Below are 72089 nucleotides of genomic sequence, written 5' to 3' on the forward strand. Positions count from 1 at the left end.
TCCAACCTTTACTCACTTTTCATGTACCCCACAACCAGCATCAAGTACAGAAGATGCTAAATGAAGACACAATTGAATGAGACACATTCTAAAAAGTGACAAAATTACATTATCATCATTTTTTCTTTGTAACAGTATTATCTCCTTATACATGATTAGAAACTAACTGATTTTTGAAGCGTAGAGATTACTGAATTGAGATTCTTTTTTCTCTTTATACATGCATATTTAATTTGTAATTTATATATTTATGTTAATTTGTTATTGTAATTGAATGCAATTCTGTTATGATAGAATTTGTTTGTTGCCTAGTCGAAATAACAAGTTTGTGGAATTGGTTGTAATTGTGTGTTGCTAATGCCTCGCGGCTGCTGATACATTATCCCAGACTTGGCATTTAAGATATCCTCTCAAAGGTAATTGGGCTTCCTTGTATTTCTTCTTGGCCTGCTATAGTTATTGTTACCTTCTTTTATAGGGCCTGTGGTGTTGTCCTGCTTCTCTGATTTGTTGTTGCTATCAATGTAACCTAAATAATAATTTGCTGACTGAGTATGTTGGTAGCTACAATATTCTCCATTACATGACTTAAAGACTTATGTTGGAATCAGGTTCGTCAATTTCCTTGGCTTTTGGTTGGTGTTGTTTTTGTTTTTATTGTTAAAAATAAAACTATTCATGAAACTACTTTTCATTCTTCAGTTTTTATACCTTAGTTCTTATACACACACTACATTTGATTTCAATTTCTTTTTTAAAAAAAGTACAACCAACGCCACTAATTTTGAGAAAACATTTATAATTTTGTTGACAAGCCTAGTTAAACAAGTGATCAATAATTCCGAGTTTTAAAATTATTTTCATAAACTTGAGTTGACGACTAATTCAAATGCTAACATATGTTAGGGTGATGTCAATTGTTGAAATGTGAGCACCCTTTTTAATTTTGTTGGTTCCCATTTTATCTTGGTTTTGAAAACAACTACAATCCAACTTCAATTACTGACAATGACTTTGAATATGTTACAAATTTCCTTTGTTGTAGGCCAAGTTCGCGCAAAAAGTTATGAATTTAATTATTGTTTCACAAGCATTGGAGTTTTGGAGTTGTGTTTTGGTTTGCCACTGCCGTGATCTCACCTGTACTTGTTATTGTTGACCGTACTTGTGTGGTATGTATTCGTTTGACTCGGCAATGATAATTTCATGGTTATTTATATATAAATTTTGTGTTACATAACCAATTATGTGCATTTTGAGTGAACCTAGTTTCCCGTTTGAGATTTTATACAACGATTAATACGGATAGTTTGGATTAATCGTTGTATAAAATCTTGAATTGTCCGTTTGGACAGTTTGAGAGGACAATCTTTTATAGTAGATTAATACTTATATGTTTGTTTTTCTTTTCTTAAATTTGTTGAAATTTTGGTATGCTACATTTCACTTTGTTCTCCGAGTGCATACTTGAATGCGTTGCATGAATACATGCACCCACTTTCATCTCGTGTACTTGGAGACATAGGTGAAATGCTGCCGAAATTTCAACAAATTTAGAAAAGACAAATAACATATACATATTAATCTACTAATAAAAGACATCTTCTTGAATGGGATAGGGCCATACCTCTAATGAAAAAAGTGAGGTTTACATGCATGTTACATAACATGATAATGTATGACAGCAAAGGGAAATCATGGATCGAAGTTGGATGCAAGCATCACGCATCAGTGATGAGTATGAGAATGGAGTTGAATAATTCCTCCAATTTACTGAATTGAATGCACCATCTTTGCGGGGTAAATATTTTTGTCCATGTGTGAAATGTGCGAATGGGAGACACCACGTAATAGCTGAGATAAGAACACATCTTATATGTCATGGGATCACTCCAACTTACACAAGATAGATATGGCATGGGGAATTGCTAGAGAACCCATCAATCTCTCATACTAACCCAGTTGACGTGGACATGGGAAACCGTATAGAAGACATGATTTACGATCTAGGACAAGACGGATTTCAACAAGCACATGCTCCTTTGTATGACAAAATAGAAAATGATTCGAAGATGCCTTTGTATCCAGGGTGCACAGCTTTCACAAGGTCGTCAGCGGTATTAGCTATGGTCAACTTGAAGGCACGATTCGGCTGGAGTGATAAAAGCTTCACGGAATTGCTGGTCCTGCTCAAAAAATTGCTTCCTGAACAAAACACGTTGCCAAAGAGTCAATATGAGGCAAAGAAGATCTTATGTCCAGTGGGAATGTTGTACCAGAAAATCCATGCATGTCCAAATGATTGCATTTTGTACATAAATGAGTTTGCAGAGATGCACAATTGCCCTACATGTGGTGTATCAAGCTACAAGCCCAACACTGACGACTTGACTGATGATATTTCCCCTAATAACACTCGTCCAACAAAGGTTTGTTGGTATCTTCCAATAATACCAAGGTTTAAGCGGTTGTTTGCTAATGGAGATGATGCTAAAAACTTGACGTGGCATGCAGGCGGGAGGAAAAGTGATGGATTGCTCCGACATCCGGCTGATAGTCCGCAATGGAAATAGTTTGATTCCTTGTATCCTGATTTTGGGAATGAGCCTAGAAATCTAAGGGTTGCTCTTGCTTCGGATGGAATGAATCCACTTGGTAACTTAAGTACCAATCACAGTTTATGGCCTGTTTTGCTCATGATTTACAACCTCCCTCCATGGTTGTGCATGAAGCGAAAATACATAATGCTCAGCATGATGATAGCGGGTCCAAGACAGTCAGGGAATGATATTGACATGTATCTTGCTCCATTGATCGAAGACCTGAGGAAATTATGGGAAGACGGGGTTGATGTCTGGGATGGTTATTTGCAGGAGACTTTTGCGTTGTGTGCAATGTTTTTTTGCACCATAAATGACTATCCAGCATATGGCAACTTAAGTGGATACAGTGTGAAAGGCCATTATGCATGTCCTGTATGTGAGAAAAGACTGCCTTTGTCCAACTAAAACATGGAAAGAAGACTGTATACACAAGGCATCAAAGATTTCTAAAATAGTATTATCTGTATCGGCGTCTGAAAAAAGCTTTTAATGGATCTCAGGAACACGAAACTACGCCGAAACCAGTACAGGGCAAAGAAGTTTATGATTGCGTGAAGGACATCATAAATATCTTTGGCAAGACACAAAAAAACCTCCAACTGACACAAACATATAGAAGAAAAGATCTATTTTCTTTGATCTTCCATATTGGTCTTATCTTCATGTTAGACACTGTATAGACGTGATGCACATGGAGAAAAATGTTTGTGATAGTTTAATTGGCACCCTTCTTAACATTAAAGGCAAAACAAAGGATGGATTGAAGTGTCGTCAGGACTTGGTTGAAATGGGTATAAGAGAGCAGTTGCACCAAATATCACAAGGTTCACGAACATATCTACCCCCAGCATGTCACACGATGTCAACAAACGAGAAGAGGAGTTTTTGTAATTGTTTGCGTATGCTTAAAGTTCCACAATGATACTCTTCAAATATAAAGAGCCTTGTGTCGGTCAATGATTTGAAATTGGTTGGGTTGAAATCTCATGATTGTCATGTACTAATGCAACATCTATTACCTGTAGCGATTCAGGGAATCTTGCCTGTCAAAGTTCAGGTTGCCATAACACGGCTGTGCTTTGTTTTTAATGCTATTTGTAGAAAAGTCATTGACCCAACAAGATTGGATGAGTTGGAGGAGGAGGCTGCCATTGTCCTTTGTCAATTGGAGATGTATTTTCCTCCATCATTTTTTGACATAATGGTGCATTTAATTGTTCATGTAGTGGGGGAGATCAGAATGTGTGGGCCTGTTTTCCTACGGTGGATGTATCCAATTGAACGTTACATGAAAGTGTTAAAGGGGTATACGAAGAATCTACACCGATCCGAAGCTTTGATTGTCGAAAGGTATGTTGTTGAAGAGTGTATTGAGTTTTGCTCCTAGTACATTGAATGTGCTCAACCCGTCGGCCTTCCCGAAAGTCATCATGGTCGGGCACCGGGGGGTAAGGGTACACGAGGATTCAATGTTATCACAATGACTCGACACGAAGTCTCACAAGCGCATCTGTATGTATTAAACAATACAGCAGAGGTCATTCCATACATTGATGCTCACAAAAAAAACTCACTGAAATGAACCCAAAAATGAACATGAGGAGGATTTTGCAAGAGCATAATAAAGCTTTCATTAACTGGTTCAGGGAAACTATATTTGCTGACGACGGCGCCTCCATGACTTTAAGATTGTTAGCTGTTGGGCCAAATCTAAATGTACCTACTTGGAAAGGGTATGATATCAACAATCCAATTCGAGCATCGATGCCTTACTTTGGAGTTATTTATGAAATCTGGGAGCTTGACTATACTAAATTTAGAGCTGTTGTGTTTAAGTATAAGTGGGTCATTGGCAATACTGGTGTCCGTCAAGACGAATTTGGATTTACCTTAGTAGACCTAAATAAGGTGGGTTATATGGACGAACCTTTCATTATGGCACAACAAGCAAGACAGATGTTTTACGTCCAAGATCCTTGCGATTCAAGATATTCAATGGTTCTTCAAGGTAGACCAAGTGGTTTAAATGACACACATGATGGTTCCACACTTGACATTTGTGAAACTACACCTTTTTCCACAAAAAATCCTTCTACCAATGACTCATTACACGTTGATGAGGTGCAAGCAAATCGTAATGATCATGATGAAGGACTATGGGAAAACAATGTCAATTAACTGTACCCTAGGATACTATTGTAAAAACCTATTTCCCTTCAACTTGTGTAATTTATATATGTTCATATTTCCATTTATATTACAATATGCTATTTGTTTGTCAGTGTTAACTATTAGTTGTTTTATTTGGACAGAATCATGGCAACACCACCAACATTCCCTCCGCAGTCTAATCAGCAGTCAGAGGCGATGTCTAGGAATACTAGACGATCCACACAGCTCAGGATGTTGACTAGAAGAACCTTGGATCAGCCGCGACCTATTGTCACCGTTGATGCTGCAACTGGGCGAGGATCGGCCCCCATAAAGAGAAATTCCACAGCTATTTAGGTGTTGCCGCTAGAGAAAAATTTCCAATTGTACATAACAGTTGGAAGGATGTACCGGACACACTAAAGGAGCTAGTATGGAATGAGATTTTGGTAAGTGCGGTGTTGGTGACATATAAAGTTTAAAAAATTTTAAATGTTTACTTTGATGCATATAGTAGTAAACAATTTATCCTGCAGGCCAAGTTTGATATCCCAAAAGCCCTACATGCAAAGAAAAAGGTGATGTCAACTGTGGCCACTAGATGGAGGCAGTTTAAATCATCCCTCACAAGTAAATTTGTGTTTAGTAATTCCGAGGACCAACATGAAGAAGATCCTTCCGTCAAATATGGCTTTGATGCATAGATATGGGAGGAATTTGCGGCAACCCGCAAAACCCCTAATTGGCAGGTTAGATGTTATGTCTAAAAAAAATTTTGAGTTATATCATTGTACAGACAAATTAATTTGAAGTCCTTCCAACACTATATGTTAAACCACAGGGAATTAGGAAAAAGATGCAGGAAATCCAAAAGAATAATGACTGTCTCCATTTGCTTTCCCGTGGGGGATATGATTTGCTAGAAAAGAAGCCGTTAGATGAGAAAATCAAGAAAAGGCAACATGACGCATTGATGATTGAAAATCCAGCACTCATTGAGGACCCCCCATCTCCCATTAAAAGACATGTCAAGTGGAAGATGGCACGCACGAACCGATATGGGAAGATGACATCTGAGGCCGCAAGACAAATTGCTGATAAAATTGCCAGTTCCAACTTCAATTTGGATTACAACAATTTTAATTTTGGATTAAAATGTCACATGGTGTTTTACATATAATTACTACTTGTTATGTTGTTTACAATGACAGGGAAGTCTAACGATGTCAAATTTGTTCTTCATGTAGGACTCGTTGGAAGAACAAATGATACAGGGTGACTTTGTCCCCTAGGGTCGTCAAAATATACTTAACACGGCCATAGGGAGACCAGATCATGGAGGTCGTGTTCGTGCAGTTGGGTTTGGGATCACAATTAGTCAATACTATGGGAGGACATCACGTGCCTCAACTACCTTATCCATATCATTCACCAAAGAACAGTTGGCTGAAATAATAGTAACCATTAGGGAACAAGCTAGGAATGAGATTGAAAAAAAAAGTGAAGTCTACAGGCTTGGAAAAACAAGCTGAAGGATTCCATCATTACTGACATATTTAATGGAGATAAGGTCTCAGCACGGGCTAATTTTGACTTAAATGTGTTAGGTGCACGCGTGAGCACTAAGGAGAGCAATGCTGAAATTGCTGTGAACCCGTCTGAGGAAGAACATGTTGGTCGTGTAACACCGCCTATGGGGTTGTACGTCCAAAGTCAAGATTGTACAAAGCTGGTGGCATTGGGAAAAATTCATGATGGACCATCTACCATACATTGCGTAGCATATGCAGATGATGTCGTAAGGGTTAGCATCGAAAAAGTAATTGATGGTGAAGCTGAAGTTCCATTAGCGACATCAAAAATTAAGTATGTGAGAGAGGTCGTTAACACATTCATTGCATGGCCATTGCCTTTGGTAAAACTGGTATCAAATGAGGTAGTATACTTTATGTTCTACAAATTATTATATTTTTAACTATATATTCCAAACTTTTGAACATTCCTATAATGAATACTTTTGTTGCATGATATAGCATTCAGGCATCACTCCGAACAAAGTTACGAATGCTGCCGAATTAAACAATGATGTTCCTAAACAAGACCCCTTGTGATGAGAATCATGAAACTGGCCAAATACAGGCTAAAGGCCCAAGTGGAGAAGGACAAAGGCCTAAGTGGAGAAGGACAAAGCCCCCGAGTGGAGAAGGATGAAGGCCCAAGTGGAGAAGGATGAAGGCCCAGAGGCAGAGACACTATCAAGACTATTAATTGTTGCTGAAGGCCCAAGTTAAATATATTTTTTAGTTATAATTTTTATTTATTGTAATTTTGGCCCAAACTATTTAGAAGGCCCATGTCTATTTTTATCTTTTAGTTCAGATACACTATAAGTATTGGTTTTTGTTTTGAATAAAAAAAACTTTTGGCATTTTCATAAAATTGGGTGAGAGTTTCTCTCTGGGTTCCTTGTTGAACCAATTATCAGACTTATCAAGGTAATCCTTGTGGCGTCTACCCTGACTTATCTTCCTTCACTGGAAGTGACGTCTACCCAGACTTATCTTCCTTCACCGGAAGTGGCGTCATCCAAACCTCCGTAGCCTGTATCAAACGATCCGCTCCTACTCAGGTTCACATCATCTGGTATCAGAGCTTCGGCTCTTGATACAGGTTCTATCCTATCCTATCCTATCCTATTTTTTTTCTTCGTAATTTGTCTAGGTTTGTGTTTTTGTCCTTGTTCTGTTATTTGCGTTCTTGTTCTTGTTCTTGTTCTTGTCACGTTCTTGTTCTTGTTTCTTGTGTCTTTCAAACTTTGTGTCAAAAAAAAAAAAATTGTTTGAGTTCTTGTTTCTTGTTCTTGTGCCTATCATATTGTATTCTGTCTTTTGTTCATAACTTTTGTTTCAGCCTATTCGAATTCTGTTTGGGGTAAAAATTGCCTAATTGCTGAATTGCTAAATTGTCAAATTTGCCTAATGATGATTGCCTATTGAACGAATTCTAATAGCTGGACGTCTAAAAAAAAACAAAAAAAATAGAGAGAAAAAAAAAAGAAACGAAAATAAAAAGAAAGAAAGAAAGAGAAAGAAAGAAAGAAAAAAAAAAGGAAACAGTTGCAAAAAAAAAAAAAGTTGCAAAAATTTTGAAAAAAAAAAAGTGGGTGTTTGATCTTTGAAAACGAAATTGAGGCATTTAGAGGTGTTTTTTTTGAAAGAAAATCGTGGAACAAATCCCCTTATCTAGATTCTCCTCTGAATTCTGAGCGTTTTGATATATAGTGGGCCTCAAACGGATAACCGTAGCAAAAGTTATGAGCATTTGAAGTTTAATTGTCATATCTGTTATCTTATCTGTTATCCTATCTGTTATCTTATTTGTTATCATATCTGTTATCCAAATTAAATCTAATTTGTTATCCAAATCTGATCTATTATCCAAATCAAATCAAATCAAATTTTTTATCCAAATCAGATTTGTTATCCAAATCTAATCTGTTATCCAAATCAAATCCAATCTGCTATCCAAATCAAGTCCAAGTTGTTATCCCAAATCAAATCTGTTACTCTGATAATTATATTGTCTTTCCTTTTATTTTATATTACCTTGTGTGTCTAATTCGATCCATCCAGGAACTTAAGAGGGAGTGAGTGGTAAAAGGCAAGAGTGAAAACATCACACAAAAGCCTATATTGAGAGCATCAAACACGAGTGAACTACCATTAAAGAGAGAAACACGTGAGTAGAGTGTGGTGAGGTCCTGAATTTTTTTTAATTTACTGCAAAATTCTTTGTTCCTTAATCATGGCAAGAGCTGGTGACAATGGTGGTGTATATCATCAACTGGATGAATCTCAACGCTTATTTCTGGACGCGTGGACTACACAAATGCAACGTTTGTTGAACCGTAACAAAGAAAAGCCCTACAGACGAATAGCCAAATCTTCCTCATTTACTCTTAAACCTCTATCCCCTAGAGAAGTGTGTGATGACCAAATCAGAATGGGAGAAAAGAGAGAACAAGAGAAAGAAAATAGTGAGGCACCACAAAGGAATATGAAAAAGAAGAGTGATACACCCGAGGAAAAGAGTGATACACATGAGAGAAAATTTAATTATTTTGTAGAGGCGAGTGAAGTGAGAAAAGTGTTACTTGCTCATGAACCACTCAATCTACAGTATTGCAAAGACAGTAAAATTTCTACTGATAATTCTAATGAGTTTACTATTTCTATTTCTCCTAGTGTTCAACCATTATTGCAGGAATTTAAAAATGTCTTTCCTAAGGAGATTCCTCATGGACTACCACCTTCAAGAGGCATAGAACATCAAGTTGATCTCCTCCCCGGAGCTTCATTGCCTAACAGACCAACTTACAAAAGCAATCCCCAAGAGACTCAACGTAAGGATGCACATGCCAAAGTTGAGTATGTGAAAAGATTGTATGACCAAGTGAAGGTGCAAATTGCAAAAAAGAATGAAAACTATGCCAAGCAAGCCAACAAGAAAAGGAAGGAAGTGGTACTTGAACCCGGTGATGATCCTGGACATTTGAGGACAAATGTTTTCCAAGAAGGAGGGAATGATGAGAATCATGAAACTGGCCAAATACAGGCTAAAGGCCCAAGTGGAGAAGGACAAAGCCCCCGAGTGGAGAAGGATGAAGGCCCAAGTGGAGAAGGATGAAGGCCCAGAGGCAGAGACACTATCAAGACTATTAATTGTTGCTGAAGGCCCAAGTTAAATATATTTTTTAGTTATAATTTTTATTTATTGTAATTTTGGCCCAAACTATTTAGAAGGCCCATGTCTATTTTTATCTTTTAGTTCAGATACACTATAAGTATTGGTTTTTGTTTTGAATAAAAAAAACTTTTGGCATTTTCATAAAATTGGGTGAGAGTTTCTCTCTGGGTTCCTTGTTGAACCAATTATCAGACTTATCAAGGTAATCCTTGTGGCGTCTACCCTGACTTATCTTCCTTCACTGGAAGTGACGTCTACCCAGACTTATCTTCCTTCACCGGAAGTGGCGTCTACCCAGACTTATCTTCCTTCACCGGAAGTGGCGTCTACCCTGACTTATCTTCCTTCACTGGAAGTGGCGTCTACCATGACTTATCTTCCTTCACTGGAAGTGGCGTCATCCAAACCTTCGTAGCCTGTATCAAACGATCCGCCCCGTAAGATTCACATCACCTTGCGTGAGTTGATTAAGACCCTTGTTGAGATTTACGACAAGTCTGTTGAGTTTGTGTGGGATCTTACTGAATTTGGGATTCCAAATGTAAATTCATCGTTGTTCTTAACATATATTGATGTCAGCGAAATAACATCAAGCGACAAATGCTTGAACATAGCCATACTTCAATTGTGGGCCATGTAAGCAAAATCCATTTGTTACTATGAAATCCATATTGTTATGACATTTACGCGATGTTCAGTTACTTTATGACATGTGCAAATTAGGTATATGAATGAGTGGAGTAATGGCTTGGGTCATTGATTAGTGTATGGATTCCTTGAGCCTCAATCTATACACAATGCAAAGGACAGATGTGAGCAATGTGAAGAATATATTGAAAAATGGCTTAAGGAATCACAACGACAACTGTACATAGGAGCTTATTTGAATGAGTAAGTCAAATTCATTTTGGCAATGTTGTAACTAATTTTGTCCTACTAATACATAACTGGTGTGCAAATTGCAGCGCCCATTGGCGAATGGTTGTGTTGTGTCCTAAAGACAATGTCATGGTCTGGTTTTGTTCAGTACGTAGAAGGCCTGATGTTCATATCAAAACTGCAATTAACAAGTTAAGCAATATATTTTTAGTCGTTTAACCTATTTTAAAGTTGGAGGCTGCGATTCTGAACATTATATTTACATCATATTAATCTTCCAATGCAGTGCATTTAGGAAATTAAACATGACTGCTGATGGGAAAGTTCCTAAAACTAGACCCCAGTGGCTTGAACTGAAGGTTAGTCGAACTACATACAATGTTTGCAACTTCAAATGTTATTAATCATGTTCAGCCCTACATTCAATAGTTAATTTGTTCTTCATGTAGACTAACGTTCAACGCGGAGGCTATGAGTGTGGGTATTATGTGATGCATTGGATGCGGAACATAATTGGCGTGGAGTTGAAGAGTGATTGGAGTGTGGTAAATAATGTAGTCCCAAAACATTGATGGCAAATCGCCATATGTAGACTCATTTAAACTCATTTTCATTAATTGTTTGTGTTTGACAATGTGTAGTGGTTCGGTGATGGCTCGACACTAGACCCGGAGGCAATCACAACATTACGTAAAAAATGGGCAGCTTACTTTTTGAAACTTAGAACCATCCAATGTACAAAGTTGTAATTACATAACATGTGGACATGAACTTTGTTTTACTGATGTAATTGTTTTGGTTGGGTTGAACAGTGTTGCTCCTTTAATGGTTATTATCTTTCAATTAAAATATGAATGTCTTAATTTCATTTTTGTATGCTCCAAAACACTTAAGTATACGCATTGTATTTGCATTTGCTATTTTACAGCATATGAAGCGCCAAATGTAAGGTATGGTTAATTTTCATGTAGGTTTTGTATGTGTAATTTGCTAGATTTGACAGTCTGCTCCATAATATTCTTCACATTTGTTCTTGTTTTCTAATCTTGTTTTATTCACTCATAATTTTATGGTTGTTGAAGCTTTCACATTGTTGGTATTGTTAGAAAAAATGGATGTAGGATTATGTCTTTGCAGGTGCTATCTTCATGTATAAGAGGTCGCAAACATACAGTAGTTACTGCAGAGACCATCAAGGTAGAACATTTAAGTGCTTAAAAGTACTTGTGTGCAAATATGCTTAAATCCAATTTGCCTTTAATTGATAGTTATCAGTTAGAAGAGTAGATTGCAAGATTTGTAGTCAGTGAAAAGGAGAAGAGGGAGATTAGAAATGATGTAGGAGAAAATCATTAAGGAAGATCTCAGGCTAAACAATATTTTTGAAACTTTGGTCTTTAGCCGTGCCAAATGGTGTCATATGATTCATAGAGTCGATCATCCAAGATACTTTAACAAATCAATAAACATTATAAAATAGTGAAACCACCCTCCACAACATCATCCAAGATACTTTAAGATATTCTAAAATACAATACTAATATTGTTAGATATTCCTGCCTAATTTGTTTTCGTTCTTTAATTGTTTCAGGGTAGGCTCTTGATGGAAATGAATTATATGCTAGCATATGGTTCCGGGGAAGCTTCTTTGAGGCTATTATGGAATTCCGGTAGCCTACATATACTTCTCCCCTTTGAGGTAGATATTGATTTTGCATTTAATTTCATTGCAGTCTTTGTTCTCCAACTTGGATAAACTTTTGGCACCTAATTGACCATGCCATATTATGGTAAGATTTATGCAACAACAATACCTTTATCTCCCTTGTTGTACTTTGTTAGCCATATCCATGAGATAAACATAATTGTAATGCCTTGTGAAAAAAAAATGCATTAGAATACTTCTGTAATTAGCACATGAACTGCAGTTAAGCCTTCTTTGAGGATCATGCTATACACTGACATGTTTCAACACATGAATTAAGTTTGTTGGTGTTTTTTCTCTTCCTGTTGGAAGCAGTAAACATAACAGGCCGGGATGATCAACAAATGAGAGACAGAGAGAGAATGAGTCAGCGTGTCTTTTTAAGGAATGAATCTTTTTGTGGTTTCTCCCCATATATTGTTTTGGTTGATAAATTCAGAAGTTGAATATTGTCTTTAATTACATGTTTTCAGCCATGGAAATATGAAACTTGAAACTAATGACCTGGAATGGAGATTGGAGAGATAATGATATGCCCCTAACTATTGATGTGACCAGCAGACAATATAAATGTTGCTTGTTTTGGTTTTATTAGGTAAGGTAGCTGATGAAATAGATGAGGGTTATTTCTGGAAACTCCTTTTTTCTTATCTGAAACCAAATTAGGAAATGTCCATCTCATTTTGTTATTGACAAATTTGTGTTGATTGCTTAGTTGCCTAAGATTTATAGGCTTGGCTTAAGTTTTGGATTTTCTACTTAAACCACGTTAGAAGTCATTATTAGGGGTTGTGTTGTAAAACCAGGTCCTTGACCTATTATGATTCATTCATGTGAAAACTATAAGTCATGATCTCATTTTTCTTCTAGGAGATTTGAATATCAGTATTGCTATCCAATTAAAATATGCTGAAAATAGAAACAAGCATGGGAAAGACAAGCGTATGTGGTTTATATCAGTTTCTTAAGATGATTACCTAAATGCAGTATTTAAAAGCAGGTTTGTTTGTCTTTTTTTCCCATTCTTCAGCTAGCCTTCATAGCCAAATGAAATAACTAAACCATATAGAATGATGCATAGTGGAAAATGATTTACTCAATCAGAAAACATGTACAAATTTAAGCATTGGAATTTCGCAATTTTGAGTTATACAGGTGGCAATTGGAGTATTGGTATTTGGCAGTGACTAGTGGAAATGGCAATTGGTTAGATGGAAGATTCACCTAGAGCTAACTGATCCCCCTTTGCTTTAGTCTCAGTAGTGGAAGAACTGGTTGACCAGTGACCACTCCCAGCAGCAACAGCAGGTATAAATTGATTGATCCAGCCAGCCAAAAGCATAATTATCTTCTTTTTTTCTTTAACCAAACAAGACTGAGAAAAATACATGATACAAATCCATTCTTGTTTCAGCAAAGTGGAATGTAGATAATCTATAATTAGCGAAATATTATAGAGAGAGCATGAGCAAAAGATTGATTGTGCAAAAGCTTCCAAGATTTTCTTATACAAAGAAAGACACAATTCCTTAGAAAATAACAATTGGGGGTACAAAGTACAATTCCGGCTTTGCTTTTTCTAGTACATAAGCTCAAGTAAGATAAGGCCTGGAAATTGAAACATTAAAAGAAATGTGTAGGGGAAAGGACAATGCCAAGTGTAGTGAAGGAGTACCTAAAATTGGTAAACATCAATACTCAAGGCAGTATGGTAATTGTAATGTTTGTAATTGTTTAATGTCTTTCTTAGCATTTGACTTTGTACTTTGTCAAAATAGGTCACGAAGGAAACGCTGTTGGAGGCATCCCACATTCAGTTCTTCCAAAATAATTATTCCCACATGGCAGCATTGGATTACTTCGAAGTTGGACAGAGATATTTTTCTTCCCACATACGATGGAAAAATGGCCTAAGTGGTTGAGGGCCACCGCAGGTATAGTTCTGCACGTAATTACATTAATTTGTAAACTTTTAACTACTTTTGCACCTCCTTCTTGGATAATCTGATATACTTTTGTTTGTATGAGTAACCACATCAAACTGGTTTTTTATATTTGTTTGGGAGTTTTGCCATGTGTGTTCTGTTAAAATAGCAATTGCCCTTCATGTTGAAAAAATTTTTGTATTTGCATCTTCTGAGAAATCAACTTGTTGTTATTGTTGATTAGACATGCTATTAATACTAATGGCAATTTCAACTTAAGTTTATTAAGCCACTATATGTCTATTTACATGTCTATTTTTGTAACTGGTTTTTTAAGCCACTATATGTCTATTTACATGTGCAACTTCCACAAAAGCAATTTACTTAGATAAAGAGAATTTGGCTAGTTGTGTGATATGATGCAATGCCATTATTCTGTCTCACTGAAAGGTGCAGAATGCAATGTTCCACTCTGTTATGAGATGGTTATCTAAGGACATAGTGTTCAATTTTAATTTCTTCATTATAATTATAAAAAAACTGGCAGAATAAGGCCTCTTGACCCTGCTGTTGTGTTTACACTTTAGTTTTTTGTTTTTTTACTCATTCTCCTAATTAGGAGAGGTCTCTTCTTGACAAACCTACCTGAAAATCCAAATCTTCTTCTCAGGTAAAATTGTAAACTTGACCATGGTACTCAATAGGAATAACATCAGGGGCACAACCATTTGGAAATCTGAATCTCCTAAACCCTATAATAAAAACATTTGGAAATCTAAATATCCTTTTTTTTGTTGATCTAAGGGTCTCACTATCCTGCTTTCTTGTACATCTGTAATGTGTACATCTCTTGATTTTCCTAATTATTTTTTTCCCCTTATTGTTAGGATTTTTCTTATTTAGTTCTCTCTAAAAATTTAACAGTTATTTGTGTTTCATTACCTAAAACTTGATCATCATGACTAGAGTAGGCATGAAAACCTGGATTTTTTTTATATTTATATTTTATCTAAATGGACTAGCAAAAGGTTTAGTTCAAGATAGAAACCAATGGTGTCTTTTGATTTATGTAGCTAGCCTCACCTAGTGAAAAATACTTGATGGCTGCTTCATCATAAAAGATACAAGCTTTAGATACACAACTCAACTCTTAAAACAAAAAGAAGAGAACTTCCCTTCTATCAATGTTAATGTAGTTCATGTCATCTCTAGACCTATATTATCCTCATAATGTCCTTATTCTTGATCACTTAAATTTTTTATTTAGGGAAAATGAGGCATCACTTGTTGTCCTACCTGATTTGTTGATGGAGCTTGATAGTATGGATGAGGTATGCCTTACTATTACTATAATCCTCTGAATTTAACATGGTGGGAGGAGTCAATATTTGTTCCTTTTCGTGTAGTACATGAGATGCTATATGCAACTATTACATTATTCCTTTTTCAAGTCAATATATGTAAAGTCAGTAGAAGTGACAATGTATCAGTGAGTTTCATTTTGATGCCATGCAGAGTTTAAATTCAATATGTCAGTAGTCCTTTTTGCATTTTGGTTCATAGTGTCCCTATGCCACTCTAGTTTCTCATAAATCATGTTGGCTATTAATCTGAAAGCCTCATTTCTTTCAGGAAACAACACTACTTACTCTCATTGAAGGTGTTCTTGCTGCAAACATTTTTTATTGGGGATCTCGTGCATGTGTGGATCTCTATCATAAAGGTACTATTATTGAAATTTACAAAATGAGTCGCAACAAAATGCAGAGACCTTGGCAAGTAGGTGTAGTTCAACATATTCATGATGAGGGTATTGATCTCGTGCATGGTTGATAGTTGAATACTGACCTAATTTTTTGCCATTCAGGTGGATGATTTTGATGCCTTTAAACAAAGAATGTTAGGAACAGGGGACAAGAAACCACCCCCACATAGAAGAGCTTTACTTTTTGTGGACAATGCAAGTGCTGACACAATTTGGATTTTGTTTAAAAAGAAACAATATTTAAGGATAGAAATTATTATAACCAATTAACTTAACCTTTCTTCAGGTTGTGTGACAAAAGTTACCTGTTAAATATAATTATGTTAATTGTTAATATAAATAAGTTACCTGATAAATCTAATTATGTTTATTGTTAATTGTTAATATAATTAAGTTACAATATTTTAACAACTGTTAAATGACTATTTGTATTCATAATCATTATTTATCATTTTGTTGCTTAAGATTAATATAAATTTAAATTAAGTAAAATGATAATATATACTACACAAATTTATATACTTTCAGCTTATTAGTAGATTTTACTTTATTTATTATTATATTATATTATGTTTAATTATTGTTATTTATTAATCTCATTAGGTTACATTTCAAATACTGGTTGATGATGATTTATCATTATCTTGCTTATTTATATAATATTAAATTAAGTAAAACCATAATTTATAGCACAAAAATTATATTTACTTATCATAATAATCAGTTCACAATAATAATTTATAAATTTTGAGCTTATATTAATTACGTTTATTTTTAATTTGTAATACAATAATCAACATTCTTAATAGTAAAAAAAAAAAATTAATCTACATCGGTGCTTACGACAGCAACGACGTAGTTGGACATGCATTCAACGGCGGTGGTTGCGGATGCAACGACATAATAAAGGGTACGTTTCAACGTCGTTGCTGACGTCGACAACGTCTTTGAACGTTATATATTTACTACATCAGTGTCGTCAAAGCCCTACCTTAAAAGCGTATGTTTCAACATCGTTGCTGACGTCGACAACGTCTTCGAAGGCGAAGCTTCAACTACAACTGTGACGTCAGTCCCGTCGCCGGAATCACGTCCTTCTAAAACTGTGCTTAGTGACCGTCGTAGATTGGTCGGAGATCTACAACGACGTCGCATTTAAAGATGGTCGTGCACCGTCGTTGAACACCGACAAAGACCGACGTAGAACAGCTTTTTTCTAACAGTGTTGTAAGTGTCATAAAATTATAATGCACAATTTATCTAAAGAATTATGTATTTTAGATGTTCTTCGACGCTGCAAAAACACACGTGTCTTCTTTTGATTGCTGAACATTAAGGCACACATTCATAGAGGAAACTCTTTTGTTTTTTTTGTTTTTTTTTTAATCTGAGTAAGGGCATAACGGGCGAATAGATCATAGAGAAAACTGTTCAGCCTGCTGAGGATCTCTTACTGTTATGAAGAGAAATGTAATTACGTTATCTTATGGAATCTTCTAAAATACTTTATAAATGAATAAAGAAAATATTAATTAATGTCATAAAGTCACTTATTAATGAAATGAAGTTGAATTTTTTATTTAAAAGTTATCATGAATACTGTCTATGATTTTAAATATAAGATTTTTTTTAATTAATTTACATATTTTAAGAAATTGGTTAAATTAGTTACTAATATTAAATTTGTTAATAATTTGTAATATATATTTTTTAATGTAAATGCTATCTAGTGTTTTTGAAACACTAATTAAGAAACTAAAATAAAAAATACTTTATTAAAATATATAAAATTATATTACTTATGACTTTTTTACTCTTTTTTAATAATTTTAACAATAAATATTTTTTTCGTTTTAATTTTTAGCAAGAATTTTTTTAAAAAAAATTGTCTAGGACTCATGATCTCTTTTTAAATTTTCATTTAATTACTTTCAAGCTAATTAATTAGTTTTGTCAATCTTATTTGATCTCTAATCCTTATAAGGGAGATAATACATTATTTTAATCATAACATTTCTTATAAAAAGTAATTAAGAATATTTTGGTAAAAAATAATTAATAAAAAAAACAACTAAAAAAGGTTTTATATTTTTGGATGGAGATAATATATCATCTAATAATTTTTAATACATTTCTAGCATAATTTGCCTAAAAAATTATCATTGATTTCTTAACACGTGCTTAAAATAATGGTTGGACAAATCTAACGTATAATTATAAATCTGCCTTATTTTCTTACATTTTTTCAAAATATTTTTTATATTTCTAAGATATTAAACATGTTTGTTTTTTAATTTACATTCAATAACAATAAAAAAAAATTAAAGACAATCACACTTACATGTATTTCCAACTAAAATATCTTTTTTCATTTTCATATGAAAATATTTGAAATTTATTTTAATAAAATTTGAGTATTATTTTCGTCCTCTCATAGTTGAAATATGTTTTTTTTTATCCGGATGTAAGTTTAAATAAATCCAAACCTAACTTATGATCATAATTTTAACATTAATTATGGATATAACTTGTGTAAACAAGAAATATATGTCATTTATATGCATATCTGAAGCCTAATCTGAACAAGAAAGTAATATGTTTCAATCTTGTAATAACAAAAAATTACTAAAAAAATTTACAAAGATAAATTTTGAATATTTTTATATTTATAATAACAAAAAAAATATTTTAATATTTATTTATCCTAAATCTAAATTGATTTGTGGGTGAAGTTCACATAAGGGATCATTTGCTAGGAGAAAGTTTTCGGTTTATGGAAATCATAGGTTGGGAAACTTACATTCCTATGTTTGATATGCATTTTAAAAAAATAATATTCATGGAGAAGAATGTTTCCATTGAATGTTTTTTAATTTGTTTCCACAAAAACTTGATCATGGGGAGGTGAGAATATATTTTTCTAAGTTTAATTTGGTAAAAATATTATGTTATTCTTATTAAATTATATGTGGTAAATTATTGAAACAATCATAAAATATGTTAATTCTTTGATTCTTAAAAACGTATCTAAAGATTTTTAATGGTTAACCAAACAAATTTTATGCATTCCAGGAAACATTACTTCTGGATTCAAGATTCTCAAAAATCATGATTATCGAATATGAAATTTTTTTGTGTAGAAGCAAATAACACAAGGTTGAATTGTGTTTTTAAAAATTTTAAAACTGTTCTTAAGATGGAAAAACATGTGTTATCGTCTAATGAATACGAATCTAAAATGTTTAGAGAAGGTTTGATACAAATTGTATCTAACAATGAGAAAATAGTTTTCTTTGACAAATAAAAGAAGATATAAGCTCTAAAAATAAAGTCAAAACCCTTTGTTAGTTAAACAACAAGAACCATACAAATAATTCATATTAGTTCATATGAGATTACATCCACTTCTTGACAACCATCAAGTTTCTACTATCTTGTCAAAATTACATGTATTGTTTACTATCACTTTTGACTCTTACACTTGCAAGTTCTACCTCAAGTTTAACTTAAACCTCATTATTCTTTGCCTTACCTAGTCATTGCTAGCTCTAAATAAATTAAAAAGATTTGTTGGAAGTTTCCTCATTGACTAAAGTATGATTGTCTAGTAGACATATATACCACTCACACTTTTAGTATTTTCTCTCAAGGTATACAAGATATTTTGGAAGTTTTGTATCTTTACAAGAATTTACAGAAAAATTTTGAAAAAATGAAAGAATAATTCATGTAGATAGTTTGTCGTCTATTGTTTCTTCTATATATAACGTTTACTTCCAAGTTTTTGTTGTCCCATAATAGTTGAATTCTTCACCTTGATCTTCGCTTGAAATCTTAAGTTTGTTAGAACATTTAATGCTCATCTTAAATGGACGTCTCTTCTTCATGTAAAGTCCATGTTGATATAACGTGTCCTCTACTTCGAAAAGAAAACCACTTATTTCATGAGAGTGCATCTTTTGATCAGAACTAGCGTCTTTCAAGACTTCATTTATTTTTTCATAGTACTTTAACATATGTTAAGAAAATGTTTTTTTCATAAAAGAATTTCAAATAGAGTGTATTAATGAAGATTTTAAATGTAATACTTAAATGTTATATCAAATTATATTATCTTATGAGTATATTATTTGAAAACTTCAAATGCATATATATATATATATAGATTATAATCTGATTTAAAATTGTTTTTATAAACTTTCAAAACAACATCCATATGGTTTTGCAAAAAAAAATTATTTAGTATTAGTGAACTTAGATGCTATGGATTAGATTTATTATGTGTTTTAACTTACACTTTTCGGAAAATTTATTTTTTATTATTATTAATTTATAGATATTATATTATTTTTTATGTAATATTATTAGGATATTATATTAAAAGATTAAAAAACATTTTATTAAAATCGGTTGAATCCGAATTAAATCATTAAACATGCCTTTAATTATTCGATCACGGATCAATCTAGGAGAACGTTACTTTTGACTTAACACTTTGGTTATGCCGAACGTCCCTAGGAAAAATGCCATAGTTTCTTTGCTTGCCCAGGAAGAGTTATTTTTACTAAAAAAAAGTAATAAAAGAAAAAATGACATGTTAATTTTCATATCTATATAATTATACAAACAAGGCCCTAACTACTTTTTCTCTGTCCTGTTGACACCTGTCCACTATCAATTCTCTGTCCTGTTGACACCTGTCCAGTTATAGGCCTTCTTTTAAGCTTCTTTGCTCATTGCCACCACGTGAAGGCTTTCTAATTTTCGGAAGGTTTGTGTTTTACAAGGCCCATTCTCTCTTCTTTGTGCCAGCTGTTGCAATTCCTTATTTCCACAACCACCAAGCCACGTGTTACTTTCTAATTGCCGGATTTCACTGCACCATTTAATTCTCCTTAATTCCATAACTTTCTTCTCTCTCTTCCATTTCTCTTGCATCCGTCCAGATTCTTCCCCTCCTCTTTCCCTTCCTTAACTTCTTCTCTTTTCTTCTCTATCAATATTCAGTTTCCCCTTTTTTCTCTTCCTCAACTTCTCCTTTTTTTCTTCTCCGCTTTTGTTTCTCCTCCTTTATTCTTTTGCGTCTGTCCATATTTTGTTTCACGTTAATATTCTATTTTTCCCTTTTTTGTCTAATTTTTTGTGGTTTGATTTTTAGGACAGTCTAACGACGGTGCTGAAGGTTACGAGGCTTTGCCCATGGAAGAGTTGGGATAGGCTACTAAAGAATAAAGGTATTGAAGAATAAAGGTTCCATTTTTATCTATTTTTTCTCCTTTTTCTGCCTAATCTTTTGTGGTCTAATTTTTTGTGGTTTGATTTTTGGGACATGCTAACGGTTGATTTTTCTTTTTCATTTTTTAAAATGCAGGTTCGTAGACACAAAAGCTTAAATTTTTTGTGGTGTTCTGCCTTTATTTTGTTTTTTGACTTCTCCCAATACAAAAGTTTAAATTTTTTTTGTGTTCTTTTGGCATGTTCTATGCAGCGAAGGTGGAAAAACACATTAATGTTGCGATTTTTATCTCAAGAACTTCATGGGTTCAGGTTCGTAAACACAAAGGCTTTAATTTTTGGGGGTGTTCTGCCTTTATTTTGTTTTCTACATGAGTACAGGTTCGGTGTTGAACAAAAAACGTGTCATCTTTTTCGTAATTTCCTTTTTTAAAAAATTTATCTTCTCTCATTTTTGCTACAAGAGTTGTTGTTGATTTCTTTTTGTTTCTCTTCTAATTCTTTTTCGTTTTTTTAAAATGCAGGTTCGTAGCCACAAAAGCTTAAATTTTTTGTGGTGTTCTTCCTTTATTTTGTTTTCTGACTTCTCCCAATACAAAAGTTTAAATTTTTTTGTGTTCTTTTGGCATGTTGTATGCAAAGAAGGTGGAAAAACACATTAAAGTTGCGATTTATCTCAAAAACTTCATGGGTTCAGGTTCGTAAACACAAAGGCTTTAATTTTTGGGGGTGTTCTGCCTTTATTTTGTTTTCTACATGAGTACAGGTTCTGTGTTGAAGAACAAATGTGTCATTTTTTTCGTAATTTCCTTTTTTCAAATAATTATCTTCTCCCATTTTTGCTACAAGAGTTGTTGCTGATTTCTTTTTGTTTCTCTTCTAATTCTTTTTTGTTTTTAAAAAAAAAATTATCTTCTGTCATTTTTGCTACAAAGAGTTGTTGCTGATTTTTTACATCCTCTCCATCTTCCATTTTGGTTCCTCTCCATTCCTCTTCATATTCATATTCCGTTTTATTTCTATTTTTGTTTTGGTTCCATTTTCGTTTATCTCATTGCCTGTTCATTGTTTTTAATGAATTGCTATTGTATGCAGCGAAGGTGGAAGAAGACACTGAAGCTGCCATTTTTTACTCCAAAAAGCTTCCATTTTTATCTGATTTTTATGTCAAAAGGTTTGTCTCCTTTGTTTCTCTGTCTACATGTTCATTTTCTTTGTTTCTTTGTTTCTCCATCTTCCTTTTTCATTTCTCTCCATTCATCTTCCTTCATATTCTGTTTTCTTTGTTTCTTTGTTTCTCCAACTTCCATTTTTGTTCGTCTTCATTCCTCTTCATATTCTGTTTTACTCCTATTTTTGTTTTAGTTCCATTTTTGTTTATCTCGCTGCATGTTAATTGTTTTTTATGAATCGTTATTGTATGTATAGAAGGTGGAAGGAGACACTAAAGCTGCCATTTTTAACTCTAAAAACCTTCGATTTTTATGTGATTTTTATCTCAAACAAGATTCTTTTCTTTGTTTCTCTATCTACAAGTTCGTTTTCTTTATTTGTTTTCTTTATATTCCGTTTGACTTTTGTTTTCATTTTTGTTCCATTTTTGTTTTGGTTCGATTTTTGTTTATGTCATTGCATGTTGATTGTTTTTCATGAATCAGTGTTATATGCAGACAAGGTTGAAGAAGACACTATACCTATCATTTTTACTCCAAATATTACACTAAGTAACATAATATTATCATTATCTTCATATCCTAACGTAATAGTGTCATTAATTTGAAAATCATGACCATTTTCATACTCCAACAAAATATTTAAAATTGATTGGCAAAAATTAATTGGCAAGTACCTATTAATGGAAAGGTTTTTTTTCAATTTTCCTAACGTTTTTGTTTCTTTTTTAAATTGGCAGTATAATATTTAAAGCTGATTGTTAAGTAACATAATTTTATGATTATCTTCGTATCTTAACCGAATAGTCTCATTAATTTGAAAATCATGACCATTTTCATGCTTCAACAGAATATTTAAAATTATTTTCAAAAATTAATTGGCGAGTTCCTATTAATGGAAAGGGTTTTTTTAAATATTACACTATCAATTTTACCAAATTGACAGCATAATATTTAAAACTGATTGTTAAGTAACATAATATTAGGATTATGTTCATATTCTAACGGAATAGTCTCATTAATTTGAAGATCATGACCATTTTCATACTCCAACAGAATGTTTAAAATTAATTGACAAAAATTAATTAGCAAGTACCTATTAATGGAAAGGATTTTTTCATATATTACACTATCAATTTTACCAAATGGACAATATAATATTTAAAGCTTATTGATAATAGAATATTGACGGAGGCAAAAGACATGGAGGAGAGAGGAGAAAGTTCTGGAATTAAGGGAAATTAAATGGTGCGGTGAAATCCGACAATTAGACAGCGACACGTATGACTTGGTGGTACTAAAAAAAATTTTAGCATGTGAGGAAGGTGTGAGCACTGAGCAAAATAAATAAATAAATAAATAAAATTAAAAAAATGACATTGTAGGACATGTGGGTTGAAGTGAGAAAAGAAGGATTGGAGAATTTATTATTTTTTTATTGGACAAAATTAATTGACAAAAATTAATTGGCAAGTACCTATCAATGAAAAGGTTTTTTCCCAAATATTACACTAAGTAACATAATATTATCATCATCTTCATATCCTAATGGAATAGTCTCATTAATTTGAAGATCATGACCATTTTCATACTCCAACAAAATATTTAAAATTGATTGGCAAAAATTAATTGGCAAGTACCTATTAATGGAAAGGATTTTTTCAATTTTCCTAACGTTTTTGTTTCATTTTTGAATTGGCAGTATAATATTTAAAGTTGATTGCAAGCTCCTTTTACTTCGAAAATCACGAATTTGCTATAAATTAAAATAGATAAAGAACAAAATGTGATAAACAAAATACTCTTCACTATATGTGTCTTTCCTTCATAAATCGGGTTTATAATAGTGGAATCAATTTTCGTAGCTTCGTTATTATCAAAACAAAAAGATCATATCATACTTTTAATGAAAAAAAAATTCATACGAAAGTGAAATGAATAAAATTTCTGATATTAAATAACTCAGTGTAACTAATATAAAAAATGGGTTTTCAATTTTTGTTTTTTAGCAAACTGTAAATAATAAAATGCATTACCTGAAAAATCATAATGATTAAATTACAACTTTAAACTGTCAAAACAAAGTAACATAGAAAGTTCTGGAATTAAGGGGAATTAAATGGTGCGGTGAAATCCGATAATTAGAAAGCGACACGTATGACTTTGTGGTACTGGAAAAAAACATCAGCATGTGAGGAAGGTGTAAGCATTGAGCAAAATAAAAAAAATAATTAATAAAATTACACATGGATTGAAGTGAGAAATGAAAGATTTGGAGAGTTTATTATTTTTTATCGGACAAAATTAATTGGCAAAAAATAATTGGCAAGTACCTATTAATGGAAAGGTTTTTTTTTCAAATATTAAACTATCAATTTTACCATATTATTCAAATCAGCTTTAATTTTCTATTTATTTTTGTCGTAATCATTGTCAATTTATTAACATTAACATTTAATTATTAAAGGTTCCATTTTTATCTATTTTTTTCCCATTTCTTTTTAGTAAACTGAAAATTGTTGGTGGAGGGATATTGTTGTCTACTATGCTCATCTTACACGTTCCCTGCTATGCTCATCTCATATTTATTTGCTGCTTATTCCAGTGCTTATGTTTTACCGACCATGTAATATCCATGTTCTGTTTTCAGATTTACTTGATCAGAAAAAAAAAAAAAACTTATCCCACCATGCTGTGACCTTTCAATATTTTTGCTTCTAATTATTGAACATTTTAGTTTTGTAAAGTTACGGGGAAAAGTTTTTTGTTTTTTCTTAACCTTTGTGTTTTGCATTTTCGTTTCCCACAAAATTACCCTTCTTCACTAAATAAGAAAGCCAATGGTAACATAAGCGATGAATTCTCTCATTAATATCCTGCATTTGGAAAACAACAGCACAAAGTAAAAAAAAGAAAAAAATATACAAAAAATTAAAGATTAAACAAAAATTGTGGATTTTTAAAGATATAAAAACCAAATATTTATATTTTGCAATAAAGAGATCATAGTTGTGAATTTTTAAAAATAGAATAATCAAATGTTTTAATTATAAAATAAAGAGATCAAATTGCAGATTAAATAAAATTAAAAAAACAAAATTGCATTTAAGTTTAGCAATTTTTAACTATTAAAATGTTATATGTTTAAATTAATTTAAACTGCATATTTTTTTACATTCAAATTGCTAGAATAGTTTCTTAACTTTAAATTACAAAGAGCATTAACTTTGTGTCCCGTAATCATATACATAACTAAAATTTTTCTAAAACATTATTTTTTATACATGATTATAATTTTTTTTGCTGAATTAGATTAAAATTTATTTAGGATAAGAAAAGGTTATTTTTAAATAATATTATTTATAGAGATTACAAAATTATTTAACATAACAACAAATTATTTTTATAGACGGAAACATTTTTTAAAACAAAGACTAAAACATTATTTTTTTATAAGTGTAAATTATCTTTTATAATGAAAATATTACTTTCATATGCCCACTAAATTTTTTTAAAACAAACACTTAAAAATTGTTTTTCAAAAAAACTTATTTTTTTTAAAGTGTCAATTATCTTTTATAATGAAAATATTACTTTCATATGTCTATTAATTATGAAAATTTAGTCTCTCTTCACAATAAAATACATTTAAAATCAAAATTTTCTTGCAAAACCACAATATTTTTAAATTTATTTCCTATGTTTCTTTTATATAATTTAAATCAATTTTAAAATGTTTTCAACACAATCAACTCTTATACAAATTATCAAACAATATTTATTTGGCTTACAATAAAATACCGGTCGCACGGCACTCCACTGGTTTTTAGTACAAAAAAGTAATAAAAGAAAAAACGACATGTTAATTCATGAAAATTGATCAATTAAAATATAGCTGTAAAATTGCAAAAAGTGAAAAAAGGATTAAGGGGTCAGAAAAGAAAAAACACGTGGACGAAATTTTTCAATCCAAGGCAAGATAGATCATAGATCTGAAGACTGAAGTGAATTGCCCAAAATTCGCCACAGTTAGTCACTGAGTTCATTATTTCATTCATCCTTAGCTTATTCCTCTTGTTTGGGTCATGGCAATTTGTTCCTCACCATCATCGTCATCGTCATCTTCTTCTTCTACGTCGTCGTTTGGTTCCTCGAACACCGCGAAGGCGTGGATAATCCATGGCATTGTGGCCGGAGTGGCGATTGCTGCGGCGGTGGGCGCACGCGCTTACATGACCCGATTCAGCAAGTTTCGGAGCCGGGTCGTGGGCATCATACCCGCCCGATTCGCTTCCTCGCGCTTTGAGGGAAAGCCTCTCGTTCAAATCCTGGGCAAGCCCATGATCCAGGTCGACCCCTTTGCCCTCTACTCTTCCCATAACTCTTTTATTTTTCTTCAAATTTGAATCTTCCTTTGCAGTGTGCGTACTTTTCCTTCGTCTGTGTTCCATCCATAGCTTGGCTTCATTAATTTTAATGATAATTAATAGGCTAATCAACACTAGAGCTACCATGGTTCACTCTTTACTCTTCTTGCTACTAATTAAAATAAAGCTTAATTATGTTTTTAGTCCACCAGACCAGAGGTCCAAGTGGCATTGGACTGGATCCCTTAAGCATTATAAATGAAGGAAGAATTCCATCAAAGGTAGTTAACAGAGATTAGTCTGTACCAATAACATGATTACAAAAAAAAAAATTAGGGGTCTGATTTTTAAATCCTCCTTGTAAAAACACGCCTTTTCTACCATCAAATTCGAAAAAATGTTATTTTTAGTCCACTGTCAAATTTGAGGGACTAAAACAAATTTTCTTTCGGGATTAAAAAAAAGACCCCTTAACAATTAAACCTTAGAATAAGTATGTCTACCATCAAATTTAAAAAATGTTTTTTTTTAATCCCGCTGTCAGAATTTGAGGGACTAAATCATGCCAATTTTCTTTCGGGATTAAAAAAAGGACCCCTTAATAATTAAATCTTAAAATTAGTATGTCAAGTATAAGGGCAAAACATAGATGCAATTCGTACTTTTAGTACTATTCTCAAATCAGAATTGAAGTTTTATCTCGGTAATCAACATAATGAACGTATGCATTAAACATTTACATATTCCAATTCTGATAGGAGAATAGTACTAAAAGTACCTAATGAACCGCATTTAAGTTTTGTATGTAAACCCATGGAAGAGTGCCATATTCGTTGAGTTGATGTGCAAATATGATTTATTTGTTTTTTGCATCTCTCAACTAGCTAAAAACTTTGTTTGTAGTTTGTACTATATATAGTTCATTAGAAATTTTCAGTTGACTTGTTGCCATTATAGTAAACCTTCCCAGTACCTATTTCTTTTAAATTATGGTCTCTAATGGTCAAACTATGACATATTTTACCTGCTTTGGGATGAATTTTATAGAGAACATGGGAAAGGGCAAAGCTGGCAGCTACATTAGATCATGTTGGTAGGTCTATCCACATTATCTTCCTCCAATCCGGCATTAATAGCTTTAATACATAACTTTGTCTTATGATAATCTTTAAGTAGTGTTATAAAATATATGCCTCTAAGTTAAACTAAGATTCTCATCTTATTTGTTACACGTTGCCACAGAGATTCTAAATTAGACATATGGAGATTTTTGCTTAGAGGGTAAACTGAAGTTCAAATTCTATTTTCAATTTTCATATGCATGTCTAATATGTGTTGCTTCTGGGGGCATTGAACAGACACAATTTATGCACAAAACACATCCTTGAAATGGACAAGTAAATAAATTTACATTTCATTTCAGCTTTTACTGTTTCTGCATTTGTTCATGCATGTAAAACCTCTTGTTGGTCTTTTGAAGACGAGAAATTTTCAATGTTTACAAGGCATTGCTTTCCTTTCTGAATTTCTTGGCAAACTAAGTTTGCATTGTAATATACACAAGATTTTAATGCATTCCGTATGCATGCCAATTGTTGCTTCATATTCAAGAAAATAAAGTAATAAGCAGTTTTACTATTTGCTAGATGCGTAAATGCATGTGGACATCTAGCTAGCTTCTTTGATGTCTGACTGCCAAATTTCTCTGGTTTCTAGTTGTGGCAACTGATGATGAAAAGATTGCTGACTGCTGTAGACAATTTGGAGCTGATGTTATAATGACCTCAGAATCTTGCAGAAATGGTAAGCAAATTGGTTGCTTAATGTATTTTAGCCATTCAAAGCTTTTTTTCTTTACTATGTTTCATACTCTTTATTTTGCTAGATAGGTACTGAGCGCTGCAATGAAGCCCTACAGAAACTTGGGAAAAAATATGATATTGTTGTCAACATTCAGGGTGATGAGCCACTTATTGAACCTGAGATAATCGATGGTGTTGTGAAAGCTTTGCAGGTAAGATTGTTTCTTCTTAAATTTATTCTTTTCCTACCACAGAAAATGCAAATACTGTTCCATTGGCAAAAAAATTAACGACTGCCTGCTTAGATGTGATCATTATGTGCATTTTTATTCTGAACAAAATGGTGAATCAATTGGTCCAAATCACTCATTTGATATAGCTTCAGGTTATCTTGAAAATCTTCACATTTAAGAATTGTAACTTTATGGCCAAAAGGAAATATTGCTACATATCTCTGAGCATTGCATTTTATTATTCCCTTATACTATCTATCCCGATTCCTGATCCTTACAGGCAGCTCCAGATGCAGTGTTCAGCACAGCAGTCACATCTTTGAAGCCTGAAGATGCCCATGATCCAAATAGAGTGAAATGTGTGGTAGATAACCGTGGTTATGCCATTTACTTTTCACGAGGATTAATCCCATTCAACAAGTAAGTTAGAAATAATTAAAGTTCAGATTTTCAATTTTAATTGTTCCTTCATTACCAAAATATCTTGTGAAATTGTTTAACATATTTTGTAAAACTGGATAATTGCTTGCACTCATACTGTAGGTCAGGGAAGGTCAATCAACAGTTCCCGTATTTGCTTCATCTTGGGATTCAGGTACTAACGTTAAATTCCCTCTAATTGGCCTTGATAACAATCATTGCTTGTGCTTCATTTGTTTGTTACCATTATCTGCTTCATTTTGGGTTAATAGTTTTCCGTCTACACATCTGCCAGAGCTATGATGCAAAGTTTTTGAATATATACCCTAATCTTCGACCTACTCCTTTGCAACTTGAGGAGGATTTGGAGCAGCTTAAAGTCCTTGAGAATGGCTACAAGATGAAGGTACCCTAAGTTATTTATTCAAGCTCTTATTATTATTTCATCTTTATCCAATTGACTTGCATGTTTTTTACTTGATTATTCTAAACTGACCTTATAATCTCCTAATTATAATCAAATAGCCTTCAACCAGGGTTTGGTTGCCAACTTGCCATTTGATGTGAGTAGTCCAAAAACCATTGTATATTCAGGTTCTCTAATAAAATTGTCTCTGTCTGACTATTGAACTGAACACTTGGTGACAGCTCTAGTTGGTAAGATGCTGTTAGGAAACCCTCTATTAAGAGAGTCTATGTTAAGAATGAGAAATAGGGGAGCACCAGGTGATCTAACCCCTGAGACATTGTAGTAGTATAGCAGAAAATCTGTTTTAGTATAAACAAATATTGCTTTTAAAAAAAAGTATAAAAACTTCGTACCCCATTGCCCAGAGGCTCTTCGCTATGCGAAGGTATGGGGGAGGGATGTTGCTAGGTTACACAACTGCAAAATAAAGAAAAGAATAGTATCAAGATTGTAGCTACTACTAAAAACTGAATCATTATTATACACTCGTACTTGTAGTTGATGGCTGTGGCTTTACTCATCTGGTCTGATGTGGGAGACATTATTTATTTCATTTCTGGACACTTTATAAAATTGTTTATTTTGATTTTCTGCTATAGGTGATAAAAGTTCATCATGAGGCTCATGGTGTTGACACTCCTGAAGATGTTGGAAAGATAGAATCTCTAATGCGTGAGAGGAACTTATCTTGAACTCTCACCACGGCAGTGAAACCATATATGCAAATTAATCATTAGCACACCACCACATCACATATAGAAAAAGTTTTTTTTTTTTTGTATAAACCTTCTTGTTGCTTACAACATAGTATGCGTGCTATTATTTATGATGTATTTTATTTTATAGCATCGGCAGTATGCATGACTAGGTTTCTGGGTTTCTTGTACAATTAATATGTGCAGAGAATTAAAATTTTTGTCACACATAATGTAAGCTGTGTATGTATCTTTATCAACAGTGAAGGTTAACATAAATAACACCATGGAAGATATTTATAGTAGTTTTGAGGACATTGGTGTTGCTCAAAATTCATGTGATTAAGACAATATTATACATTTCAGAAAATGTTGCAATAACTAATAATATTAAAAGAGAATGAAGTTGTGAACTTATATTTTTGAAAGTGTAAGTTACTACGTACAGTAGATAATAAAAGACACTCGTGTGTTTGGGAAGCAGTTAAATCCAACGTCAACAGTTTTTAGATGAAAGTTACAATATAGTTATTTCGGAATTTTTGCTTTGGAACATGTAATTTTTACGTTTAACATGATTTTAATATTAATTCAAACACAACCGGGGTCCCAGTTGATTTGGGCTTCAGGTTGATATTTCATGCTTTTTCATCAAGAAGGTTGGGCTAGTTTGTTGTGTGATGCTAGGTACACCAGCATTATTGTTTGTGCATTCAGTAATTTTTTTAATTCCCTAAATGTCCCTGGTGTCTTCTTCCTTTTGAAGTTGGTTGCAATGTTACTTTTTCTTTTACGCCTCCATTGTTTTTTCTTCGCTTTCTCCCTCTGTTGTTGGTTCGTGTTGGTTTTTCATTGTTAAGAGAGTTGCCGCTTGGGTCGAGGTGAAAGTATTACGGGTCGGTGGTGATTGTTGCTTTTGTCGTCGACGGCATTTAAGGTACGCCATTTTGCTGCATTTTGTTGGGTGTGCGTGAGTTGATCCGTATGTGTAAGTTATAAGTACGGATCAAGTTGATCCGTAAGATCTATACGGATCAACTTGATCCGTAAGTTAAAATTACACATACGGATCAAATTGATTCGTATAGATCATACGGATCAACTATGACTCATACGGATAAATTATGACTTATACGGATCAAGTTGATCCATATGAGTCATACGTATCAACTTGAGTGAAGGACATTTTCGTCTATTCACTTAAAATACTGGGTGCACCTAGCATCATCCTAGTTTATTTTAGACATCATTTCCCCCCTATTTGGGTTATAGATTGTGATCACCTTTTGTATGCTATCAAGCAAAGGAGATTAATAAAACACAACACAAGAATATAGACAAAGATAGCATCTATACTTGTTTTACATCATCTTCTTGAAAAATATTATTAATCTTCTGCTCCGATCATCTAATATTTATGTATGTTTTGATATGTGTGTTTAAACTTGGACAAACTTGTTAAAGAATAGTCATAAAGTGAGAATCAAGAGTATCTTTGTATCAATTAAAAATCTTGGCTAAGTATCAAACACTTAATGTAGTATGCGATGTAAGATGAAATAGTATAAATATTATGTGTTGACCTTTTTTTCCTTTTATCTTTCTATTTGTTTTTTTTTTTCTAATTGAAGAAATGATTAACTAGTGAAGTATTTTTAAACAAGAGTTTTCCTTCAAGATTTTTCTCTATATTGTTTTAGTTCCTAATGATTTTATTTTTCCTAAGACTACCCATTATTAGTATAATTTTGTATAAGTTTCTGAACTAAATTTTTTGATCCATCAATTAAATTTTAAAAGATAACAAAACAGAATTGAACTCATTTCGTATTTACCTTTTTATTAAATAAAAATAAAAAATAAATTAAAAAATATAATATATAATTTCATTATTAATAGTAAATATTTATAAGTTAAAGAGATAATAATTTAAAATTTGATAAATAATTATGGAATTAAATTACTAAAATCAATATATATCATATTTACTATTATGATTTTTTTAAATTCAAAAGTTGAAAGAGTACTTTAAATAAGGATTAATTAAAATTGAAATAATTATAAAATTCATTTTATTTGAAAATAAATACATTTTCAATTTAATATTATATATATATATATATATATATATTTTAAATTTAAATTAAATTCAGATTTATAAAAAATATTTACAAACAGTAAAATTATACAAATAAAAATAAAATTAAATACTTAATTAAAAAAATTCGTTCAATTAATATATTATTAATTGATTTCTAAAATGATTTAATTAAAAAAATAATGAAGAATATAAAATTCAATCTCTTAAGCATACTAATCCAGTTTCAATTAATAAGGTACATTGATAAAAAGGAAAAAAGTATATTTTTTCCCTCATAATATTTCAAAATTCGATTATAGTCTTTATAAAAATTCAATATATATTTAATTTTTATAAATTAACAAAAATGAATGCTTTTGGTTTATAAAAGATAAACTAAAATCACATCACTTTTAATAAATATGAAGATTTAAAATTATAATAAATTTTCCATATATTTTGAAAAAGTAAAAATAGTTTTTACCCCAAAAAATACTATGGACATGTTAGAAAAAATTAACTAGTAACTAAAAAATTAACGGATAGTTTATTTTTTATTTATTGAAAAAGTCAGGTAATAGTTTTTTTATGCAAAAATTAACTGATAGTCGAAAGCTTTCAAGATAATTTTCATTAAATCATAAGTAATAGATAGAACTATCTATTGAATTAATTGAAAAATATAAAATAATATATACATATTCATTTGATATTTTTATATAAATTTTAATTTTATTTTATGGATAAAAATATATTTTTATGTGTTATAATTTTTTTTAATTAACTTGAACCTCTTGTAATTTTTATATTTATAGATAAGTTATTTTCATTATAGTTTTAATTTCAATTATTACATTTTTTTATAATATGAATTCGGCTATTAATCTTATAAAGAATACAAGAAAAATTAATTCGTGTTCATTAAAAAATTCAATTAAAAAAATTTAATTTTGATATTTACAATAAATAAATTAATTCATTTCCTAAAATACAAAAGATGTCTTACAATGTTTTTAGACATAGAAAAAAAGGTAAAAAAAAGAAGAAGAAAGAAAGTGTGATTTATTCCCACCACAAGTTGCAAATATGGTTGAACAAGTATTTAGGAGTGGTGACATGGCGTGAACTCATTGGTGGAACCTACTTGAAAAATTACTTCACCAGTCCCCCCACCTCATCCTCATCTCCACATACACAACACATCACTATTCCGTTTCTCTCTTCACTCTTCTTTCGCCACACACTCACTCTCTCTCTCTCTCTCTCTCTCTCTCTCTCTGCTCCCATTAATTTCACGATGGCAACACTCTTCGACTCTCTCGCCGTCGTGCGTCTCCCCACCGCCGCCCGCCGGACCTCCGTTATGCTCCCGCACTGCGCTGGCCTCAGGCTCAGACCCGCCGCCGCTTCGCGCCTAGTTGCGTCCCCCGCTCGCAGGATCGCTTCTCGCGCAGCGCGCGTCGCCTGCGAGGCTCAGGACACCGCCGTGGAAGGTCAGCTTCCATTTTTTTTTGCTGCAAATATTTTATTTTTATTCTTAAAAATTTAATTATAAAATGTTATTCGTTTTTAGTGCCGATTAAATACATGTGAACCAAAAAAGTCTGGTTTGTAAGGATTTGATTTCTGGTCACGTGTTTGGAAAATTTTTTGTTGAAAGATAAAATTCACTTCAATGATATCAACACCTCGGAAGAAATTAGTGTCCGACTATCGGTTGCACGATATATATTTTGTGGAGAAAAAAAAAAATTACATGTGATTTTTGAAGTTTTTGTAGAGACTGAAATGAAATAAGAAATTTGTTGCATTTTCAGACAACGAAAGGTGAAAGTAAATTTAACCTTTTTTTTTTCTTTCTTCTCTGTGGCTTATATTGTCGTTGCAATGAATTAAATAGAATAAAAGAAATGTTGGATTTTCTTGCGTGATTGTTTAACTTGTGATGTTGAAAATAAATACGAAAAAACAAAATTCCACTTGTATGAGTTTCCCATGAAGTCCACTGCTAGAACATGCGGTTTTGACTAACACCGCTGCACAGTTGCGGATCTAGAAAATTTTATTAGTGGGGCAAGACATAGGTTGTAACATTTTTTGATAAATTATCATTTTGGTACTGTAAACTGACTAACAAATTTTTTAATTTAGTTCTTAAATATGTAATAAGTGGGACAACTATATCCTATTGCTAAGTTTCATGGGATTATTTTGTTTGTAATGTTTAAGCACTATTTTGATATTAGATGAACAATTTGACATTAAGTGGATATAAATCGTAATTGTCACTTATTTTACTTGTTTATGGACTATATTAGAATTTTCTTTCTTTCATAGACTAAATTATCATTTATTTACATATTCATATACCAAAATTATTGTTTATATGATATTTTCACAAAAATAAAAATATCACATGCTTTAAAAAAAAACATAATGTCATGACAAAAAATCCAAATACTGACAAAAATTAAATAAAGAGTACAGCATAGTAAAATTAGTAACAACTTATTCTTTTTTTATTTCTTATATTTATTTTGCATTCATTTTAAGAAAAAATATCGTATGAGGACAATACTATTTTTTATGGGGACAGAATTTTCTTTATTACTCCTATACAAATAAAAATTAAAATCACTCATATACGTAGATCCGCCACTGCCGCTGGACATGCATGTCAACTGTTGAAATACAGCTAATTACTTTTTTATTATTAATGGATTGATACTTTTTTCTTTGTCTTTAAATTAATTGAGTGATATTTGATATTTAACCTTGTTTGAGAAAGTATGAAATGCATCAATATGAAGACGGTTTGGTAGGGTAGGAAGTGATCTTGGATTATTGTGAAAATTAACCAAGATTTAATAAAATGGCGCATTTTGGTTGGGAAAAATTTGTCCTATTGGAAGTATTCTTTGGTGTAAGATTGATTGCGTTGCACTAGTTTTGATAGTTCCCCTGTTTATTTCTCATGCTAACCTCCTCATGGAGTTGATGCATTGATCATTGATGTACGCCATTGGCATATCCAATTTCAATGTTGAGGTTATTGATGAAGCATCGATGGCTTTTGTTTTGGTTGGTGTGTGAATAGATAGTGATGTGCTCAGACATGCACATGATCCACATGTTTTGTGTATGATGTATGGACAACTTAGGTGTAGATTACATTAGGTATTGTTCTCTGATTAAAATTAGAGTTTCTTCTCAATAATCAAAGTCAACCTTTTATACCAACTTTTATTTTACTTAAGGTATTGTCCTTCACAAGTTTTGTTATCTTGGCGTTTCCTTTGTTGGAGATCCCATATTAATTAGTGAAGGACAACCCTCACTTTACAAACCAATTTTGTAGGATTGAGTTAGGTCCTAAATCCAAATTCTAATAACATTGATTAAATAAACCTAATATGAAGGTCTAGTTTTTGGCTAGGTATGTTTGTTCTTTAATTAATCAACATAACCTTAGATTAAACTCCATCTGTGGTTTCATAGCTGGTTCCTAGCCTGAGCCCAAGTAAAGGAGGAGGGTTGTATTAGGCCCTTGTTAGCAAACCTAAAACTTGTCAGTTCTCAAACATGGATCACTCACACTAATTAATCAACAAACATAAGCATAGATTGTTTTGTTTATACTTGTGTTTTCTATTTGCCTTTTGTGCTTTTTTAGCTGGTTTGCATGTTCTCCATTTCAGCACTGCATTATTCTAATCAACTTATATCCTAATGATCTCTTTCTGTACACTTCTAGAGAAATTTTACTTATTTGAGAAAAAAATACTAATTGAAAATATTGGTTGGTGGAGAGAAATACTAATTGGAATGAAACCATTTCTATCATTGTATATTGCAGTGGCTCCTATTACTGATGCAAACTGGCAATCCCTTGTCCTTGAATCCGAATCTGCTGTTTTGGTTGAATTCTGGGCGCCATGGTGTGGTCCCTGCCGAATGATTCACCCTATAATTGATGAACTTGCAAAGCAATATGCTGGGAAGCTCAAGTGTTACAAACTCAACACTGATGAGAGCCCTTCAACCGCTACTCGGTATGGAATTCGAAGCATCCCAACTGTTATGATCTTCAAGAGTGGTGAGAAGAAAGATACAGTTATTGGTGCTGTGCCCAAGTCAACATTGACCACGAGCATAGAAAAATTCGTATGAGGTGGTAAGTAAAGAAGGCCTTTGCTGGAAGTAAAGCAGTTTTTCCTATTAGCTTCTTTTCTTCTGAGCCCCATGTCTCAAGTTTCGATATTTTGTTTACCCAAATACTCATTTATGCTCCTGTACAGTGATCAGATGCTACCTAATTTTATGTTTTTAGATTATTCTAGTTACCAATATGCTAAGTGAATTTTCCATTGAATCATAGCACGTTTTAAATTGATTGTTACATATTTGTCTGGCTTCTGTTTCGTTTCAACTTTCACTCAACACTGATGACATATGGGGTACCTGTATAAAACAAATTAGATAATTCATATTAAATTTGTTGGGTCTCATCCATGTTATGTTACTGTGGGGTCTGGTTGGTCACATCTTGTGTTCCATCCGGGTTGTTTTTAATAAAATCTCGTTGGCTTAGGCCTTTCATAAGAAAAAAAATAGGTCTCATGCATGTAGGGATGGACAAAACTTAAATGTAGTTCATTAGATATTTTGGGTGTTGTTCTTTATCAGAATAAGAATTTCACCTTGATAATGTATTTAAAAAGGTTTACATTAAAAACCAACTTAGGTTAGTCAAATTCCCATTCTAACTCGTAAGAAACTATATTTAAAATGGGTTGTTGGGAGCTGTAACTAATTTTTTTTGGTGCATTTTGGTTGAAGTTTGATACATGCATCTTTATTAGAGGGTCAGTTTTATGTTAATTTAGAACAACGCTAGCTTTTAGGGGAGTTAAGGTTTAAATTGCAATAATAATTTGAAATTTGGCATATGCTATATCGTTTGTCCTGTGCGGTTGGTAGATGCGCGCACCATCATAGTTATTGGTTGTTTTAGGCATGGTTTGGTTGTGATCAAATGCTACAGAAGAGCAAGGAAAGACTGAGAAATGCGGAGAAGTACCCGGATGGTGATGGTTTGGTTGAGACTAGATGTTGATTTTTTTTTTTAATTTTAAATTAGTGGGATCCATAGAAAATTTTCCTTGGTAGAATGAAGAGATTTGGGAGGAAATCATACTATGTCAGCTGCTGTTGCGCTACATTTGATGGTAGAATTAATATATTTTTACTTAATATTAATTTTTCTTCTTTAGTATTAATTTTTTACCTACCACACAACTTAATTTAAAATTTTATCTTCTGATTCATTTCATTTCTCTTATCGCAACCTAACACACCTTTAGTCTTGGTTTGGTTGTGGGGAAAAATTACTATTCATGAGGAAAATTTTAAAATATAGTGAGTTTCACATTTCTTTTTTTCTATTTTAATTTAAATATTATTTTCTCAATTTTAAAGAATTAATGTTTTATTAGGAATGACAACTAGGCAGGTCGAGAACGGGTTTAGAAGGCTAGGCATAGGAGTCCGATTGTAAAAGAGGTGGGCTAAAATTATCAATCTTCATTCCCATTGAGTTCTATCGGACTGGGATATACGCACGGATAGCACTTGTTATTATTATTATTATAATTTTAGTTTAGTTATATATTTTTGAATAAATTATATATTAAATTTTTAATTATATTTTAATTCAAACAATATATCAACAGAATGAATGAGAAAATAACTAAAGATCAAAATTAAGAATTCAATTGTATTTGTTAGTTAAATATATATTTTTAAGTTTGTTATTTAATTATTTAAATATTAAGTTAAATAATTAATATTTTAAAAAATTATAATAATAAAATCTCATATATATATATATATATATATATATATATATTATGCATATATATGTTGTGATAAAAAATTATAAAAAATATAATGGTGATTAATAAGAGTATGAATATAATTTGATATTCATTCTCAACCACATCTTCATTCTCGCATATAAAATTCAAATAACATCAGTACCAGATGCATGATCAAAGTGAGTATTTGACATAAAAGTAGGAGACAAGTTTGGGCGTTACATGTATAAGATTATTTATCATCCCTACGTTTGAGGTTAATTATTCTCAGATTAGATTTAAAAATGACTAAATTAATACAAATGACTTAATTATATGTTTTATAAAAAATTAATAATAATTAATACTTTTTACAACATAATTTATATCTATTTGTAAATGCCTTTTATTTATTTTAAAAGTATTCTAGATTAAATTTAAAAATGAAAAAAAATACCGGTTCAATGCCAGTTTTCAGTACCAATTCAACGTGAATTTTCACTGGTTTTAGGTCGATTTGACCGGTTTTGAAAACAAATAATTTGTTTCGGTAAATATTGTTTACCATGACGATTTTCAATTTAACCGGTCAAACCAGTGAATCTAGTTTGGTTTCAAAACAATGTAAAAACCTATGACGACTACGTGCAAGTTTCAGTGTCAGTCTCACTGCATTTAGGGGTGGTTTGGTTGTGGGGGAGAAGTTACTATTCAAGGGGAAATTTTTAAAAATATTTTCGGTCTCACATCTGATTCTATTTTAGTTTAAATATTTATTCTTATTTTTCTTCCATTCTCTTCTCTTTTATACAACCAAACATACCCTTAAGGCTAGGCAACAAGGATTTGATAACTCCTGTTATTTTGAAATTTAGATAGAATTAAAGAACAATAAATTATAAAAGTTCAATATATTAATATTTTTTTCATCTATAAAAACATGGAGATTACAATATACATATTAATGTATAAAATATATGCATAATTAAAAAATTAAGTTTTAAATAAAATTTAAAATATCATATATTATATTTTAATAAATAAATTAAATTAAATACTAGTATTTAATAATAAATTAACAATTAAAATTTAAATGGATAGAAGATCAATCTTATTCATAAAGGTACATACAGAGGGTTGCATGTATACATGAAAACTGAAATGAAAAATAAGTGATAGAGCTAGAAATAAGGTAACAACAACTAAAGTTAAGGAAACAAAATAAGTAGCAGCCAAAGATTAGCAAGTAACTGGCTCTGTAACAGGTGCTAATTAGTTGGAAACTAATTTGATCACGTGTATTAGTCCCTCTCAAACTGGAGAATGTATATTAATCATTCCCATTTTGAAAAAAATAGATCCAAACGGTGCAAGCGTCAGAGGCTTTGTGTAAATATCGGTCAGTTGTTGTGTTGAGGGGACGGGCAGAAGATGACTAAGGCCTTGGTCGAGCTTCTCTCGAACAATGTGGCAATCCAACTTGATATGTTTGCTATGCTCATGGAAGCTAGGATTGTGAGCAATATGAATTGCTGAGCGGTTGTCGCAGAAGAGTGACACAGGAGAAGGTTCAACGACTTGCATATCCTACAATAGATAAGAAATCCATTGTACTTCACACATTGTTGCTGCAGTTGCATGATACTCAACTCCACAGGAGGACCTTGCTGCATTATTTTGCTTCTTGGATCACCATGAGATTAAAGAAGAACCAATGTATAAACAATATCCAATAATGGATTTTCTAGAATCAATGCAACCGGCCAATTCAGAGTCACTGTAGGCTGTGAGTTTGTGAGCGTTTGATGCTGGATAGAAAAGGCCACATGCAAGTGAGCCTTTGATATAGCGAAGTACTCTGTGAGAAACTGCTTGATGACAATCTGAGCAGATAGGAATTGACTAAGTTGATTCAGTGCACAAGTTATATCTAGCCTTGTAGTGGTAAGATAAAAGACCAATGTATAAACAATATCCAGTAATGGATTTTCTAAAATCAATGCAACTGGCCAAGTTAGAGTCATTGTAGGCTGTGAGCTTGTGAGCGTTTGATGCTGGGTAGAAAAGGCCACATGCAAGTGAGCCTTTGATATAGCGAAGTACTCTGTGAGCAGCTGCTTGATGACAATCTGAGCAGATAGGAATTGACTAAGTTGATTCAGTGCAAAAGTTATATCTAGCCTTGTAGTGGTAAGATAAAGGAGTCTTCCTATCAATCTTCTATAGGAGCTAATATCAGAAAGTGGTTTGCCAATAACAGCTCCAAGCTTGATAGAGGTATCCATAGGTGTTGTTGCTGCCTTACAACAGAGAATACTAGAGTCTGATAAAAGTTCCAAGGCATATTTTCGTTGGTTAAGGACTATGCCTTTGGAGGACCGTGCAATTTCTAAACCCAAAATGAACTTTATTGATTTCAGAAATGTCATTTCCTGCTAACAAAACATCATCAACATATAGTAGTAAAGCTGTGAAGGATGTCTCTATCTCCTTGGTATACAAGGTGTGATCAGCTTGACTTCGAGAATAACCAAGAACTTGCAGGGCATGTGAAATAGTGTTGAACCACTGTCGACTAGCTTGCTTTAACCCATAGGGAGATTTCTTTAATAAACAGACCTGATAGGCTTGAAAGTCGATAGACCTTGCGGTAAAGCCATATAGATTTCTTCTTCTAGATTTGCATGCAAGAAAGCATTATCTACATCTAATTGGTGTAGAAGCCACTTTTTTGGAAGAGGCCAACACAACTCTTAAAGTGGTCATCTTTGCAATGGGGGAAAAGGTATCCATGAAGTCAATACCTTCTATTTGACTGTAACCTTTCACAACCAGTCTTGCTTTGTATCATTCTATTGTCCCATCTTGTTTGTGCTTGACTTTGTAGACCCACTTGCAACTAATTATGTTTTTATCAGGTGGTTTATCAACTAGGACCCATGTATTGTTCCTTGCCAACACCTCTAGTTCTTGATCCATGGCTACCCTCCAACATTCGTGTTTGATGACCTCAAAATATCTAATGGGTTTAGGTGTGGTGGTGATATTCATAAAAAAAGACTGATATGAAAGTGTCAAGCGATCATAGGAAAGCACTTGAGAAAGAGGATAGAGATTACCTTTGCCTAAAGATTGATGTGGCATAGCAGTGGCAGCAGCAAGGTTGCAGTGATAATCCTGTAGATATGAAGAAGGCTTTCTAATTCTCGTAGTTGAACACTGTCGTACTAGTATAAGATTGTGTGGTGTGACCACTTCATCTGCTGTGTGATTGTTAGAAAGAGGATTTTGTCGTGTTTCAGCTTCTAACTCACTTTGTGGAGGAGTGTAATCAAAAGGCTCCATAGGAATAAAGGTTAGTAAAGGAATATTGGAGTTGGAAGCAGTGTTGGTGGATGATTTCAGCTAATAAGGAAAAATATTTTCATGGAAGATGACTTTCTGAGACACTGATAACTCTTTGGTTTTGAGATCATAGACAATATAGCCTTTTGTGCCACTTTTGTATCCCAGAAAAACACACCTTGTGGCTCTAGGATCAAATTTACTCATATGACTAGCAAGTGTGGAGGAGAAACAAAGTGAACCAAAGACCTTGTGTTGAGTCAGGTTAGAAAGACAATTATATAAGAGTTGATAAGGGCATTTGTTACCCAAGATTGGTGTAGGGATTCTATTTATGAGATAAACTGAGTGTGTAACTGATGCAAGCTCAATTGGAGCTTGTAGGCCTAGGATCTTCTTCATCAATGGATTCCTTTGCTTCTTGGAAGATGAATGGCAGCGGAATGGAGAAAGGAAGAGAGAGAGGAGACGCCACTTCAAGGAGAAGATGAGTCTAGAAGAAGCTCACCACCATAGGAGGCCATGGATAAGAGCTTGGGGGAAGAAGGAGATGAATGAAGGGAGAGGGAGAGAAGAGCACGAAATTTTGTGCTCTAAATGAGCTTTGAGATCTGAAGTTTAATGTTCAAATGATCAAAGTTGAAAAAAATGCACACACATGACCTCTATTTATAGCCTAAGTGTCACACAAAATTGGAGGGAAATTCAAATTTCACTTGAATTTGAAATTGAATTTGTGGAGCCAAACTTTGGAGCCAAAATTTCACTAATTATGATTAGTGAATTTTAGTTATGGTTCAGCCCACTAATCCAAGATCAATTCCAAGATTCTCCACTAAATGTGCTTAGGTGTCATGAGGCATGAAAAGCATGAAGGACATGCACAAAGTGTGACTATATGATGTGGCAATGGGGTGTAGTAAGCAAATGCTCACCTCCCCCTCTAAAATTTAATTGGATTGGGCTTCTACCCATTCAATTAAATTTATTTCCAACCACACACATCAAATATCCACTTAGTGCATGTGAAATTACAAAACTACCCCTAATACAAAAACTAGTCTAGGTGCCCTAAAATTCAAGGGATGAAAAATCCTATATTTCTAGGGTACCCTACCTACATTATGGAGCCCTAAATAAAAGGCCCAAAAATAATGAAACCTTAATCTAATATTTACAAAGATAAGTGGGCTCGTACTTAGCCCATGGGCCCGAAATCTACCCTAAGGCTCATAAGAACCCTAGGGCCTTCTCTTGCATCTCTGGCCCAATCTACTTGGAGTTTTCTATCCAATGCCCTTGCGGGGTAGGATTGCATCATCTGCATAAGACCAAAATATTTTTGGAAGATTAGCTTGGAACAACAAGGATCTGGAAACATTTAGAATATGTTGGCGCTTTCTCTCTACTCTGGAGTTTTTTAGGGAGTCTCTACACAACTTGTTTGGTGAACTATTCCTCTAGTAGCATAAAATTGGTCAAGTTTGAACTCCTTACCATTGTCAATTCTAATGTTTTGGTTTTTCACTAATGCACAAAAGGCTTGAATTAAAGGTCTAACTTTTGTTTTATTTTTCAACAAATAAATCCAAGTGTGTCTAGAGTAGTCATCTACTATGGTAAGGAAATAAGAATGACCATGTATTGACATTACAAAAATTGGACCCCAAATATCGGCATGAATCAACTCGAATATTGTAGTGGTAAAGGAAGAACCCAAGGGAAAACTCAGTTTTCTTTGCTTTGCAATATGACATATATCACGAACACGATTTTTTATTACAATGAATGAAAGGAAACATTTCACTAATTGTTTGACCTCTATCAAAAGAAGGATGGCCCAACCTATAATGCCATAAATTGGGCAAACTAGAAGAAAAGCTACAGGAGAAATTTTTTGAAACAATGTTGCAAACAAAGTTGGAGAGTTCGTTGCAAATAGCAGAGGATTGAGAAGACTCAACTGTCTGTGTGAGAATATATAGGCCTCTTTCTGCTTTAGCTGTGCCAATCATCTTGCAAGCATTAGAATCCTGTATTAAACATATGTCATCATGGAAAGTTAGTTTACAAAGAAGGTTTTGAGTCAATTTTGTAACTGATATCAGATTGAATTTGAAGCTTGGTAGGAATAGAACATCAGTTAAAACAAAACTGGGTGAGAGATGAATTGTGCCAGAAATGGTGGCTAAAACTAGGATTCCATTGGACAAGGACACTTTGATAGGTGGTATGTGCTTGTATGTAGTAAAGTAACTAAGGGAATTTGAGATGTGATTTGTGGCACCAGTGTCCAGGATCCATCTACAGATTAGTACATTACCATTGTTGGAGTTGAATGAGTACAAGCATTTACATGGGCAGTGTGCTGTGTGGAGTCCCTCTGATCTTGTTGTGGTAGTAGAGCCATCAAATTCTAATATTGGCTTGCAGTAAAACCAAATTGTGCATCTCCTTGTGTATCCTTTCCTGATGAATCATCTGGATAGTTGGTCTCATTTTTCTCAGCCATCACCATATTTACAGATCTTAGAGCAGTGTTTTTAGAATTCTTGAACTTAAAACCAACAAGGAAATCATGTTTCCTATAACAAATGTCAACTATGTGACCCATTTTTCCACACTAGGAACATTTCTTGGAAGTGTATTTGTTATTCCAACCATTACCACTCCCTTGATTTCTCTTGGAGTCTAATGTATCATCACCAGCCACAAGAAGAGCCTTTGGCACGGAAGCATTCTCATTGGCAAACTGCCGTTCTTGTTGAGCAATCAGTGCAAAAACTCGGTTCACATTGGGAAGATTATCTAAGAGCATTAGTTGTGATCTAACACCTGAATATTGATCATTCAGGCCTCGCAAGAATCTAACCACTTGATTCTTGTTTTTCTCTTCTTCAATTTTCTTGATTGCACCACGTGAACACTTAGGATTGCATGTACAAACAGGAAGAGGATTCAAAACATCTAATTCATCCCATAGGGTTTTTAGTGCAGTGTAAAATTTCGAGATAGAGTTATCACCTTGCCTCTGGCTGAAGATTTCCTCTTGAATTTCTGAGATTCTAAACAGATCAACATGGGAAAAGTGCTCACGAAGCTCCTTCCACACGTCTGAGGCTTTCTCACGCTAAAGAATGGACTACACAATCTCCATGCTCATCGACTTTATTAGCCAGCTAAGAACAAGCATGTTACCTTGTTCCCATAAAGGTAAAACTGCATGATTCTTAGGTGGTTCTACAATCATGACATCAATGAATCCTAGCTTGTTCTTTGTCAACATGCTCATCTTTATCGCCCGAGACCAACAATGATAATTATCGTCTAAGAGCGGTGGCAAAACAAGGATGGTGGATGGGCTCTCGTTTGAGTGGATGTATAGGGGATTCGATGCATTCTGTGCATCTTACAGAGTATAGAGGTATGTGGCTTCATCAGCCATTGATGCACGCAGTAGAGCTCTCTCTCTCAAAGAGCTCTGATACCATAATAAATTAACAATTGAAATTTAAAGGGATATAACATCAATGTTATCACTACTAGAAAAACAACAATTTACGACAGGGACTCTACGACGGTTGTTTGGGAACTGGCGTAGAAAGTGGTACGGTGGCATTTTTATAAATATAGTAACAATAAGAGCCTTTTACAACACTCATTCTAAGACGGTTGATAAAAACCGCCTTAGAATGCTGTATAGAATTAGAATTACGACGAGTTGTTTAAAAAAACCGTCTTAATTCATTTGGATTAAAAAAACAAAATGCACACCACGTGGTCCCCTTTCGCTCTGCTGAACATTCTAACCCTAGCTACTCTTCTTCACGCTCCTTCACTCTCCAAAGAGCAAGCGTCGCTTCCACTCCCTCACTCTCAAAAGAGCAAGCACCGCTTCCACTCCCTCGTTCCGCAGGTCGAATACATCGTCGTCCGCGTCGACTACATGATCTCCGACGGTGACTTTTCCTCTTCCTCTGCCGCCTCGGACAACGGCCCTTTCTAGAACCTCCTCCCTCATCACTTTCCCTGAGTACTGTTTCAAAATCAAGTACATCACTGCCCCTTCTCATTGCTAGTGTGGATAATGGAGAGAGTTCTTCTGATAACAAACAACCAAACACATCGGCCGCACTTGATTCCTCCCAAATCGAAGCCATTGAAACTGCATCCAAAAAGTCCATTGACACTTTTGGACAGAGAACTTCAATCTACCGTGGTGTAACAAGGTTTTTTATTTTATAACCTAAACAAAGATGTGTATAAATTTTTTTTTATTTAGTTTATGCATATAAATTTGAGCTGTCACAAATCTTTCACCACTGCTTCATATCTCAGTTAAAAAGTTCCTCTAGTCAGTTCTCGTTGTTGCTTTTTTTTACAAAAAATTGTGAAATTATTATGAAATTAGGGTTTTTGACATAATTGAAAGCATAGGTGGACGGGGAGGTATGAGGCTCACCTGTGGGATAATAGTTGTAGAAGAGACAGACAAACTCGCAAAGGAAGGCAAGGTATGATGATCTACAACGTTCCTTTATTTTAGGCCAAAAGTAAGAAGAGAACGTCAAAATTTGTTTACATTTGGTTATCATTTGTTGTCACTACTTGCAGGTGGTTATGATAAAGAAGAAAAGGCAGCTAGAGCCTACGATTTGGCAGCACTAAAATACAGGGGAACAACCACAACAACAAATTTTCCAGTAAGTTGCCACTTTTTTTTTCCAGTAAGTCTAAGGTTGCAAATTTCAAACATAATTGCTTATACAACAATAAATAATTTGGCAGCGGATCTATTCAATTCATGTGATTTCTCCCCACAGTGCATACAACTACAAGTATTCCAGAGGAATATTCTCAGAGCAAAAGTTCCCGTTCAAGTTTGTGGCGCAGTCCTTTGGGGATAAATGGAAGCTAAATGACATAAGTACTAGTACGTTCCTTCTCTTGTTACTTCTAATGCTACTAGTGGTACCACACTTTTTAAGCTTCTTGTTTTAGTCACAATCTTGTCTTTGAGGTTAAAAGAAAATAACATTCTCCAAAATATAATGTATTCTTTTTTTCCTTTATCTCTCTTTCATTCTGGCTTTTATTTCAATAATTAAATTTCCATTTCTTTTTCAAAGGTTTTATCCAAGAAAGATTGAATGTATTGATGTCAAGGAACCAAAATTTATGGAATGAAGTTACCTTTCCACTTGTAAAACCTGGTCAAACTAGGAAGCCTGATTCTGAAAATGATTGTGGATTTCAAGTTATGGAAGAGATTTTAATGATAGAGTAGACAATTGACCGCAAAACACCATGTAGGGTTCTTTCTCTAGCTGCTGTGATTTGTATTGAACAATTTAGAAGGTGCATATGCATGAATTGTTATATTTTGGATGTAAATTCTTTTATATTGGTCCTTGGACCAGTGCATTCATCAAATAGAATATATATTAACAGATTCAAGACTAAAGTATATAATTGAAGTGCTATATGATACATGTTTTTACTTTTGCACTTGAAATGCATAGTAAAATTATTTGTTTGTTATCCCAAAATTACTGAAAAAGACAATGTAATAAGAGAAAGCACTAAATAATGTTTATTTTCTTCTTTTGCCTTAAAATGGTTACTATAAACTAATATACTAAATGATTCTGATAATTTTTGTAGTTTCTTTTCTTAAACTGCTTTCTTCAATCCAAAAATATAGGGTGGTTCTTGCTAGCTATGAGTGGAGTTATGACTGAGACACACGAGAATATAATTTTCAATCTATCATACTAAACGTATGTAAGCAACTTTCCTATTAGGACACATTACTTTTATTTTTTATTTTTAGGTTTACTTAGGAGGTCCTATAGGGAAAAACCTGATTTATTATAATTATGTATTAGGAAGTCATTAGGCATCTATTTTGATATTAATTTTGTATTAGGCAATTATAAATTATGATGTGATAGTTATAGTGATATATAAGTAGTGTTGCAGAGTAAAAGGGAAATAAGATGTTAGATTGTTATTCCTTGTGTTTTGAAGGAGGAAACTCTTTTATAGGGGAAACCTTGTGATAGCAATTCAGCGGATACCAACACAAGCATTTTGCATGTTTTATTATCATTACCTGATTAGTGGCAATATTCACAATTCTGTTATAACAAACTATAGGATATTTTGTAAGAAAATCTATAAATAAGGAACAAAGGAAATAAGAAAGGAAGAGAACAATTACCTCAATTAGCTTTCCTTAGTTCCTTAGCTGTAGCAGTAGAATAGAGTAGCGTTATTCGTATCAATTGGTCTGACCTGCCCCTTCTCTGTCGTTCTTCAATGGCAGATGCCGACCCTCTCGACGCCAGCTTGGACCGGCTCGAGGCAGCCATGGCCAACCTCACCGCAGTGGATTCTGATCTCCATGCATTTCACCTTCATTTAGACGCGCTCCACGCTTCCATGCTCTTCAAAATAGATCTCATTAGCCTGAAACTGGATACCCTGATCTCCCGCCAACGCTCCCCGTCACCTTCTCCGGTGCAGCCACCACCGCTGCCGCCGCCACTGTTCCCTCCTTCAGCGTAACCACCACCACCATCACTACTGCTACCGCTGCCGCCACTGTTTCCTCCTTCAGCACAACCACCACCACCGCCGCCGCCGCCGTCATTGTTCCCTCCTTCAGCGCAACCACCACCACCATCACTACCGCTACCGCCGTTGCCACCGTTTCCTTCTTCAATGCAACCACCACCGACACCGCCAGCTCCTCCGCCTTGCTCTCACGTGCCTCCTCCCATGGCTGGACAACGAGATAGTCCTATTATTGGACTTGATTCCAGCACTATCGACTTCCCCGTCAGCGTGTGGCAGCACCACCATGCCGACATCAACCGCCACTTCCAGTCCATCCAGTTGTGGCCTCTGCCGCTCCGAACCAACACCCGTCGTTACCGCAAGATCCCCTACGGCAATGAAATCTTCCTACTCGGGGACGCTACCGTCACGCACCAGATTCATCTGCATTGGATTTGGATTCTCTTCGCTACTGCGACTCCACTTTGCTCCGTTCATCATCAGCGTCAACGTCCACCACCACCTCCGAAGCCACCGCCTCCACCATCATCTACGCCACCATCTTTAACTCCTCCCTTGATTGCTCCACAGTGCGGGTCACACACCCACTCCTCTCCATGGCCGTTCAGTTTCGTGGCACGGGTCACACACTCGCTTACTGCTTTAGACATTAATAATGTTGGGCCCAAACCAGCCAACAAACAAAGTAACTTCCCTAACGTACCTCCTATTTTCTAAACTCACCCCTGTTTCCGCTTGTTTTATTGTCCGACCTTGAGGACAAGGTTGTTTTGAAGCGGTGGGTAATGATAGCAATTCAGCGGATACCAACACAAGCATTTTGCACGTTTTATTATCATTACCTGATTAGTGGCAATATTCACAATTCTGTTATAACAAACTATAGGATATTTTGTAAGAAAATCTATAAATAAGGAACAGAGGAAATAAGAAAGGAAGAGAACAATTATCTCAATTAGCTTTCCTTAGTTCCTTAGCTGTAGCAGTAGAATAGAGTAGCGTTATTCGTATCACCCTGTGTTTGTACTCAAATTTAGCTTAAAAGCCAAATATTTATATCTTTATTTAGAACTGAGTATGTTTATTTCTTGAGTACAACAAGGTCTCAACGCCCACGAGCCTGAGAAGGGGGAGGGGGGAGGGAATGAATTTAAAACATCAAGCACCCCCTCCTCTGGTGGTCTTAGAGGCCAGGGAATTTGCCATGAGTTATAATGCTTCTGCTTCAGACTCCTCTCACTTGCCCTTCAATTTTCGAATCTGTTACATTGGAGGTTCACTTTTAGTTTTGATGCTTCAATTATATGGTAAAAATCTTTGTATTTTATAGACTTTTCATATGCTTTGTCAAGGGTCATTATTTCAGTACCCAAGGAGGTGTTGCCTTCTTATATAAAACTTGTCCGTGATGCCATGTCAACATCCTGAGATAAGGAACGAAGGAAGAAGAAGGTGAGGCTGTTACTATTAAACTTATTCCTATCTGGGACTTTCAGATATTTTTTAGGTTCCTAATTGCTAATTTGCACATATTGAGTATTATTGTTCTACAGGGAGGACCAATTCACATACCTGGATTTTGTCTTCCAAAAGCACTTCAGCCTATATTGCCAATTTTTCTCCAAGTACTCTTCTTTTCATTCAATTGAAATTTCTGCATTTTGTATGATCATTCCATGCTTACCAAATATAGTTATTTAATTTTTTAATATGTATAATCTTAAGAGAAAATAATATATATATATATATATATATATATATATATATATATATATATTTACATATATAATGAACTTATACACATTAGTTTTTGTAAAAGTTGGTGAGAAAACTTTTATAATTAATTTTAATCTATAGTAAAGTCGAATTCATCTTGCACTCATTTTTTTTGTCTTCCGTAAGTACTTACAAGACTAATTATTATACCATGTTTATATAGGATATACTTATAAAAAATCTTATTTAATTTTGAATTTAATTAAAATATTTTTCAATAAAAAATTTATTACTTTGGCCTCGAATATAAACCAAAAAATATTAATTCACAATAGTAAAAAATGTTAGTTAACTTTATTTAATTTCATCAATGTCATTTGAAGAAATGAAATTCATTTCCTAAACAATCCTCTTTACGCTCTCACCAAAGAAATAAAGGGAAAAAGATTCCAAGAGTATTTTGATGATGCCAAAGATTATTAAAGATTCATTCAAACAAGATTAAAGAATCAAGAAGATTCAAGTGAAGATTCAAGAAAAGACTCAAGATATGCAAGAACCTCAAGAAAAGCATCAAGATAAGTTTAAAAAGAATTTTTCAAAGAAAAGATTGAACAACACAAAATTGTCCAAAAGAATTTTTTAAGAAATATTTTTTTTACCAGAGTTTTTACTCTCTGGTAATCGATTACCATAAGATATTAATCGATTACCAGAAGCCCAAAACAGTTTTATAACTGATTTACAAAGTAGTAATCGATTACCATTGTCTTGTAATGTTCAAAAATATTTTCAAAATAGTATAATCGATTACACAATATTTGTAATCGATTACCAGTGATTCTGAACGTTAGATTTCAAACCTCAACATGAAGAGTCACAACCTTTGATAAAATAAACTGTGTGATCGATTATACTATTATGGTAATCGATTACCAGTGAATGGTTTTGAAGAAATTGTCAAGAGTCACAACTTTTAACATGGTTTTTTCAAGAGCCATCAAATGGCTATAAATATGTGACCATGGCACGAATTTTAAAAAGTATTCTTCTGAACATCTTTCTAAGAGTTTTTGTTCAACATTTGCTTTGCCAAGAAAAGTTCATTGGGCAAAAACTTGTGCTATTCTATTTTCTTCCTCTCCTTCATTCTTACAAAAAGCTTTTCAAGAGACCGACTCTTGGTTATAAATTTTTTCAAGAAACGGTCTACTTGGTTCAAGGAACAAGTTTGTTCCTTGATTGAATCACAGGACACAAAGGAGTAACGTCCTTTGGGGTTCATTGCAAGAAGTGGAATTTTCTTCTTGGTGTAATCACTGAACACAAAGGAGGAAGGTCCTTTGGGGTTCATTGCAAGAGGTGGGATTGCCTCTTGGTGTAATCACTGAACACAAAGGAGGAAGGTCCTTTGGGGTTCATTGCAAGAAGTGGAATTTGCTTCTTGGTGTAAACACTGAACACAAAGGAGGGAAGTCCTTTGTGGTTCATTGCTTGTAAAGGGTTTTTACAAGGTTAGTGAAAACGCTCAAGTGGAATTTGCTTGAGGACTGGACGTAGGCACGAGTTGTGGCCGAACCAGTATAAATCCGATTTTGCATTCTCTCTTTCCTTAATCTCTTTTGCTTTCTGTTGTGTTTATATTTCTTTAAGGTTACTTCTTCTTATTTTTTATTCGAGTAACTTACAATTAAAGAAATAATTGAATCTAGGGGTTATCTAAGTAAGGGAAAATTTTCAATTAGGAATAGTCAACGAAATCTTATTTCAACCCCCCCTTCTTAAAATTTTTGAGGTCACTTGTCCAACAAAAAACAACTTAATAGTACTCTTGATTTTAAAAATAAAGGAAATTAATTTTCTAAGAAAAAACTTCAAGGATTAAAATCCCACATAGTTCAAACTAAAAAGCCCAGAAGTACACAATTAAGCCAAAAAAACAATTGTTGCCGGAGGGAAGCAATAGCATAAAGTATACGGATAAAAATACATGTATCATTTCAAAGTTTTATGAGATCTAAAAGATTGTTGTTATAAGGTACAAATAGGATTTGAGAAAGTGATAATGTATCCATGTAGAAGGATAAGAAAGATGAAGAAGATTAATGAAGAAATTGGAAAAATATACAGAAAATGAAATCAAAAGTAAAAATAGAAAACACATCCAACTGGAGAGGTACTGGAAAATAAGCAGTTCAAACATCAAAAGCATTTAATTTGAAATACTATTATTAAGTGAAGCCAGATACCATTTCATCAAAAAAGAAAAAAAGTAGGAGGGGGAAATAGAGTGAGAAGAGTGATAAGATTACAGTTGTTAATGCCAATAAGTTCAATCCCCTCAATTGCAAGAACACGATCAGCACAAAAGGTGCCCTAAAAAGACTCTATACAAAACATGGTGCCGCATAATATAAAGCTCAACAAAAAGCTAGCCTAAAATAGACAGATATTCCTTGACCCACCTAAAGGCTAAAAAACAATCCAATAAAAGCTATACAACCTCACGAGTAAAACTCATGTGTCACAAGAATTATTACAATTAAAATCAGACACATCTCACAATTTGTTGTGCAGCCTGACATTAATAGTGTACCCATATAGTGTTTGTTTAAATGCCTATATAAGTAATCCCACCGACTTGGTATTACACACTCATCTGCCAACATGTTGATGCCGCAATCTGACATTGAGCTAAGCTAACTACCAATTTCCATCTTTCCACACTACCCATCCAAATATTTAAGCCTTTTATTTTTTTTAAACACTCATCCCATCAAAACCTCCCAACAACTGATGCATCTTCATGACAGAGAATCCTCCCACCTCTATGAACAACAACAACATCTTCACTCCAAACAACCTCCAACATCAACAGCTTCTACATTCTATTCACAAACACACAATATCCCCTAAAACCCTTTAATAGTCCTAAAATGAAATAAAATTGTATAGACTAACTCTAACCAACAAGAAGAAATGGGGTGTCAGCTAGTTAAAACATTTCACACATTACATAAAAAAACAACTTCATAAAATTACAAATAAAGTAGAGAGATAACAATTCTTTCCACAAAAAGGATACAAGAAAACAACACAAACTTACTGGATCGAAGTCTTATCTCAAGATACCTCTACTTGGTGACACTTTCTTCACTTCAGCAATTAACCCTGGTAGTCCAGTTCGTTCGTTGGCTGCCTTTAGAGCACCAATAAAATCCCTAGCAGGATCAGAGGTGCATTTTTGAGAGCTTTCTTCATCACATTGAGGGGTTTTCTTTCTTTAAGCTGAAAATCACACAGTCCCCAGCAATACATTCAATCTATTTGGTTGAAGAAAAAATATATATATATATAGAACAATAGAGCACCAAGCAAATCAATCACAATACATGCGAGACTTCTGTGTCTTTGTTCCACACAATCTCTTCCAAAATGTTCCGGGGCGTATTTCCCTCATTCTGCAACTTGAATTGAAAGGGTCCTACATAATGCAAAGGGGGTCTAGATGGTGGTCTTCTCCTTATTCTTATACCTTGGCTAGCTGCAACCTCATTTTGGAACATTCCCACCTCCCGCTCCTTAGTTTTCAGAGCCTCTGTCACAGATTCACCATGTGTGGCTACTATAGTTGAACCATCATTAGACTCCACCTAATTCAAAACCCACATGACAAAATCAACAAGCAGTTCCTTATGACATAAAATTCTGCATTCATACATCCCTAATTGAACCCAAATTATATACTAGCCTATTTCCATTATCACTTAACCCCCAACTCCCAAAACAAAAAACCGAGGGAGACCCATATTAATCCATAAGAAGACACGATAAAAGGTTGCAAAAAGATACAAAAATTATCACCTGGGCACTAATAGAAAAGGATGAAAATGAGCTTCTTTTATGGAAAACAAAATAAATCTCAACGAACCCTTCTGCTCCTGCCATAGAGTTGATCCAATCCTCCTTCTCCTTCTTGGAGTTGGCGATGAAGTACATGGTGTTGGAGCGCGTGGAGAGCTCGAAGGCATTAGGCTTGTTGAGGATGTCTTTGGCGCCTTTGACGGTGAGGTACGTGACGACGGGGACCACATCGCGTGGACGAGATGCACTCGTGACGGTGGAGTCCTTGAACCAGAAGAGCTTGCCTTGCTTGAGGACAAACCAACGATGGTGCCAAGTCTTGATGTACTCGCCCTGCTTGGTGAGCCAGCCGCCGGTCCGCTCGGGGTTCGACCAGAACTCAACGCTGTCGTAGTCGGTGGCGTTGTCCGTCATGCCGATTGTCACGCACCACAGGCTTGTCATTGAAGCTCGAAGATGAGAGGGCATAGAGAGAGAGAGAGAGAGATGTACTTCATTGTTTCTTCTCTCCGCTCTCTATGACGGTAATGAGAAAGGAAGAGTCAGTGTAGAAGAAAAAGTAAGATGTAGGATTGTCTAAGCTAACCCAATTATAACGTGCCACGCCAGCATAGAGAGTGGAAATACATATGTTTTCAAAGACAATTTTTTAAAACCGTTGTCATAAAGCATTTTTTAAGCCGATTTTAAGGTACTCATTTTTAAAAAGCTATAATTATTTATAAAAATGTCACCACTTTACTTATTACATCGATTTTTGTATAACCAACGTAAAAATAGTTTCGTAGAAGACCTTTTTTCTAATAGTGGAGGTTCTTTGGGAAGAGAGGTTGCCCCACGATTGGGAGTGAGAGAATATTTCAAGGGCTACAACCATGGGGAAAGCTATTCTCACTGGGTAGTGTAAGTTTGTCAATTTGTGTAGGAATAAATTTGAACTCATTTTTTCTTTTATTTTTCCCCAAAATTAAACTAAAATGAAGTAGACAGAATTTTCATGTGATGGCTAGTTACCATTTCAATAATCATCAGTGCCTTTTCTTTATTCTTTCTCTTTCCCTTTTAAATCACCGTGAGCTTGATATCTTAAAATCGTATATGAAAAAGTAAACCAACGTCAATAGAAGCTGCAAAGTCTAGGCACTGAAAAGATATGCCTATGGACCTGACAAAGTGCTTTACGGTTTATATTATCCATAAAATTTCATTTAAAACTAGTAATATTACTATATTTTTTTGGTTAGAAGTTGATATATTTTACAAAATTCATTTGTTGCTTAATTTGTACTGATTTAACATGAAATTTTTATTTAAAAATAATATGAAATTTTTATACATTAATGTACATAAAATATGAAATTTCATGGTTTAAAAAATATAAAGAAAATAATAATTTTTAATAATAATATTTTCATTATTTTTAATTTTATTTTTTAAAAAATAAGATATTTTAAGATGATTATCTGAAAAGTTATTTTAAAAAAATATCCTTTTTTAAGACGATTTTTTATGAAACCGTTATTAAAAGTCATAATTTTTTACTACATAATAATTTCTCCTGTGCTGCCCTCAAGATAATGTATATTAATATAATATATATGGTCCAGTCATTGATACAAAGAACGAATTAAAGTATTCATAAAAAAATGAAAGGAATTAATTTGAATATAATTAGCAATTCAAAATTGAAGAAAAAAGTTCGATATAAAAATAAAATTCAATTTTAAATATTTTGATTATATAAGTCGTTTAGATTCATACAGAAAAGATCGACAGAAATTTGAAATTGACGAATTAAGAGTATTTAAAATTAAAAAATAACTATTAAGAAACAATGACAATGAAATCATTGTCTTAAGGGAAAAACTTTAATAAATATATATTCAACGAAAAAAATAGTAATTTAATTTATTATTTAATTAATAACATACTATTCTAATTTTAAATACTTTTGAAAATTAAATTGTTTATAAACAATATTTGTCATATGAAGATGTAGTGAGATTTGCAAGCAACAGTGTAAAGAAAGAAAAGTGAATCCTAAATATACCTTTAACTATTCTTAATTTTTATTTGTTGGAGAATTAAGAAGAAAATGCATGCCTATAATGCCTATATATATATATATATAGAAAATGCATTCAAAGATTATCAATGTGATTAATTCTATATGAAAAGAAAATCAACACCTCTTGAAAGTATTTAATTTAGCACACATGATCACTTATAAGATCAGCCGACAAAGATGACTACATCGAGTATGTATTTCAAGAGGAAGCACTTTCAATGATGTAAAAACAAAATGCATTAGAGTTTACGAGTACATTTCGCATTAAGACAATTATCGAATGTTTCCTTGCTCTTCTCCAGTAGTTGAATTGGATCAACATTCCTCAAATCTGGGGCGCGAATCAAAGCCTTCACCATATCATCATGGCATGGTTTACCCATTTTCACAAGCTCTTTACAACAATGTCTAGTGATGTTCTTGTCATGTATTAGCTTTTGATACACTTGTTCACCACAATAGCCTAATTGTTCTGCGCACTTAGACAAAATTTCGAGGCTTGGAGGTTTCGTAAGTAGATCACACTTGTTAAAAATTTTATCATTTTTGGACATAATTTCAGTCTGGTTTACATTTTTAAGCTGTTGACTGGATTTAAGAAAATATTGAGTGAGTCTGGTGTGACATTGATAGCCCGTTTGAATAAGTTTATAACAACAATTTGTAGAAACTATAGGCTCCTCAAAAGGCAACAACACTTTGCCAAGGATTTCTTTTCCGCATTGTGGTCCGATATGTTTTGCACATTCGGTCAATGGCTCTTCCTTGGTAGCTGAGATTGTAACTATTATGGTAGCCATAAAGAAAACCACCAAAATAAGATAATTTCTAAGCCTTGCCATGAGACTTGAGAAAAATATACCAAATTAGAGATGTTTATTAGTTCGATGCATTTGTTCTGCTTGGTGTTTGTTTAAATAGTGCGAGCTTTATTATGTCAAAAATAAAAATAAATAAATTGTGTGAACATAAATGAAACTCCTTACGGGATTTCCATAACTGAGATTACATTAATTATGATTGTTGTAGAAACATAACATTTAAAAACATATACACGTACGTTGCAATTTGTTACCGTTTGTGGGTGGCATGAGCTTAAGTTTAAAGATTCTAGAATCTAAACTGTTTAACATTTATCTTACAATATATTTTGTCCATTCCATTATAATCGTCGTGTAAAAGAAAAAAAATAATCCCAAAATAATAATCATTTTAATTTCTATATAACATTAATTACTTTTTTCTACTTATACCTTTTATAATATTAATTATACACAACAAAGTCTATAAATGAATTAATGATGATACAATATTAATTTTATAAAACTATTACCCTCTTTAATCTATTTATTAATTTTTCTTAATCTGTGTAAAATAACATAAAATGATAATTATTTTGGGATAAATTAAGTAACTTTTACAATAAAATAATTAAGAACATGTTTCGAATGAGTTTAATATCTATACATTAATTGTGTAAAACAATTTTATTTCGTCATTCAATCATAGATCATTATTTGAATTAAAATAATTATTTTAAAAGTTAATAAACTTATCATATAAAATAGATTGTGATTGGATGACTTTGTTAGTATATAACCCTTTTTCTCTTCATTAATTGGACAACTTTAGAATATTGTGTTCAATTAATTAATAATTTAAATTATAATCAAATATTAATGGATCATTTGGCTACATAGGCCAACTTAAATAATTGTTAAGTCTCAAATTTGAAACATGTGTTTTTGGTCTCTTAACAAACTTAAAATTGATATTTTTAATTTCTATAATTTAAGAAAAGACCCTTTTATATTGCTAATGAATTACAATTCACGTATGTTACAACTCACTTTAATTTTGTATTCTTATTAATTAATACTATCACATGTATGTTTTTCTTTAAAGTATTAATTTTGCTTGTATTTGGATAATTTTTTTTTTAAATTACAAGAATTAAAAAGATTAATTTTAAAATTGAAGCACCGTACCAAAGCAAAATTATCTCAAATTTAAGGGTTAAAACCATATTTAAGACAATTTAAAAACAATGAGTTCGTAATTTAATTATAGCTTCTAAAAAATTAATTGCCAACGAATGCATAGATTAATTAGCACAAGGTTTTCCAGACCACTGATCTTGAGTTTTAGTCTTTGGTATGTACTTACATTTAATACTCCAAATTAAGAAGAATATTATCACCCATAGTAGTCCTACACAACTTGAATAAGAGTGCTTCTCATGTAAAACAAAACAAAAACAGTAAATATCTTTTTTTGTTTGTTTATATATTATTGTTTGTTTTTTTTTCATACTAGCTATGTACAATATTAAATTAACTAATATAATTTTTTTCTCCAAAGTTAATTCCATTAATACTATCATTTTATCTGGCCAAAAAATTACCAGGAAAAGTTAGTTAGGATATTTAGGGCAACCATTTTAATTATTGGTTAAGAATATCTATAGGCTTTATTGAAAACTAATCTTTGTAAAGAAATTTTTAATGGGGCATTTCCTTCCAACTAAATAGACTCGAATATGACATCATACTTAATGAATTCAAGTGTAATTCTACTTAAACCAACCATATGTTGATAGTTAATTAATTAGGATTAACTGCTCAATATTGTAAAAAACATTAAAAAAATATATTAATTAAATAATTTATAGATATATTAGAACATCAAAATGTAAGAAAAGTGTTTAGTAACATAAAAAGATAATTAAAATATATTAACAATATAAAAGATTTTTATATGTTATCCAATATTTGTGGTAAGTTTATTGATTTATGTAATAATTATTTTAAAATTCATAATTAAGGTTATTTTTAATTAGTTTGCAATATAACTTTTAATAGCCACAAGTATAGATTTTTGCAATAATTGTATTGCATTGATGAATTTCATGGCATGTCTCATTAAAACCAACCTCCTCAGCAAAAATCTTTTTACGCTTTTATAAAGATAAAAAATCAAGTTTGGAAAAAGAGTACAGCATCAAATAATAAAATTTAAGGACAACTAAGTTGCATGTTCTAGAATGACTTTTCCTAATAACTCTTCAACCTTGTAAGCCCCATTCTTAAAATTTTGCCGAATTCTATATGGTTCGTTCCAGTTTGGTGCCAAATTTTCTTCTCGTGTATTTTCTGCCGTCACCTTGCACTCTCCATACCAAGTGTCTCTCAGAATTCTGTTGGGTTCACTTTCAAATTAATTCTTCAGGTAATCCTTTGTTTGCATGCTCAATCGTGACAACAACTCGATCTCTAATCTCTTCAACGAAATCATCAAGTTCGATTTTCATGGAGTCACTATTGTCAACTTAATTCAACCAAGTTTTGCCGATGAAAGGATGGTTCTCCCACTCGCATAGGAATCATGGCATCAACTCCATTAGTCATCCAAAAGGGAGTTTCTTTGGTTGATGATTGTGGTGTACAATAATATGCCTATAACACATCGATTAAGTCTTCATCCATGCCCCTTTGGACGCGTTGAGCCATTTATTTAGTTCGCTAAGAATTACCTTGTTAGCATATTCAACATGCTCGTTTGTTTGAGGGTGTTTGGTCGACGTTACCCTATGCTAAATGTTGAGTCCCCTCATGAACTCGTTTAACTTTCTATCTATAAATTGAAACCCATTGTCAGTTATAACAACATAAGGAATGCCAAAGCGAGTAATAATGTTTTCCCATAGAAATTTTTGTACATTTTGTGCCGATATGGTAGCCAATGGTTTTACTTCTATCCATTTTGTGAAGTAGTCGCTCACGACTAGCAAAAAATTGCATTATCCCTTTGCAATTGGACATGGACCGAGTATGTTCATTCCACAGATGACAAATGGCCATGGAGAGTCAATCCTACTAAGCTCATCAGTTGGTTGGTGAATGAGGTTATGTTTATAGCATGAAAGGAATTTCTTAAATACTCGGCACAATCTGATCTCAAAAGTGGGCCAATAATAGTCCACTAAGAGTACTTGGGTGGCCATTGTGCAACCTCCAAAGTGCATCTCACATATTCCTTCATGAAACTCTTTCTTGACATACTCGGCTTGTTCCTTGTTTAGGCATTTGAGTAAACAAGTAGATAAACCCATTCGATATAGTTCTCCCACAATGATAGTACATCGAGAAACCTAAGTTTTCAGTTTCTTGGCCTTCATTTTGTCTTCTGAAAAAGTGTGTTCGGTCAAGTATTTGAGGATGTTGATCATCCATTCCTTGTTTGCTACAGAAACTTGCATACATTCCTCAATAGCTACGTTGGGTTCCAACAATATCTATCGAATAAAAGTTCTCTAATGCCCATGCTTTTGAGTACTTCCTAGTTTGACCTTTTTAAGAGGTCCAGGATTGGCTTGGATTTCTTGGCCAATCTTGAAATTGAAGGAAATGAGATAAAGAGGTAGGTGGCATGCTAACCTTTGAACGGCTTTGACATTTCTCGGACTTCTCTTATGGATCACAACTTGGCATTTGTTAGGATTTGCTTAAATTCCCCTATGGGTTAACATATGAAGCCCACGAATTTCCACCACATACGCATAATACACATTTTACGCAGTTCAATCATATGCTATGTTTTCGGATTTCTTTAAATATCTTTGCTAAGTGATCAACATGATTCCCTGTTTCATTGGACTTTACCACAATACCATCTACATAAACTTTCAAGTTCTTCCCAATTCGTTTCTAGAATACCTATCCATGAGTCGTATATACCTTATCATTGGACTACGTCGCACACTAACATTGCAAGAATACACTGTGAATGTGAGTTACCAGTTAAGAAAAATGTAAGGATTTTATTATATTATTCTTTACTAATTATGTTATTTTCCTGAAAAAGATTACCTTATTCTAATGATACTGATGATTAAAATATTAATCAGACTCTTTCATAGTACACGAGTTTTGAATTTTGGGAGTTGGAAAATTTTTGAGCCATCGTATATTGTTTCTAGATACTCAAATTATTTAGTAAGTCTTAATATACAGCTATCTCATTGTTTTCTAAATAATTTTATCCACACTTAAGTCCACCAACACACTATTTTCTCCCCTATTAGGGTGGGTACCCTGTGCTGGCTTCGAGGACAACAACCTCCAAGAAGACAAGGAAAATGCAAGAGGTAAGAAGGAAAAATATTATTTCTCATATCCTGCTTCATTATTTACATAGCTATATATAGAGGAATTCCTCTTAACAAAATTGTATAATTCTATCCAAAGGAATCTAATAATGGTTTTTTTTGTTTTCATATGATTGTCTATGAGGGAGCAACCACTACAAGCAGGATTTGGGCTGATTCTGTTAATTCTATCTTTCAATTTTGCCCCTTACACATAGTCAGCCAGGTATACAGGCTTTACCACTCTTCTCTTGGTCCCTTCTCCTCTCTGCACCATTGATGCTGGTGCTTCCTGTGTTTCTGGCATCCTAGGTTTGCTCATAACATCCTCGGCCCCTCGAAAATTCACCTTGTCCTGAAGGTGATAATCTTGACATAATTGGCTCCAATTCTCCCATGATGTTTCGTCAGGTGATAGACCATGGCATTGGACGAGCACTTTCCAAGCCACTGGTGTTGACCCTGGAATTTCGTGGCAACTGAGAATAGCAAGGGGTGTGATCACAGGTTGACCATCCACAAATTGGCGAGGTAGAGCAGGGCACTCTGGCTGGGTTGGTGGTCTCGTGAATGGTTTGAGCAACGAACAATGGAAGACTGAGTGTATTTTGGTTCCTTCTGGTAGCTACAACTTGTAAGTTGTTGCCCCGATACGTTCTAACACCTTAAAGGGGCCATAAAAGCGCTTAGCCAATTTCGCCACACGTGTTGCAGAGCTTTTGGCAGTGGACTGACGATATGGTCGAAGTTTGACCTGGACCCAATCATTGGGTTGATAGACCACATCCCTACGCTTGGCATCTGCATATTTCTTCATTGATTCCTGGGCCTTAGCAAGTTTCTTGCGTATTGCTTGAAATGTCATCTTTCTATCTACCAACAGCGCATCCACTGCATCAATCTTAGAAGTTTCGGCGAGATACTCCGGGAACGTAAACGGTTTTCGGCCATACGTGATTTCATATAGGGTGGAACCAGTGCTTGTAGACCATGCGGAATTATGAGACCATTCCACCCAAGGAAGATATTTGCCCCATGTGCCCTGCCGGCTATGCACAAAGGCGCGCAAGTATTGCTCGATGACGCGGTTTAGCATCTCAGTCTGACCATCACTCTGAGGATGGTAAGCGAAGCTTAATCGCAACAGGGTCCCACTCAAACGAAAGAGTTCTCGCCAAAATTGGCTTATGAACAATCAAAGACGAGGCTGCGAGGGAAGCCGTGAAGTTTGACCACATTGTTCATGAAAAGAGATGCTACCATATTAGCCGTGTGTGCCGTGGGCAACATCCCTAAGTAAATGTCTTTCGAAAAACGGTCCACCACTACAAGTATCACGGTATGCCCTTTATACGCTGACAGCCCGACAATAAAGTCCAACGATAAATCATCCCATGACCAATATGGGATGGGCAAAGGACATAGCAGCCCCGCGGTTTTCTTAGCTTCATATTTCGTGACTTGGCAATCCCTGCAGTTAGCCACAAATCGAGCAACATCATCTCTTAGCCGAGGCCAATAGAAGTTTTCAGTCAAGCGAGCTGTTGTCTTGGTGACCCCTGCGTGACCACCAGTAGGCGTGGCATGGAATTCCTAGAGAAGGGTCGTGATGATTGGCAAATCACGAGGAATCCAAATGCGATTCTTATGGAGAACAAGATTTTGGGTGACTGAAAAATCTGAGTAATTGTGAGGGGTCAGCAGAATATTTCGGCGGAGTTGACCATATTCTTCATTCGCGTCCAATTGAGCACACAGCTCCTTGAGAAAGGATAGGCAAGGGACTGAAAGTAACATTGCCATTGAAGGTTGTTGATCTGGTAATCGAGATAAAGCATCAGCTGCTTGATTGCTGGCACCGGAACGATATTGAATATCGTAATCATAACTCATTAATCTAGCCATGTACATATGTTGTTCTGGGGTTTGAATCACTTGACCTAGCAACTCCTTGAGGCTACGGTGGTCAGTGAGGATCGTGAAATGGTGGCCAATCAAATACTGGCGCCACTTACGCACCGCCGTGGTGATCGCACATAGTTCTCGCACATACGTCAATGATCGCAAAAGCTTGGAAGTAAATGGCTTGCTAAAGAAAGCAATGGGAAGTCCTTGTTGGGACAGGACAACACCCATGCCCACTCCTGATGCGTCCGTCTCGAGGGTGAAAGGCTTGCTAAAGTCCGGTAAGGCTAGTACCGGCGCGGTGGACAATGCTTCCTTAAGGCATTCGAAGGCGGTCTGAGCTGATGGGGACCATTGGAAGGGATCAATTGTTGTTGCCTTGACCAGAGGAGCAGCGATGGTTCCATAACCACGGATAAATCTTCGATAGAAACCTGCAAGACCAAGGAAGCTGCACAAAGCTTTCGTGGAGCGAGGTGTAGGCCACTGTTGAATCACGATGACCTTCGAGGCCACAGGCTCCACCCCTCACCGCGAGACGACGTGTCCCAAATATTCCACTTGAGGCTGAGCAAAAGAACACTTAGATAACTTCAACACAAATTGGTTCTGGAGCAATACCTTAAATGTGATCTCGAGATGATGAAGATGGTCTTCGAAGGAAGTACTATACACCAGAATATCGTCGAAAAAGACGATAACGAATTTGCGTAAGAATGGCCCACATAGAGTGTTCATTGTCGCCTAAAAAGAGGAAGGTGCATTGCATAACCCAAACGACATTACTTTGAATTCGTAATGGCCGTGATGGGTTCAAAAAGCTGTCTTCGGGATATCGGCCTTGTACATATGAATTTAATGGTATCCTTGTAACAAGTCCAATTTTGAGAAATAGCAGGCACCCCCCAATTCGTCAAGAAGCTCGTCAATTGTTGGAATGGGGAATTTGTCCTTAACAGTCGCTGCATTCAAAGCTCTGTAATCAACACAGAACCTCCAAGTACCATCCTGTTTCCTCACCAACAGAACCAGGGACAAAAACAGACTTGTACTAGGCTGAATAAGGCCTTTTTGAAGCATTGTGTCAACCTGGAGTTCGATTTTCTGTTTTTGAAAATGGGGGTACCAGTAAGGGTGAACATTAACCAGTGTTGTTTGTGGAAGTAAATGAATATGATGGTCTGTGCTTCTCGCTGGTGGCAGTGAGTGTTGTGGTTGAAACAAAGCCTCAAATTTGAGAAGCAGGGTCTGAAGTTCCATGAGGAGGGTCGTAGTGTCTATTGGTTTAGTCTCTGGTGAAAGCATGCTAATCTGAAAATAGAGGCCGTCACCTTGGCGTCTGTATATGCGACGAAACTATGGTGAGGAAAGCAATCGGAGATGAGCATCATTGTCCCCCTTTAATTCCACGAGACGTCCTTGATGAAAGAATTGCATGCTCAAAGTGTTATAATCGGTGAGGACAGGGCCTAACGACTTGAGCCAATGCACCCCCCTAGCACGATGTTGGCCCCAAATATCGGAAGAACATGCAGGTCCACTAGGAATTGGACCGACTGAATTTCCACCGTGATCTCAATGCAAACACAACTGCACTCCAGGTTTTGGCCATTTCCCACCATGACACGGAGAGGAGGGGTAGACTGACAAGGGAGGCCAAGCTGAGTAACGAGTTCCTCTTGGATAAAATTATGTGTACTCCCGTCGTCGACGAGGAGGACCACTTGTCGGTCGGTGATAACGCCTACTAAACGCAGTGTCTCGGGAGTCACGTGACCCGCTAAAGAGTTGAGACTTATTTGGGCCTGGACTGGGTCATTTAAAACAGATGGGGTGTGGGGCGAAATTGGGTCGGGTGGCTCGGGTTGTGGGTCATGGGGTTCTATATCAGCATCAGGGGGGTCATCTCCTTCTGCGAGGAAGATAAATACCCTAGAGACACAGCGATGACCTCGATGGTATTTCTCATCACACGTGAAGCAGAGGCCACGCTCACGCCGTGAGGCAATCTCTTTCGACGTTAAGCGCTTCATGGCGGGTGGCGGAGGGCGAGGGGGTAGGGCAAGAAGGGGAACTGATGGTGGATGGGCGATGGAAGGGGTGGGAGGTTTGGGTGAAGGTGGAGGGTTGCGGAACGAGGGTTGGGTAGAGAGAAAGGGTGGTCGTGGGCGATGTGAGGGACGAGTGTCCAAAATCTTGTCTTCCTGCAAGTGTGCGAGCCCTGCGGCCTGGGAAATAGTCAATGGCTACAATGCCTGAACCTCCCTCCGAATGTCCGGCGAGAGGCCGGAAATGAAGCATTGAAGGAGAAAGGGAGTAGGGAGGCTGATGACATGATTGGCAAGCTCCTCAAATTCTGACAGGTAAGCACTGACTGTGCCCTTCTGTGTGAGTTTAAATAGAGCATCAGTGGGGTCTTCATATTGTGATGGGGCAAAGCGGGTCTGTAGGGCCTGCAAGAACACCGACCAAGAGGTCAACTAGCCATTACTGGTCATCCATTGGAACCAGGCCAGGGCTTTGCCTTCCATATAAAACGAAGCTATAGTTAACCTCTCATAGGCTGGGGTATCATGATATTCAAAGAACTGGTTGATCTTAAAGATCCAACCAGATGGGTCCATACCATCGAAGCGGGGAACATCTAATTTCATCTTATGAATGGATGCAGGTGACGGTGGTGGCTGAGAAGATGGAGTGGGAGAAGGATTGGGCTGATAAAAAAGGGGTAACCGCATAAGGAGGACCCCGAAGGGTTGTTTGGATCAGGCATCAACGAGAGCACCAAATTGTTAGGGTGGGTACCCTGTGCTGGCTTTGAGGGCAGCAACCTCCAAGAAGAAAAGGAAAACACAAGAGGTAAGAAGGGAAAATATTATTTCTCATATCATGCTTCATTATTTACATAGCTATATATAGAGGAATTCCTCTTAACAAAATTGTATAATTCTATCCAAAGGAATCTAATAACGTTTTTTTTTGTTTTCATATGATTGCCTATGAGGGAGCAACCACTACAAGCAAGATTTGGGCTAATTCTGTTAATTCTATCTTTCAATTCTGCCCCTTACACGTAGTCAGCCAGGTATGCAGGCTTTACCACTCTTCTCTTGGTCCCTTCTCCTCTCTGCACCATTGATGCTAGTGCTTCCTGTGTTTCCGGCATCCTGGGTTTGCTCGTAACATCCCCATTTGCATTTAATCACTAACACCCATTCTCTCAATAGCCAACTTTCCCCTTTGCTTCATTTTCTCAGCCCAAAGAAGACCCTCAATCGATCCCTTCTTTCTCACGCATCTTTTTGTTTTCTCAAGGTTCCAAAGTTAACTTAATCTTGATTGAAAAGATCGATCAGCAAAGTTTGTAATTTTGTATTTAATTTGAAGAGGAAGCAATTACATAGTTGTAAAAAATAAAAACACTTAGCTTTCCTCAATTTTTCCACTATTTCTGTAATCAATCTATGGGAAGATTTCTTATTAAACGTGAAGACAGTGATTGAATATCAAGCTGTTCTTCTTCATAAGTTCAGTTGCATTGGCATTCCTCATCTCGGGGATGCGAATCAAAGACTTCACCATAGCAGTATGGCATTGTAGACCATTTTTCACAAGCTCTTGACAGCAGGGCTTAGTGATTCTCCCGTCATGGATCAGCTTGTTGTATACTTGTTCTCCACATTCATTGCCTAAATTTTCTGTGCACTTAGCCACAAATTCGATGCTTCCTGGTGAGGTAAGCTCATCACACTCGTGGTATATTTGATCACTTTTTGCAAAAAGTTCAGTCCAATTTGAATGTTTAAGCTCTGGCCTGTTTAGAAGAACATACAAGGTGTACTTGGTGTGACAAGGATAACCCGTCTGCAAAAGCTTATAACAACAATCACTGGAAATTGCAGTATCAATATGACTACCCCTCAATTTGTCAGCCACTTGCTTTCCACAGTGTGCTCCCATATATTTTCCACATTGAGACAATGTTTCATTCTCGGTGGCTGAGATTGTAGCTATTGTGGTAGCAACAAAGAAAGCCACCAAAATAAGATAATTGCTGAGCCTTGCCATGATGGAGACTTGAGAAAAATGTCCCAAATTAGAGATTTTTGCTTGTTTGATGCTATTGTTCAACTTGGTCTTAGTTTAAATAGTGCGAGATTAATCAAATATATTCCTTTTAAGGGATGCCCGTAACTGAGATTACATTAATTTTTACTGAGTGAAACAAAACATTAAAGAATATGTTACAATTTGCAACAGTTCACATAGGTGGTATGATCTAAAGTTTCAACGTTCTAGAATCTAACTGTTTAACTTTCAAAAAAAGAAAAAGAAACTTTCCTCGTATACAGTACAGCTTTTATGAAAAGTAATCAAGAGTATGTTTCAATCATATTGTTTCTGAACATTATAATCTGATTAATACTATGCTTTTATTTTATGACATTTAAATAAACGCGTGTTTGATTAATTAGTTAGATTGTGATTGAAGATTATTATATAATCAGATTAAAAGATTAATAGAAAAACAGTCAGTATAACTATTCAAGTGCCATTTATTATTTGAAGAATTATAGTCTCTAATTTCTTGGGCCAATATCTCTTTTTTCCAAAAAAATATTCTATTAACTATATAAATAAGGTAATGAAATTTTGAATAAGCCATTCTCAAAACACCCGCTATAATCAATTGTATCTATAATTGACATGGAAGTAATCTATAGAAAAAGTAATATGTATTTTACAATTAATTTGATAAACACATTATTGATCTATGGCATGACAGCTTTTAATATTTAAAAATAAGAGTAAATAATGCACATATATAAAGATTTTTATATTATTATTTAAGTTTTCAAATATGATATAAAGTTGATGATTTTTACATTTTGTTTATAATTATATTAATTGAAGATTCTTCTATCATGAAATTTTGAAATTTTGACATGTGACTTATGCAGAGAATTGTTTTGCTTATGTGTTATTCTCTCATACAATGACTACTTGATAGTAAAAAAGAAAATTAAATATATCTTCCTTCCAAGCCATTAATGCATGTTGGATTCATTAATCCATTGGGTTGTTCAGTGAAACCTAATTTGAAATGTTTCCTTTCGTATTCTTCATGGTTCTCATGCATTACTTTCGAAAATAAATCAAGCCAAACAATTAATTGCTCCATGGGTATGATGAGAAAAGATGCTTTGGTTTCTAATTTTATTCCATGTAGCTTTCCAAACCTCTAATTTATTTCTGAAACAATTTTCAATATCTTCTCTTTGCACTGGTTGATCTTTCTTTATTCGTTTACTTTCCCAACTCCCACCAGAATTTCTTTCACTTCCCACTTCTTCATCTCACTATTTAATCTTCCCACAGTATCCTCTTCCTTCTTTCCTCCACCTTTCTTCTTTCCTCCACTGAAACAAAACCATTTATCCATATCTGATCTTAGATCCAACTCCTGCACCAGTATTGATGACGATGATGAGCGTTTCTGAATCCAATTGGGCAACACCGGCACCTTTCCAGACCATCAATCAAAAAGACGCCCCTACTTATATGAATCCATTAACTTCAGAAGGTAACAAATGCTTGCATTCATGTGTCAACACCTTTATCTTTTCTGTTGTTTTTTCATATTTCATCCGGAGTATTTTCTTTGAATCCCTCTCTCAATCTTGAATAAGTATCAACTTGGAGATGAAGTTAGAAACAAAGAAGAAAATCTCGACTCCAAATGTTGTCTCCCTTAATTTTTAGAATGAATTCCTTTTTTTACGTACAATTTTTGTTTCTGCTTAACTAATTATTATTCTTTCTCTACTTTCAGGTAATATGTTATTTGTGCTTAAGTGTATTACTTTTAATGTCAAATTTGTAATTTAATCTTTTTTGAATGAGTAGCATGTCAAATTCTAGTACTTTTTATTATACAGACAAATAAAATGAGAAGAACTTATTGTTTCTGAAAGAAAATATAGGTCCATTATTATTGTAGTACTTATTCATTGTTAATTAACTTTCTCTGTCAAGGATATATAGAGAAGCACAATTTGAGGAACATGAACAAGAAATGAGCTCTCATTGGTGCAAAGATCTGTATTTTACTGGTGCTTATACAATCTGCATTTTACAACAAAGAATGGCCTTGGGTTTACTTTTTACTATTCATATGTATTTTACATCAAAGTACTAAGAGTGATTTTAACGTGATTTTGTTTTGGACTGTTAACGTTATTTGAATTATTTTTTTTTTCTATGTCGCAAGAAATACATCAAGGCATAGATTCCTATAAATGAAAACAACATACACCTTACTACACAAATGTTTGGGAGAAAGAGAATGAGAAATTTAACTTAAAAATTGAAAGAACAACTGAAAATACAAATTTTTCCTCATGAAATTACCTCAAAGCTTCAACAAAATCCCTTTAATCCTCAAACCTAGCCTCCAAGAGCAAGAGAGAAGATGGAGTTCTTTCCCCTTTGTTAGTAAAAAATGACGCACACCCCTAGAAATTCTAGGGTTGTGTTGCCTTATGCAGTGGGTCTTAATCTAGCTTAAATTAAGGCCCAATTAGGTTAGGTGTCCTTATCAAAATGCTAATACCTTCAATCAAAAGGTTTTTCCCGCTCGAATCTAGGCTCTTGCAATGCTTTATGGGTAGAGTTATGGGCCCTTCACAAAGGTATCAAGCTAGTAAGGAACTTGCATCTCACCTATGCATTTTCATTTAGAGATGGACTCTTTGTTGGCCGTTCAATTGGTTAACACCAGGATTTCTATGTCCAAGCAGTTGCAGCCCCTCATTGATGATATCAGCCACCTCCTTCACAAAAGTGACTGGACAACTAAGCTCAGCCATGTTAAGTGCCAAATATGTGTACTTTTAATGTACTAATTAAGGCATTTTCTTTATCTTTTCTTAGACTTAGAGGGTTGTTTTGACTCTAATTGTATTGTTTTTATTAGTTTATGAATTCTAGTATAATATTTAGATATCTTGGCTACTTTATAGTAATTTATCTCATCTTTTTGTAGATAATGGGTCTGAAATGGAAGAAGTATCTTGGAGAGCAAGCTTGGAGTACTGAAACTCCAAAAGGACTAGCTTGACAAAAAATAATGAAGAATGAAAATTGACATTTGACCAATCCAGAATCCATGGTTGAGTGAGTTTGCACTCAAAATGAAAATGCTGCCTTTTGTATTTTTAGGCCTAACTTGCAAATATATTTTGATTTCCCCTCTCCTTTTGTATCATCATTGTATCAGTTGGAGTTTTTGTATTGTTGTATCGAGGGAGAAAGAGCTCTTGAGTGTTCATCTATTATTCATCCATGTCTCACATTTTCATGTGTAAACCTAACTGCTCACCTCTAGGAGTGGCTGATTTCCATTTTTGTGTGAGATAGATGTACTCAGTTCTAAACTTATGTATCTTTGGATATGATTTAATATATATATATATATATATATATATATATATATATATATATATATATATATATATATATATTTTGCATATTCTTTTTCAATGTTAGTATTTTATGTCTTTTCTTAATTCTTGTTGTGGATTGGCCATCCATGGCATGATTTTGGAAAACACTTTTATTATATTGAATTGAACAAAATTTCCATGAGGCTTGGTGTGTAGGAATGGAGCTAAGTTTCTTGGTGATCTTTTGGTCACAAAGCTTAAAGCTAGTGTCTTTGTTGAGTTTTCAAGGGATCTTGGACTAGGGGAGGTATCTAAGGCTCTTTCTACCTATAGAATTAGGATTAAGAAAATTTTTATTGATTGATTTTAACATTAAGCATGAATGAAGTATGTATGACACGTAGGGGTGGAAATAAGTCAAGCAGTTTGTCAGAGGCCTGCGGCTTGTTCTGTTTATTATAAAGGCTAGTTTTAGACTTTTTAAAAAGGTTTTTTTTTATATCTAAAAAGATAAGACTTTAGGCTTTAAAAAAAGCCTATTAGGCCTAAAAGGCTGACCTATTTATATAAAAAATTTAAAATATATAATATGATATATAGGCCTATTTAGGTGCATTGGTCTATTTAGGCTCTTTGGCCTAGTTAAGCCAGACTCAGGCTTAGTAATTATGATGTAGGTCAAGATCAGACCCACCAAAGCCTGACTTGTTTCCACCCCTAATGACATGTTAATGTATAAAGAGAGTGGAGACTTGGTGAAGTCTACCCATGAAACAACTTCTACTATATGTGTAACACCTATAATATCGTGTTTTATTGTTTTTAAAATCACATAAAAGTATCCACTTTCTTGTTCTCATTGTGATTTATTTCATTTTATATAATCACCTTAAAGTTCATGTTTTTAGTGATTTCTTGTATAGTTCTTAAGTCTAGGTTAACAATTCACTTCCTTGCTTATTTTGTTCAAGTCTCTTAGGAAATGATATATGAAATTATTTATTGTATTACTTGTTTGATTAGTGCACTTGTAAAAATATCCTCTAACATGAACCTAATAGACGTGTAGGTTTCCTAGCCAACCATGGGCACGGTCAAAACTCTCTTTTTGTTGTTTTTTATGTTCCAGCTTCTACCAACCTAAACCATTTGATTTTAGATGATTGTAGCGGTTTGGCTCTCATGCGCTTGATATCGCTATAGTTTTTGTCTTTTGTTTGCCCTTAATAAAAAAACAAGAAAATCTATTTAAAATAAACTGGATGCATAATAGGGCCAAAATTTTTATTGGGCATGTTTTGCACTAAAACTGAGTTCACATCGAAAAATGAATTGATAAAAAGACCTATTTAAAACTAATTCAGGTAATTAAAAGAGTAGTGGGTATCCATGGATATGGACATTGGCGGATGCACGTAAGAGGGTGTGGGGGCAATTGTCCCCACAATATTTTTTATTTATTTGTATATGTGTAATGAAAATATTTTTGCCCTAAAAAATAGGTACTGTCCCGTAGATAATTTTTTAAAAACTTGAATGTATAAAATATAAAAAATAAAATAGAGAGAATACATTGATACTAAATTTACTACTTTATCATTTTAATTTTCATATTTAATTAATATTTTTGTTATCTAATTTATTTTTAAGTTCAATTTAATTATTTAATTTACTTTTTAGGTTCAATTTGGTTTCATCATTTATTAAATGGTCCAATTAGTTTATTTATTTTTTAAATTTGGTTCAGTTGGATCCTACTTTTCTTGATTTTAGATGACACTAATAAATTATGTTTTTGGTCCTTGATAAATTAAAAAAATTTCTTTTGGGTCCTTAGTAAAATTAATTTTGCATTGAGTCCCAGATAAAATAAAATAATATTTTGGTCATTGTTATTTTGTTTTAGTCCTTTATTT

At 34.0% G+C, this 72089-nt stretch overlaps 2 protein-coding genes and 1 long non-coding RNA gene across 3 annotated transcripts; all 3 read left to right on the plus strand.

Moving 5' to 3' along the window:
- Positions 1–10836: 10836 nt before the first annotated feature.
- LOC121174973 (uncharacterized) lies at positions 10837–11211 on the plus strand. The gene is made up of 2 exons (XR_005891844.1): positions 10837–10924; positions 11021–11211. It is a non-coding gene; the product is annotated as an uncharacterized lncRNA (long non-coding RNA).
- A 14841-nt stretch (positions 11212–26052) lies between these two features.
- On the plus strand, positions 26053–30446 carry LOC100800647 (3-deoxy-manno-octulosonate cytidylyltransferase, mitochondrial). The gene is made up of 8 exons (XM_003526020.5): positions 26053–26530; positions 27596–27641; positions 28265–28351; positions 28438–28562; positions 28864–29003; positions 29127–29178; positions 29299–29409; positions 30072–30446. Exons 1-8 carry the CDS (start codon positions 26267–26269, stop codon positions 30162–30164), a joined length of 918 nt encoding a protein of 305 aa, XP_003526068.1. The 5' UTR covers positions 26053–26266; the 3' UTR covers positions 30165–30446.
- A 2938-nt stretch (positions 30447–33384) lies between these two features.
- Positions 33385–36646, plus strand: LOC100802971 (thioredoxin). The gene is made up of 2 exons (XM_003527210.5): positions 33385–33740; positions 36104–36646. Exons 1-2 carry the CDS (start codon positions 33545–33547, stop codon positions 36415–36417), a joined length of 510 nt encoding a protein of 169 aa, XP_003527258.1. The 5' UTR covers positions 33385–33544; the 3' UTR covers positions 36418–36646.
- The last annotated feature ends 35443 nt before the right edge of the window (positions 36647–72089 follow it).

The sequence above is a fragment of the Glycine max genome, chromosome 6 (assembly GCF_000004515.6).
Source record: "Glycine max cultivar Williams 82 chromosome 6, Glycine_max_v4.0, whole genome shotgun sequence".
In the NCBI taxonomy this organism is placed as follows: domain Eukaryota; kingdom Viridiplantae; phylum Streptophyta; class Magnoliopsida; order Fabales; family Fabaceae; genus Glycine; species Glycine max.

What these genes read in the sequence shown, in the direction of transcription:
- LOC100800647 (XM_003526020.5), top strand. Translation starts at nt 26,267, where the DNA reads ATGGCAATTTGTTCCTCACCATCATCGTCATCGTCATCTTCTTCTTCT. An exon ending in TGGGCAAGCCCATGATCCAG is followed by an intron (nt 26,531 to 27,595) that starts GTCGACCCCTTT and finishes TGAATTTTATAG; the next exon opens with AGAACATGGGAAAGGGCAAA. An exon ending in GGATTAATCCCATTCAACAA is followed by an intron (nt 29,004 to 29,126) that starts GTAAGTTAGAAA and finishes CTCATACTGTAG; the next exon opens with GTCAGGGAAGGTCAATCAAC.
- LOC100802971 (XM_003527210.5), top strand. Translation starts at nt 33,545, where the DNA reads ATGGCAACACTCTTCGACTCTCTCGCCGTCGTGCGTCTCCCCACCGCC. An exon ending in TCAGGACACCGCCGTGGAAG is followed by an intron (nt 33,741 to 36,103) that starts GTCAGCTTCCAT and finishes TGTATATTGCAG; the next exon opens with TGGCTCCTATTACTGATGCA.